The 66,926-nt window shown below is 34.2% G+C and overlaps 1 protein-coding gene across 1 annotated transcript; it reads right to left on the bottom strand.

The window, feature by feature from the left end:
* Positions 1-6,548: 6,548 nt before the first annotated feature.
* Positions 6,549-48,983, bottom strand: LOC126967882 (transmembrane protein 151B-like). Its single transcript, XM_050812577.1, has 8 exons — positions 48,759-48,983; positions 30,767-30,915; positions 28,199-28,402; positions 20,314-20,398; positions 18,311-18,476; positions 13,301-13,424; positions 13,110-13,230; positions 6,549-13,032 (listed from the first exon to the last, which is right to left on the bottom strand). The coding sequence occupies exons 1-8, from the start codon at positions 48,807-48,809 to the stop codon at positions 12,145-12,147; spliced, it is 1,788 nt and encodes a 595-aa protein (XP_050668534.1). The 5' UTR covers positions 48,810-48,983; the 3' UTR covers positions 6,549-12,144.
* Between the last annotated feature and the right edge of the window lie 17,943 nt (positions 48,984-66,926).

Raw genomic sequence — 66,926 nt, 5'->3', positions numbered from 1 at the left:
CCCACGTAGTATTTACATTCTCTTTGTACAGCCCGGAAAAAATCTTTATTCACAAGAGGAAAGATCACAAAAAGGTTTACAATTTACTCTGCTTTAGGTCAACCTGTATCAAGGGCTTCGTAAGATGTTGTGGCATGTGGCAATTTGAATTGGCCGCGTATATTATTACAAATGTATAAAAGAAATAAAACTTAAGGACAGTGCCAGACCTCGGGTCACCTGGACAACAAAACCATCGCGAACGCGGCACCCACACAAACACCGACACAGACACGCCGCCTTCGCAGCCGTAGGCGCGGTCAACCGCCGCAAACCACTGGCACTCGTCACTCTGACGATGGCCTGTAAGCGTTTCACTCCACTCACACTCACTCACGGACTGACTGACGGACTGACGGACTGACATACACCACTTACACAATCACAAACACACTCCACAAACAGACCCAAACACAAACATACATGCACACAAACATAAACTCTACTTACATACATACAAACATACATACATACATACAGTCATAAACACATACATACACACTTACATACATTACACAAAACATCATCACACTCGCCGGCGAGTGTGTTCTTCTCATCTTTTCATCCTTCATCTTCATTTTCATTCTCTCTCCTTCCCACAAGCACACAGCCGGTCCGAGGTTCGAGTCTCCTTAGAGGCGCCCCGCGACTGTTGTTGCGTAGTATTTGCGGCCTCCACGGCCCACGTCCTACTTCGCTGTAGAAGCCAGGGCTAACAGCATAGAGGAGGTTTTAGTCGGTATGGGGTGTCCGCTTCCGCGGACACTCGAGTCCGACATATTACGCCCCGTTCCGGGGCGTAAATACGTAACAGTATTTCCTCCTCTTTCAAAAAAAAAAACACGACCCCAAAGTCTCCACCTAAAACGGAAGAAATATGTATAACCAAGTGACGCATATTTCCTCCTCTTTTAAGTTTTTCAGCCGCTTCGCTGTTTCTCCTGCCGCCTTTGAGGTCATTTTAAGTTGAAAGGGCTCAAGTGTATCTACACAATTTGTTGCGTCCCACATCCAACGAATATTTATGTATTTAGTTATTGATTACTAACAAGTGTAATGTATTTGTGTGTGTATTGTGTCTGTGGGATTTTGGCCAGTGATGGCCGGACGGACACTGGAGAGATACTAATAGAGTTGTCGTTAGACATTTACTTGAGCACCTACAGAACTCTAAAAGTAAATGTTCGCTTAGATATAAATAGAGTCTCTTGCTGTTAGACAACCGATAAAAAAAGGTGGTATTAGTTTAGTGTGCGTGACAAGCTACGTCCTACACTCGCTTTTTGTGGAAGTGTGCGTGAATTGCTTAAAAATAGAGGTTAGTTCTAGAATTAACCTCTAAAATTGAGTCTAGCTCAATTTTTTTTGACGTTTTCACAGCTTTCATAGTCTATTTATGTAAGGTGTTACGTTACTGCTAGTTACATTCTATTTTCAATAAATATTCCAACAACAATTGATTATAAAGTGATTATTCTAAATCATTGATTATGAATGCAAATTGCGTAGAAAATCTATCGAATTACAAAGTTCGCTAAGTCAACAATTTTGAACAAGTTTAATTAATGGTTCGAGAGAGATTTTCTATAGAGACTCAATTAATTTCAACAACGTTCAGTTCTATTATTTATCGAGATGGGTGAGTGAGTACTTAATTAATAATTAATGTTATATTAAGCTCATTTGCAAAAAAAAATATTTATTCGAGTACTTTTAGTATTAAGATTTGTAAAAGGGTTTGATGCAAAAAAATAAAATAAATATTAGCTTTTACCCGAATGTAAGCGACTTCGCCCGCGTGGAATACTCGTAGTTACTTTGGACAGCATTTTTTATTTTTTTAAACTTTCCCAATAATACACATACAAACTGCTGCGGTTAACTATATATTTGCTTATTTTGATACACTTTTATAAACTACTTTATTTTGTTTTTCCATCCTTTGCTAAAACATTTTGCGTGTTTGATATTCGTAAGCACGACATATATATATATAGTTTTCTATGGGAAAAACCATACCATCTAATATAATCTAAATCGAATTCCTAGCTAGTTGTGAATGCGTGACTTTGTTTGGACTTCCATACGAACTTTCATTCCCTATTTTAACCCTAGTACACCCTGTACTTAATTTCATCAAAATCTTTTCAGTGCTATAGGCGTGAAAGCGTAACAAACAAATTTACATTCACATTTATAATGTTACTAAGGAAGTAAAGATTATTTACTGATGTAAAATTCTTTTGATTGTTAATAGAGTCGATTTTAATTTGTTTTATTATAATATTTAGGAATTTACTCATTTTGACAAAAAAATTTGTTGACTTCAACTTTCTTTCTCCTTTGCTTATTAAATGTACAATTAAATTACAAACAATAAAGGCGGCTGAAGGACACCAATTCCAAAAATAACAATAATTGTAAATAGAATTGGATTAAATAATTACATTGTATAAAAATTATTATTTTTGTACTTTTAGTGCATATTATATCTATTGTTTTGAAATAGTGTTAATATAGTGTGTAATAGTATGAATAATATTTGCACTGAATGCATTCGCCTGGGTCTCAACATGATGGTAGGTGATCATTCGACCCTTTGCATCTACAACGATACGTTATATCGATTTTCATGGCTCACAGATTAGTGAAAGATTGACGGCCTATACGATCTTATTCATTAAACATTTCTACAACCCGGAAAGCAGCAACAGTATGAAAAATTGCGTCGGATCTATTTATTCTCCATACACACTAAACGTTTCACCAAATAATTTCTCAAGTCAATCATTAAGTCGAAATGGTGGAAATTAGGGATGTAAAATTACGTTTAGGCGTAACATATTTTGAGCGTGTACTCTGAAGCAAATTTATAAGATGTTTGTGTTACACAAATACATTTCCCTTACAAGACTTTCCAATAATGCCTTTCGAGTTTTCAAGTCCCAAAGAGACTTATTTAACCTCCTTTGAATGAAATTTGATGAAAGAAAATTAGATTCAGATGGTATGCGGTATTGTTTTTATAAATGACTATACTAGCTTTTCAACTGTGTTAATTATTACAAATAATTTATTGTATTACAAAATTGTATCTAAATCTATCCATCCAGCCGCATGATTATATTATATTATATATTTATTACGAGAATATCATCTCTCAACTCTATATACGTGGATTTCACTTGTATTACGCTGTGGAATGGAATTATTCCCAGCCTAGCTAAACTCTCTAAGAAAAAAGGGATTCACTCGATTATTTGAAACGTGCAGTCATTGATAGATTGACGGATGACGGCTATAATCTTGTAAAAAACGGAGATAAACAGGTGACTTGATGGTACGTGATCAATTTTGCGCCCCTATAAAGCGTCGATTAAAGGAACATATAATATAGTAAAATAAAAACACATTGATGTGTGGCGGGCGAGTATGGAACCTGGGGAGAGCATTACTAACCGCCAGCTCTTGGTATACCTAGAAAGTCACCAGTTATTCAACGACCTACAGTACGGCTTTTGCCATGGTCGATCGGCAGGCGATCTTCTGTTATACCTAACACATAGATAGGCGGCGGCTATTGAAAGCAAGGGGGAAGGCTTGTAAGTTAGCCTGGATATAGCGAAGGCCTTTGATCGTGTATGGCACAAGGCGCTTCTCCCAAAACTTCCATCATTTGGGCTTCCCGAGAGCTTATGCAAGTGGACCTCCAGCTTCCTCACTGGGCGCAGCATACAAGATGTTGTTGATGGTTATTGCTCGAACTCGAAGCCCATGAACGCTGGAGTGCCAAGGCTGTGTGCTATCTCCCACACTGTTTCTTCTGCATAACAATTATATGTTGGACACGTTCAGTTTAACCCCCAGAAGACTCAAGTTCGAGCGTATACTACTAAAAAAACCCCATTTTTCGTATCACCGCTCTTCGACAACACTTCTCTTAAAGCCTCGCCTAGTATCGGAATACTGGGTCTATAAATCTCGAGCGATTACCGAGTCCGTGGTAATCTGGAGGGCAAAGCCAAATTAGCCTCGAAGAACCTGGGCGCCATAAATAGAGCAAGGCAGTACTTCAAGCCGTGGAAAGCTGTGGAATGGGCTACCTAGTGCAGTGTTTCCGGGGCGATATGACTTGGGTACCTTCAAAAAAAAGCGAGTACACCTTCGTGTACTCGCTTTTTTTTGAAACGCCTTTAAAGAAGTTTAAAGGCCTGAAACGATCCTGTGATTCTTTTGGTTTTGCAAGAGAATGTGGGGGGCGGTGATTACTTAACACCAGGTGACCCGTGCACTCGTTTGTCCTCCTTTTTCAAAAAAAAAATGAACCGAAGGCTCCGTGGTGTGAGTCAATGCTTCTAGCCTACGAAGTTGCATATTATAACCTAGGTCCTAAAGAATCATAAAGAGAAAAATTTTAAGAAATAAACATTTTGACTGTTGCTTCTCAATACATTTTTGATAATTATCTGTATGACACATTGAGGAATTTTCTAGAAACTGTGACATTCATAATGTTAACACGAGGAACAAACATAAACTTGTTATGCCTACTACTCGGTTGGGTCGAGTTAGTAAGTCTTTTGTTGGGCGATGTATATGCTTCTACAATATGATCCCAGAAAATGTACAAAACAAATGTGTTACGAAATTTAAAAGAATTGTTAAAAAACGTTTGTGTGGGAAAGGTTATTATAGCATAAACGATTTTCTTAATGACACCACGGACTGGGAATAAAGCGAACACCCTCAGGCTCTTTAATTATAAATGTTTATTGTACGATATTACATTGTAATCCATATTTTATATTAAAAAAAAGCCCGCTGAGTTTCTTGCGTCCATTCTTCTCAGGTCTGAGGCAGACTCTTTTGAATGGGTGGTAGTTTTTGACGTTCAATAAGTGTTTTTAAATTCTATTTTGAATTAAAATATTTGAATTTGAATTAAAATATTTTTTAAGTGATTACAGCCGCCCACACTCTCTTGCAACACCAGAGGAATCACAGGAGCGTTGCCGGCCTTTAAATGCCACTTTCGACCTTGTACCCATGTCGTATTATAATTTCGTATAAGATTAATGTCTGAGTCTGTACGCTACGTTTTACACGATCATATAACAAGATTAAATTTAATGATGTTACGAAGCTCTCGCTCATAACACAATTACATTCTTTATCTGGAGTACAAGTATTCACGTTGAGATAATCACGCCCTACTTTGAATTAATTAATCCAATCAAAATCTTCTAAGTAAAATCTATATATAGAACTGCTCCGCCAAAAATAGACACCGTGAGTGGGAAGGAGCAGAGCAGTGAAAGCGGAGGACGCTAAAATTATTATGAATGTATTAAACTAGCTGATACCCCGCGACTTCGTCCGCGTACACACAGTAGCCCTATTACGAAAACCGGAATATGAAGTTTCGGTTGACGAATCGTACATTTTCTTATTACGAAAGTGTTTCAATCCGAAATTCGATACGAAGTTTTAGATTAGACATTTTGTCTATCGATAACCTTATTCCCTCCCAAATTCACTTGACATTTACATTTTCGTTGTTTGACATTAATAAGTTCGTAACTACAAGTTCACTCTTTATGGTTCCGAAACGAAATCCGTCCTCACTATTCGGATCCGAAGTACTTTGGTAATAGGATTTAGTTTAAAGTTCGTCGTTCTTTCGTTTCATACCAAAACTTCGGCTTTCGATTTTGGTAATAGACCTCCTGGACTACGTGGAGCACGTGGTAGCGACATTTCAATTAAATTTTAAAATAAATGATCACTTTTTGTAAATAATGACGTGTTCTGCAAAGTCGTAGTACATTCTTATTATTATCAATACTTTTCACAGCAGACGCGATTTCAGGTAATTTATTTACAAGTTGGGTTACCTACATTATTGGAGTTTTAGAAAGGATACCAATTTTTTTGAAAATATAATATAGCCTATGCCACCCGGGGGATAGTGTAGCTTCCTAACAGTGAAAGATTTTTTCAAATCGGTTCAGTAGTTTCGGAGCCTATTCAATGCAATCAAACAATCAAATCTTTCCTCTTTATAATAATAGTACATATAGATATAAAATTATTTTCATATAGGTTAAGTCAAATGTCAAATTTATATTTAAATGCCATTGTTTTCTATTGTGTAGGTAGTAAGTAGCTGTAGATGTTAAAATTTCAATGTCACAGAATTTACTTGTGTCGTTTAGAATAGATAATATCAAAGCTAATAAGAAAAATCAATGAAAGATTTGTTCTTAGCTTACTTACTTCTTACTATTCAAGCGCCTTACTAACTTATTTACGTTAATGGCATCGACATGGATCTTGAGCGGTGATAGAAATTGTGTATATTCGCCTTAGTCCAGGACAGTGACTCTACTATTTTAGTCAGGTCCCGTGTTCAAATCCCGGTAGGTGTACGCGTTTGAAGTCCATATTTTTTTAATATAACATTCTTATTACCCTGATCAGGAAGTAGATTAAAAAAAAGACTTTTTTATAACATGATTTATTGAAAATAAATAACATCCAGCCTATACTTAAATTCGAAAATATCAATTTTCATACCAATGTCAATCGCTCGCTGCCTGCTCGAGACAGCGTGGTGAGTCACTGAACGACCATTAAACAATTTTTTTAATCATAGGGCTCTTTTCTTTCATAACAATGGTTGTCTGTAACACTAAATAGTTATTTATGCTCGGGCAGGCAGCATATTAAGGTCCTGTTACACAATGTACAAGTAAAGTTGCGTACAGGTTAGTTGCGACTCACCAATCGAATCAAGATATTTGAGGTATTTTGTGAAAAGCACACAAATAGTGTTATCTGGCACATAAAGTGCCTATTAAATTATAGGATGGATCTGGTAGTTATGAAAGACTCATGGCATTCATTTCACTGATATTTTCAAAGTGAATTACAATTATGTGATAATTGATTTTGTTACGAAAATTGTTGTAGAAGAGCTATTTATAAGACCAATATCCAATAGAAAATTGTAAATATCAAATAAAAATTAAATTAAAAGCTATTATTAAGCTAACGTTGTTTTATTTCATGCGAACAGTTTTTTAATATTTTTATTTTGTCAATCGAGAAAATGCGAGGTTGCCAAACCGACATACCTACCTTTAAGTCAGCTAGTAAATGAACACAGTAGTACCTATTGAAGTACTTGAGAAACGTAATCTGTGTTATTCGGTACTTTTCAGTGGCCATTAATTTTTAGCTAATCTATGACAATTCGCTACTTTATTTGTACATTGTGAAACAGGCTCTAAGTATCTGTCTTAAAACGAAATGTTATTATAAATAGGACATTAAAAGCGTTAACATTATAATATTATTTTATTCACAATATTAAGTCGTATCTTTTATACTTTTCATCACAATAGGGTAATTGATTTATGACTATTCCGTTGGGAAAACTGGGCGGTCCATAGCTGATCCTATACAATTCAATATTTCCTAGCTCTTTTCGACAAAAGCCTTACAAATCCACTGGAAGATAAATTATTATTATTAAGATTTCGAAGGTAAAATATACTAGTCTAATATCATGTTCGTACTGAAATAAATTAATGAAAAAAGAAACTGCTTAGTTGACAGACAATCTGTTTTCACTGATTAACCATAGGTTAATATTATTATTTACTCATGTTTGTTATATATTAGCTGTGTCACAGTGCAGCCTAGCGAAACTCTTGAAGAAAAAAGCGATTCATTCAATTTGATTGTATGAAACGTGCTGTCATTGATAGATTGACACATGACGGCTATAATCATGTAAAAATAGAAATAGCCTACATCCACTACGTTTTAAGCAACTGTTATTTCGTAGTATTTACATCCTCTTTGTCTCAGTGTTGCTTTTTAATGAATTAGTTACTCTTAGCTATTTGACTATCTGAGTATAATATTTGTTAAGAAATTAAAATTAATGTATGACTATGCTCACATAAACATCGAACTTGTATGAAACATAATGTTATATTGCATTTATATGTGACGATGCTATGTTTATATTTAATTGGCACTTTACATAACTTTTATATAACTAATACTACCAGCTTTCTAATTATATTAAGCTACTTAATATAGTACCAATTTAATTCAAAGTTATATCTATAGTGTACTACCTGACCCGACAGACGTTGTTCTGTACACAATAAATAAAATACTGATTTATTATGCATTTGTCAAAAATATTTCAAATCGAAATAAAATCTATCCTATCTCTCAAGTTGGACTAAACTGTACACGATGAAGTAATCCCCAATAAAATCCGCCCATTAATTTAGGAGTCCATCGCGGACAAACAACGTGTCACGTAATTTATATATATTAAGATTATACAGCACTAGCCAAATATCGCTAATTTTCACTTGTCATTATTATTCTCAGATACTACAATGAGATAGATACATTCGACTAACAAAACTTTTATGTTGTAACCTTAGATCCTTTTTACGTCTGGATAAACGTGACAGCAGTGAAAATATCGAAAAAGATGAGGTTGAGAGTTAACCTCTATTTTGAGCGATGCACGCACACTTACAAAAAGTGTCATACACATCGCGAGTATAAGACGTAGCTTGTCACGCACACTTAAGTAGTAGATAAACTTGGACTGTTTTCATAGGTTGTCTAGCAGCAAGACAGTCAATCTAGACGTATAAATTATCTAAAGTTGTAACCGTATAAGAGGACAAAATTGAGATTTATTTTGTAAAATTAATATTGATACGGATCGGACAATATGAGTTATCAAAGGATTAAAATTCTACATTTTAACTACAAAGTACTGTCAGGTTTCTAATGTAAATTTAGTACACTCTTCTTTGTAATAATCTTTTATTTGTAACTCTATCGTCAATAAATTTTTCGATACAGCAGTGTACGCCGTAAATGTTACATGTAGGTAACAGAATAAAACATAATATCTGTAACTGTATCAATGTCAAAGTATGTTTAATGTGGTACTTCCTAATAAATGAATATTACATTAAATACAACTCTACTTTTGGTGAATGTTACCCAAGTAAATCAAGCCTTGAGTGTTCTCGAAGAGATATCCTTGAGAATTCGAGGTCCGGTGGAGACGAAGAGAATCCTATTGAGCACGTTTAAGTGGATATGAATCCTCTTAAAACCAACCTTACTCAAATCTCTCAACTAGGTTATATAATATATTATATTATACTAATAATATTTACGGACCTATCGTTAACATGTTGCAATTTGAGCTGTCAAGAATTAAAAGGGAGCAAATTATAATACATTCAAACCATTGGTATATTCTAGTATAATAAATTTGTTACAGGCCAATGATGAGTTTCATTAAATGTAATATTTAATTAAAAGGAATTACCAAATTAAACAAACTCTTGCGTTAATATAGTTACAGCTTTTATGTTTTATTCTGTAACATGTAACAATTACGGCGTACACTGCTGAAACTAGCTGGGATTTGATTGATTTGTTGACCTGTGTAGATGCCGAAAATTAAAAAAAAAACGATCTGAAGTTAAATATGCTTTGTTACAGGCCAGTGATGAGTTGCATTTAATGTTGGTAATATTAATTTAAAGGAAAAACCAAATTAAACATACTCTTGAATTGATATAGTTACAGCTGTTATATTTTATTCTGTAACATGTAACAATTACGGCGTAGACTGCTGTAACTAGCTGAGAGTTGATTGATTTCTTAACCTGTGTAGATACCGAAATTTAAAAAAATCGATGTGAAGTACATAGGCTTGTTTTGTCAAATTTTTGAAGCTATGAAATTTGACAGACTAGGTACCTATCTATATACACTGTCATCTGACCCCAAGAAAAACTTCATTAGAATCATTAAAAATAATTTAACAGTTTAACATCTGTAGCTTTCGTACAAATAACCTTTATATACTCGTAGCACTGATTTGCAAATCAAATTATACTAACCACTATATTTAATCCCCATATACAATTTAAGGGTTTATTCTTAGTTGTAGTTAACTTATAGTAATGATTATAATATAATGTATACTTGAAAATAATAAACTTATCTAATCTGTACATACACTTATGTTTAGTTGGTTCAATTTCACGATTTCTTTATGACTTAATATTAGTATCACCTTTGCGTATCTAAAATTCTATTTTAACATAAAATATATTTTAATTGTTAAGCAGACAGCTTTTTATAATATCTTCTACTAAATAAATCTATAAAGATAGCACTTATATTAACGTCTTTCCTACGAACTTAGTGTTAGTAGCAATATAATACAGTCTGTGAATATAAAAAAGTCAATAGGCATATACGTCAACATTTCATAATCTATTTGAAAGACAAACAAAATATTACTACAGTAAAAGCTCCTTATTCGCGCTTCTCTCACTAGAGTTTTCACTATTCGCGGATTTAAAAAAAATGCGAAAATTATTCGCGGATCTAATCGATACGTACATATCAATAAAAATTAAAAGGATTTCAATATGTATCCAACCCCACAACCTTTGTGAATCGTCAAATGGACTGATACAAAAATAGAACTTATTACAACCAATTGAAGGAGTTTTTAAAAACTGATAATAGACAAAGCATTACAAAATTCTTTAAGACATATATATAACATATAATAAATAAAACGTTTATTTTGAGATAACTACCATCCACTGTTAGTAAACTTATAATCTAATTGTGTTAGTAATAATATCTACGAAGGGACAAATTTACTTTTATTATATGGCCAACATATGGACAGTCCCTGCTGTCAGCTTCAGATAACTGGCACTGCTGCCTCGTATTCGGCGAAGAAGAGACCCGTTTTTTGCGTAGAATGGCGCTAAAGCTATCGACCTCTGCGTGTGCGAACATAGCGTACGCGCTACAGAAACGTGGGAACTCCAACAGTGCTCTGAAGGCGTTGTTATACTCGACTCGCAGGGTGCTGTATGATTTATTAGTGTAGCACGCCCACAGGCTAGTCAAGTAGAGCGATATAAAAAGAGTTATTTTTACTACTGTCGAGCAACGCGCGATTCTGCGTGCTATCGATATTCGCGCGAAACGTCAGCGCCCTGCATTCCCTCTCCATATCTGCTAAGTCTATATATACACTATATATTAACTATATGACGAGAAACGTCAAGTAAATTGATATTTTTATGTTTGCTTTTTAATAAAGTCACCTAGGAAGATATCCCTTATAATAAATTACCATTCCATATTCACGGTTTCTGTATTCGTGGCACATTTTCCGAACATACACCCCGCGAAGAAAAAGCTTTTACTGTATATAAGCTCTCTTGGTTATGACTACAATGAACAATATATATTTATATTTAAATATAAGCGAAACTCGAAATATATTTATTTGCAGTTTCGCCTATATTCCAAATTTCTTGTTCACCGTTCCAACGGGTGACTATTTGAATGAAGATACCAAAATTATACTGTAGATAAATCATAGGTGTATTATATCATGATACACGTGAAATGATAAAAGCTTTCTGTTAAGGAAAACAAGGTTACTACATGAGAACAGAGTTGCGAGGAATACAAATGCTCAATGTAAAACAAAGGCTTATTATACAAGGCACCGCCTGTTGCTTAAATAATGTACTTAACTGTATCTAGCCTTATTTATATACATACATGTTTCCAGTCAGTATTTTGTTTAAAATATACCTACGTAGTATATAAAGCTTGGGTAAATAAATAACTAGTTGCTCTGTATATAATTGACATTGAAATGTAAATATAAGCGATCTTTCCTTTAAAACGTTTTATTTTTATTTGAATAAGGTTAATAGTAAGGTTTCGGTCTGCAATTAAAAGGGATTCTTATCAATATGTTTTTGTGAAAATCTCGAACTATAATAATCACTTTTACAATAATTACCAAAATAACTGTTATTTACAATCTTAGTAATTCACCTATACAATAGCTTTCGCGTCAAGCTTTTTACTAATTATAATAATTTACAACCGTTATGACCTTATTAACTTATTAAGTACGGACCTAGAAATGTTATCTATAAGATAATATAGGCATTTTAGTTTTACATTATTGCAGATTAAATTACTTTTTTCCCCAGCTTAAAGTGGCGTTTCTTCTCCATCCTCGCTTTGCGGTAATCGAACGACTTTGGCACCTGATAACACCCCAACACCCTCTAAACAGGACCTTCTATTGGAGAGGACGTCTTTTAAAAACGCTCGTCTTGGACCAGCCAGATCTGTCCCTGTAATTGATCTAGTCAGTTTCTTTAAAGCGGGAAGTTTTAAGGCCTCTTCATATGAGGGTGGCTCGTCTGTAGGAGTAGTTTGCGCTCGACCTCCGAAAGGATCACTAGACGGAATAGGGGTTAATTCTCTTGAAAAATAAAGTGTAGACTCTCGATTTGGCCTATCTACTTCAGATAGTTGTTCATAAGTTGGAGTATTTGAAAATTCTAATATTTGTCGAGCACTTCTTGCGCTAGTTAGCACTCCGGCCCATGATCTTCTATTTTGCTGCTTGGCATCCAGCAACCTTGCATTACTGGCTATACTATGACTAGAGTGTGTACCAGCTAATTTAATCTTAGGTCTTCTGGCTGGTTCGTCAAAAGATGCAGCCTTAATAGTTGGCCTTACATTAGTTTCAGGTTGTATATCTATTGTTACTTCAGTATTAGACATATTCTCAGCTGGTTCTTCTCTCAAAGCGGCGTCTATACGCATTGCTTCTGAGTAAGATGGAACGATGGCACAATTACCCCGAATTGCAGCGAATAGTTCTAAGCTGTCTACAGTTGATGCATGGGATAGTGGCAAAGTACGAGCAGGTCTTGGTGCCGAGCATAGTACAGCACTCTGCTCATCAGCTAAGGCCCAGGCGTAATTAGAAGCTGGCACTGGAGGTAATATATCCGATAGATGTGTATCTAAATCTAATTGACGACTCGGGTCTAATTCATAATTTGTGCCAAAAATTTTCGTTATCTGTGGACAACAACCAATAAAAATGTAGTCCTGTTATATTGTTTTGAATAAATCATTAAATTTAAAATTATGCTTACCGTGTAGTGAACATATGCAGTATTGCATTCTATCAAAATTCGAAGAGGCCACGACAGGAGAAGGCAGGATAAAGTCCAGAATAGGACTTGTGACGAGTACCATTGAAAACGATCACTATCCCTGTAAAATTATTCATTATTACTTATATTTTACTAGTACAGAATGTTATGTCTAGTCAAAACCTATTCACCTGTACGCAACCATGTATTCTTTAAATGAACTGACGCCGACGAGATCGAGGCCCTCTCGCATTTCCATAAAATCATCAAATCTTTCATGCTCTGCAAAAAATCTTGATCTTTGATCTTCAAATTCTGTGGAACATAATAATTTAATTAGTTTTGTTCATTTCATTATCTATCAATATTATAAGGAGGGGAGAGAATTAAGGTTACGTTAATTAAATTGTGAATTTTTTTCAACTTTATAGCTACTATGATTCACTAATGAAAATTCTTGTATTTTCATTGTGATTATTGATTGATTTGTCATAGATTGTTTTTATGTATATTTTTCCTCTAATTAATTGCAATGAATTTATCTTCAAAATTTGATAAATAATGTAACTTATACAATTTCTTATTTTTTTATTTATTAACAATAGGTTCCTTAATCACTTCTTCTTCTTCTTCAATATTTTAAAATTACTTTCTTCAAAATTTCTCAGAGCTAAGAAGAACAGGACGCAAGAAACTCAGCAGACTTCTTCTTTTTTTTTATAAAATTTCGTTACATTAAAAATTATAATTTAAATACTCTTTCTCGCATACCTGGTATGGTGTGAAATAGACAATAATTATTATTGGTTAATTTTAAGCTACCACTAAGTGGTATAGCCACGCTTATATAGCTTAAAATTCTATCTATAATATAATATATTCTATCGATAAGTCAAGCTATTCATTTAATACAATTCATTATTTATAAATTATTGTTATACCGTAAAGTCATTCACAATTTATAAGCTTACAGTATATTGATTTTAATTTATTTCGTGCGGCACGCTTTTAGCCTTGCACGGAAAATTAACTGTAACATCAGATACACGTACAGTGCAATTAATCACAAGGTTGAACACGCTTTTCTGACAAAAATATTTTATAAGGTGTGGTGTAAGAAATTAATTTAAGTAGCTTCTATTATAAATATGATTTTTTTATATTGTAAGATTAATTAGCCTAATGGGTCATATAAGTGGAAGATACTAATAAAGCAATAAGTGTATTCTAATAGGATTGAATCCTATTTTATATGTATCGTTAATTGTACAAAGTACCAAAATTCATGGACGATGCGGTACTCGAACCCGCGCCTTTCGGGATACTCCCCAACGCTATTGCAAATTGTGCCAACGAGTTTCAATACGAGTTTTGGTGCTATCTATAGGATCTACATTACAGTAGATAACCTGCTAAACACCAATAATTGCATATTAGGAAATTGACTTGAGATGTCGCTTTTTCAAATCTAATCAATTTGATATTTTTAAGTGCTCTCTCATACTTCTAGGATGAAATATACAAATTTTATCTGTTCCACTCTTCGAGCCACAAATTTCCCAGAAGTGAGTGTAATCACTTAAACAAAATAATATAACAAATCTAATAGTGTTTGCATATAGTGTGGCGTTCAATGACTTTCAGAATGTCACATATAAGCTTGTAAAATATTTATACTTATTGTAATTTAATGGCAATCCATAATATGTAGAAAGATCGATTTAAATAAATAACAGCACATAATTAAGCAGTCATGGCGTTCATACAAAACTTTATATTTCGTGGAAACGGATACAGACCTAGCTGAACAAATAATAAATCTGACCAATGAGCATTCTGGCGAACTTAATACATCAGCTATAGCAAACATGTTTAGTTAGCTATTAATCTGAAATATACTGGCAATATTGCCACTTATAGCCAAATATATATCTAATTAGACAGATTAAATTTATAACCAAAATTATGAACGATGCGAAACTCGAACCCGTTACCCCTCGGGCTCCGCCCGAGCACTCTTACGAATTGAGCCGTTCAGTGACGAGTCAATTGCCTAATATGCAGGTAATAGGATTGTGCAGGTTATCAACTGTAAAGAAGATCCTGTAAATAGAGCCAAAACCTATGAGTTGAACAAGACATACGAAAATTTACGAACCATGCGTCACTCGAACGGTTGGCTCAGTTGGTAAGAGCGCTCGGACGGAACCCGAGAGATCACGGTTTCGAGTCCCACATCATTCATAAATTTTAATAACAAATTTAATTTGCATAATAAAATTATCCCAGAAGTAAGGGATATAACTTTAAAAATAACAAATTGTTTAGTAAGACAGATTTATTTGACATTAATTTGATCAGTTGCACTTAGCAAGGCAACATTAATAATCGGTAATATTGATTTAATTATCAATCCACATATTTTATTTTATTTTATTTTATTCATTCATATATACGACACCATATTTCCAGCGAAGATCAAAACAAGCTTAACTTGTGCGATGCTTCCAGACTCTAATAATTAAATTACATTCTCGATCTAGGGCACACTTCCCGTATTAATTTATTTAGATACTCATGTATATTTCCATTATTAATTAATCATTTAATTATAATACGACATATAATATTATTGACGACCTGTATAGCCGAGTGGTTAGCGATCCTACCTACTAAGCTAGAGGTCCCGGGTACGAATCCCGGTAGGTGCAAGCATTTATATGATAAATATGGATGTTTGTTTCCGAGTCATGAATGTTTAAATGTATTTATGTATGTGTGTATGTTTATATGAATTTATGTATGTATAAGTATATTGTATTAAATATATCATTGTCTTGTAACCCATAACACAGGCTATATATGCTTAACTTGGGGCAAGATAATTTGTGTAAAATGTGTGTCAATATTATATTATTATTATAATAATTTTACTAACTCTTATAAACAAAGAACATTATCTAGGTTAGGTTGGGAATAGTGGTTTGTGGGCAAATCATATTTGCACACTTTTCATTATCATTTATTTATGATATTATATTATCATTTATATATCATTATTTTTGACTTACTCTTGTAAACAATGTACAAATAAATATTTAGGTTACGTTAGGAATAGTGGTTGGTGGTACTTTCCCTAACCTAATAATATTGCAAAATTTCATTATCATTTAATTATGAGTAAATATTTAGGTTAGTGGTGGTGCTTGCCAACCAACCACTATTCCTAACCAAACCTAAATTTAGTTGTAGATTGTTTATTAGATTATTTTCCACTTGCACACTTTTCAGTGGATGCAGTTATGCCTAATTATAATTGGTATTTCCTGAAACAAACAATTTCACAAACTGCCTTACCCCATAATATGCATTACAAAGGCAGTTTGACTTCAAATAGTGAAGGAATCTGTAACTTCTTAATGAACATTCTCATTCGGTTTTCGAAAACTTGGCCATAAACTCATTAGTCTTAAATGAAATTTCCTCAAATAATAATACACTTTTCGACATAAGTACTTTTTTATACATATCTAAAGAAAATAAAAAAATATTAAAGTAAAGGTGTTAGCCGGGATCTTATCTATCGTGTTTTGATAAAAAAGATTGTGTTACGCATTTACCTTACCTTTAACTCTTTTATTTGAAAAATCATTATTCATCATGGCCACGTCCCTACTGTTTGGGCAAATATCACTGGTTACTCCTATACTAGAGGGCGATATTAGTCAGTTAATAGATAAGTATCGGCCTTTATCAAAATATGCCAATTTCGAAAAATACTAGAAAAAATTGTTACGGATAACTTATCATGCACTAGAGGACGTCGGAAACTCCACATAAACATGTTTTTTAAAAACGAAGACTGCTGACACGAATTTAATAAGTTTATAACCGACGAAAAAATCGGACGAGATTCTTTTTTACTGGAAATTTGTATACCCCGATGTTGATCCAGGAAAAATGAAAAAAATCCTATTCTAAGGGTGGGAAAATAGGGGTGATTTATTGTTCACTCACAGATTTTAATGCTCAGTTGTATATAACAAAAAAACCTCTCGACGAATGAGTTTTATCCCTCTCAGACTTTGCATTTGTGCTAAAGCTCGTTCATCGTAAGGCTTGTGCATTACCTTATTTGGCTCTAGATCAGATAAAGGAATACCCTCAAGTGTCACTTAGGTAGGTAACTATTTTTAAAAGTAAACAAAAATTAAGTTTGTAGTCATTAGTAGATTATAGACAGAAAAAATTATAAAATAAAAACTTTTTAACAGAAAAAGTTGATAAAACTCAAAAGCAAGTTGATCTTGCTATTTATTAACATTCCACCATAAAACCATACCACTTCTATGCACCCGGTTTCCGTCACGGTACCGATGACGTCATTAAATCTATCTTATTCTTCAATATAGGAAAAAAGATCAAAAGGGGTTTTTTTATAACCATTGACAAATTTTAATACCACCATCTAAGAATTCACAAACCAGCTAACATGTAAATAATTAACTATTAAATAAAGAAGATAAATTTTTTAAGCTTCTACCAATAAATTTCAAATAACACAATGACTAATATTCGCACAGAAATTAAGCAGAGTATCGCCCAACTCGTCGACGACTAATTTACGGTTGTCGTGTCTTCCGTGACTGACCTAACTGTACGATATGACACGCCTTAACACACGTCAGTTTTTAGATTAGGCACTATAGCGAATATCCATTCAAGAATCGATATGACATAGGCACAACAGATGCCTTCATTCCATGAGAGGTGTTAAGAATATTTTAAATTTTTGGACAAATAATGTCGATTGCCCATATCACAGAAACGCTGAAATGTGCAACTAGTGGGAGGCTTCTTTGCACAGGATGCCGGCTAGATTATGGGTACCACAATGGCGCCTATTTCTGCTGTAAAGCATTAATGTGTAAGCATTATTGTGTTTCGTTCTAAAAGGCGCCGTAGCTAGTGAAATTACTGGGCAAATGAGACTTAACATCTTATATATCAAGGTGACAAGCAGAGTTGTAGTGCCGCTCTGAATTTTGGGTTTTTCAAGAATTCTTAGCTGCACTGCATTGTAATGGGCTGAGCGTATCAATTACCATCAGGTGAACGTTCACGTGATTCACCTCGTCCCTTATTGTCATAAAAAAAACTTTTTTTTTTAAATTTGTCATTGGTGGCTTTCATGGACTTACCGCTAGCTGCTTCAATATTGGCGAAGGCGAATCCTTTGCTAAAGCGTACTTTAGTTATCGGAGTGCTTGTGTCCAGCAACAAATTCCGCGAGGCATCACGCTGTCCGCAGCACGCATGCGCAAACGAAGTACTCGCGCTGTGAGTGTTGACACGCTCATAGTACACCTGCGTTTACATAAATATTCTAAAATCCAAAGCTTAAAAATAATAATGGATTATCTAATGAGCAGGCAACGCTACTGTGATTCCTCTGGTGTTGCCTGTTGACTGTTGAAATAAAACACTTTTTAAAGAATTAAAACGCGTGTAATTTGTATGTTAAATTTTGCGTCTCTCTGAAAACGTGATCTAGAAAGGTCTCGAGACGTCGGGTTAGTAATAACAATGTTAGTTTTAAGCAAAATCGAATTTAAAACAGTTTTACACACGTTTTAATCCATTATAAATTATTTTATATAAATGTGTAACATTAAGGCGAGTGTTAAAGAAAATAAAATTTTTAAAGAAAGAAATTATATATTTAGAAATTGCAGCGGATGAACTCGCAAGGCGGGGGTGAGAGACCCAAATGGCTGGCCCAGGGCCACTCGTGCCACTGCCCTTCATCCAAATGCGCTCATGGATACGCTCTCTCACCTATAACCTACACAACACCCGATGAACAAATGTCTTAGGCTGTAGACAGTCAAAAGAAGCGATGCCTGTACTATCGCCCAAACCGACACGTCGACTTATCAGCCTAAACAGACATGATATCTGAAAGATGGTCGGTACCCTAACGGGTCACACATCACTAAACAAGCATCTATTTACAATCGGCGTAGCGGACAGTCCTAAGTGCAGGGGCTGTCTAGCCGAGGATGAAACGACCAACCAACTGGCTAAAACCTTAGTAAATACAAGGTCGCTCCAGGATATCTGCAAACACCCCAGGAGTGGTCTGAACTTCTGGAAGGAGCTGGGCTGGTTGGAATGACTGGCCAATACTGCACGGAAGCAGGAGCCCCTTACCAAAACCAATACATTTAGAAAACAAAATTTAAATTACCCTTACGTGGGCGCTATTCACCTACGTACATATTATGTCAACTGTGCCTACGATTTCTAACGGCTACGGCGCGGCGTGGCAGACATGTCTTTTACTTATTCTGTGTGGAAGACGCAAGTGTACGCTACGCTAGATCGTGGCTACTACATTTCTTACAGGATGATCCAAATTGATGTTCTGGAAAGTTGGATTATTAAGATGAATTATGTATTTTAATTTCTGAATTAATTTTTTATGTTTAAGGTTTACCCGTGTGTTCATTTAATGTCGCCATTGTAGCTGCTCACTGTATATGTGAAAGCTCTAAAAAAGCTTCTCAATTATCCGACAGAGTGCAACGTCGGCACTATCCGACTTCAGTGATGATTTGGTGGAGTATTTATTACCTATGAAGGAGTGACTGAGTTATACTTTTGTGAAAAAGGTATCAAAACAACGGCACAAGTGTATCACGATACCATTCTTGAAAAGGTACTATAAGGTCTCAAGGAAGCCTTGAAGACTTGGCGCCGAGTCATAAGGCTCGGTCTACGCTGTCATGGTTGGAAACGAACTAACGAAAGTATAGTCCCGATCTAAATCCACTGGATTATGATTTATGATCAGTTTTAGAAAGTACGGCATGCTCTAAACGCCATGATAATTTGGGAGTCCCTAAAACAAAGCGTACGATTGGCAGTAAAGAATTTTCCCATGGAAAGAGTGCGTGCTTCTATTGATAACTGGCCTTAGCGTTTAAAGGACTGTATTGCAGCCAATGGAGAGCACTTCGAATAAGGTTTTTATATTTTACATTGTTTTATATTTATGTATTAAACTAACACACTCTAAACGTAATAAATGTGTTTTTTCTTTGTTTCAGTATTTATGGCAAGACGATGTATTTATACCTGATTGTTATCTTGTATACATCAATGGACTATGTATAAGAAAATAAATAATTCATGAACCTACCTGAGTAGTTGTGTAAGCGTCTCCATTGCGATATCTAGTTACTTGACGTTTTCTTCTAACGTAGTGATAGCAGATCGCCTTCCACCTGGTATGATATAAATAGAATTTAATGTCTTTAATAACAACATGAATTTGTTTTTTTTTATATAGGTGGGGTAACCGGCCATGGACATCTACAATACTGGAAGTTTAGAAATGCATTGGAGACCAAGTTTGATAATTGCTTCTGATTATAAATATTAGCCACAGCTGTATTGCTAATCAACAGGAGCTACTAGCTAAAAAACATAATAAACCACATCTTTTCTATAATTTGAATAAATGTACCTAAAATATTATTTAATTAAACAATGGTATCAACAAAATATCAAATCTACTAATAAATTAGATGCTCTATTTTAAGGTATTATTAATTTTATAATGCGACTAAAGTTTACAGCAGATGAAATAATTGTTTAAAACGATACTTTCATAAATCATACAATTTCTTTTTGGTATCGATCGGACATGAAAACATAATAAGCCTAGATGTACACTATTCTACCCACATTTTAACTTAAAAGTTATCCACAGCAACATATTGCCGTTCTTTCATTACGAATTAAATTATTAAATCTATATATAATAAATCTATATATAATATATATGTCAGAGAATTAGAATATAAAAGTAATATGGCCTGTATGATTATATTCTACTCTGTGTATTGGGCTGAACTGATGGCGAACGTCATCTTTCAAAGTGTGTTTGAAGTTGTCACTGTGTACGTCACTGTCGGTGACGTGATTGAAGTTTGTTATTATTGTCCATCAGTAGAGCGCTCATTGAGAAGTCGCATTCGTCTTCAAGCTAGCGCCCGCGCCGGTTGTGCGCACTGATCGATTTAAATAACATGGTGGATACCAACACCGTGACGCCTGATTTTAAATCCAAATAAATCTCCGAGATATATATTAGAAATTTCCAATTGACTCATCACGATATCTTGGGAACCATTAGGCGTAGAGACTTGAAATTTGGTAGGAATATTCCTTTCGCCGAGTAGAGATCAGCTAAGAACGGATTTTACGACATTACATACGCAAGAGTTTTTTTTATTATGAACAGAACAACGTCTGTCGGGTCAGCTAGTATAGACATAAAATAATAATATTTATGTACCGAATAAAATGATGAAGGGTTATTTCTACCGTGCCAAAAGGACCGCCACGTGGTTTGTGGTTTCACCATACTTATTAACACAATAGCAACACGTTCATTTGTGGTCATATTTCTTTTGCCTAAACCCTTGATATGTCATTGCCGTTCATACTCTCTTAAAACAATCATGGGTACGGGTTTGTTAATTTAATATAAGATATAAAGGCTACTAGAAAACCAAGCGCTTGCAGCTATTTAGGTCAACGGATCAGCCTAGCTGACCAACGCAGAAATGCTGCCACTATTCTTGGTAAACTCTCTTCGTAATGATAGTTTTAATTTAATGTAATCATAGTATTACAAATATAAGAAAATATTTAGATTTGAGTTTCAATATAAATGTCAAATTCTAATAAGCACGAATACTATCTATCAAATGAATAAATATTAAAGATCTATAGCACTGTTAAACAATAGTCCGTAAACACGGACACAATTTAATCTTCTTAACACAAAAGCTGAGAGCTTTTCCATGCTAACTAAATGTTGAAAACGCGGCTATAACTTAAGCTATATTATCCATTTAAGTTTCTACACTTTTTTTAACTGACTTCAAAAAAGGAAGAGATTCTCAATCCCAGATCTGACAATGACATCCATGAGAAAACCACAAATGTCTTAAATTTGCAATAAGTAATATCGTGCCAACCGATTTCGATGATTCTTTTTTTGTATATATGGAAAGGATATACTTCAAAAGTAGTTTGGTGAGAGTTTGGTTATGTTCTGATTATGGGATCCATGACAAAGTAACGGAACTCTTCAATTCTTAGGAACAAATTAACGATACTCGGCCGAATCTTTTTATGCTATCGGTTGTTTTTTTGTTAAAATTTTTAAGTAATACAGAAACTTATATTTATTTATTTCATGTGTTGATACCGACTAGTTTCGGAGCATTTAGAGGTCCTTCATCAGGGTAAGTTTAGTTTCGAGAAACGGGATGTTATCGCGAATTCAAAAGTCTCGGAAGTTTTAATAATTTAATTCCTCATTTATTCTTGTAAAATGTTTCTATGTCTGACATTAATAAAGTCGTTTTAGCCATATAAATTTACAGCCAATACAAATTAAATTGAAGTTATGTGTTGTGTAAGCGTGTGACAATCTCCTTTACCCCAAATCAGGGTATATATATATTGCAACTGAGCAATAACATCAAGTTTTAATCTACGTAAGAGCCATTAAACATTTTCTTCACGTCCTCTTTCCTTACTAAAGTTATGCTTCTTTAGGCGGTCTATGAAAATATGATGAGAGTGAAATTTTAAGATGCGCGCGCATCACTGTGATACAAAAGTAACAGGGTGAAGTTGGTTCCTAAAATTTTCTGACCTTTGCGCATTCGTTATTTTTTTTGGTTTCTTCGTCCATTATTAGGATAGGCAAAGGGTTCAAGTACAGCCGTATTCGTTATTTAATTATTAATTTTCATAGCCATCTTTGCAAGACTTTTATAAAATTGTTTTTTCTAAAAACGTAGAATAGCACGAGGAATAAATCATATTTATGATTTTTGCTTCGTTATGCCAAAGAAGTATAACCTGTTGCGTGCGCACATATGTACACACACACTTTTTTTATAAAGGTTTGGTTACAATACAACCCAAAACTACCAAGTAAATATAAACTGTGTTTAAAAAAGTATGTCGAAGAGCTCTTGAGATTCTTCTGATGTTGCAAGAGAATTTGAGTGGCGGTGACCACTTAACATCAGCTTTAGTTAGCGACAAGCGTACCGGTCACCTGATGATGACCACCGCCTACATTCTGCAGCAACAGCAGAGGAACCACAGGAGCCATGTCACAAGACATTTCGTTAGCTTAAAATGATAACTTTCTCGCCTTGCGGCAATATAACTAGTAAGCAACATCTGATAAAAAGCTTATAAAAATGAAATATAAATAAAAAATATTTTATATAATATATTACTTGAAATAGATACAGTAGATAAACCCCTACAGAACATTTGTCATAAGTATGAAACCTTTGCGCCATAATTTTAATTGTATTCTCAGTCCAGCGAAGCATAAAATTAGTTTCAGACTATCTGTAACAGAATTGCTATTCCAACAAGGTAATTTTTCCTGGGTAATAGTCTCATTTCCTCAGTATTTATTAGTAGAACAGCTAGTAATTTACTACTGTTACAGTTGGGCCCATGATGAGGCTATTAAAATGTATTGAATATTTCTTTATTTCAGTTCCTTTTATCTTGTTTACTTAATAAACATTAAAATTAGGTCTCATGTCACAAAATGAAATAGAATAGCTTTAATATAAATTAATGTAATCTTTTATAAATTTTTTTCAGCACCGCATATCAAATAGTATTTATTTTAATTGCATTTTATGGTGGCTTTATAATTAAATAATTATTTCCCAAATATGTATATTTAAGAAACATCTACAGGGTGCCATACAATGACATATTGAATACAAGAAACATATTATTATATAGCTATCATTATAATCATTCATAATTTACATTCAACATACAAAAATTTCCACCTTACGCAATTTAAACCCGGGATCCCTTTCTAAGTTTTCAGGGTCATAACCAGTGCCGGACTAGCCACATAGCAAGTGTAGCAATTGCTACGGGCCCCTCGCAAAAGGGGGCCCCGCATGTCCCACTCATTTCTGTCTGAGCATATATTTTTGAGAGAAACTTATTAAGATATTGAATTTCTTCATGTGGCAATAACGTGAAACGTTACAACTTTTCCTACTGAGACAACCCCCGTCAGAAACTTGGTAACTGACTAATTCGAGTATATACCAAGGGCTCATTGAAAGAATTTGCTACGGGCCCCGCGTAATCCGTTACTGGTCATAAAAACAAAGTTTTCGAAATAAACCGCCAATAAAATACAATATTTATAGATATATAAGTTTTATCAACGTGGAACTTTAACATTGTAATTATTATGACGGGTACTCACAATATATATTTTATTAATTTGATGCCGATTTTTCGATACAATTGCACGAATCGTGGTCGCGGCGGAACTGCGGAGGCGGCGAGAAACTCTTGACACATTGATATTTGACACTAATAGTACATCAATCTGTCCACGTGGCGCCTAATTCGTTTTGGTCTTTAATTCCCATATATTTAATCTACCATACGTGGAAGGGGTCACTGATAAAATAGGTAAGGATATTGAGGAGGAAGTTTGATATAAAAAAAATTTTTCAACCCCTCAACAAAGTGGTCGCCTACCTACGTTCGCCAAAAGACAGTATTCCGTACCAGTGCCCCGGGTCTATAAAGTTGATTGCAGCTGCGGAAGCTTAGGAGCTTAGGTATCGGATAGGATATAGGTATCGGATAAATGAAAAGAGCTATTTCTCAACGCGTTAAGGAACATATGAGGAGTCAAAGATAACGATTCTAAAAATCCGCGATAGCCGAATACTTGCTTAAAGCCGGTACCAACCACTGGATCGAGCTGCATACCCCACGGGTGATTTCTGCTGAACGCCAATACATCCCACGGCTTGTTAGAGAATATGGGCTATCAAAATAAAAAAGCATCCTAAAAATTTTAATAGCGAGGATGGTTTTAGGCTAGCGGCAACATAGAATACCGTGGTCTCACTCTGCAGTACAAATGCAACAAAAAGACCCACAAATATGGACGCCATCAGTAGTGTGTGTCGTGAATGAGAGAATCAAAGACCAAAACGAATTAGGCACCACGTGGATAGATTGATGTACTATTAGTGTCAATGTGTCAAGAGTTTCTCGCCGCCTCCGCAGTTCCGCCGCGACCACGATTCATGAAATTGGATCGAAATGTCGGCATCAAATTAATAAAATATATACCGTGAGTACACGTCATAATAATAACAATATTTCTAGATAGTAATAAATGGAATTCATTGTTATATTTATATTGTTCGTTTTAATATATGATATAACACAAAATAAAACCATACTTAAGTCACAAAATATTTGTCCTAAGAAAGGTTAAATGTTTTGTATTTACTTTACATAAAAGGTCGCTCATTCTGAGTGAAACATTTAAGGTATGTCTTGGAAAGTTGCCAGAGTTCATTACTAAACAAGGGTATTGAGCTACATCAGTTTCAGCATGAGTATCAAAATAGATTGATTAAATTAAACCTTAACGTAAACATTATGAAAGTTAGGATTTCAGAGAGATTAATATACAACAGAATATAATATTATACTGATTAAAACAAGAAAACTTTAAAGTAGGACAAAACATTTTGCTTAAGATGTTTAAGTATTACTGTCAACTTAATAATGTAGAAAAAAAAATTCACGTAACCAATAATAACCAAAGGCGAAATAGTAGATTGTTAACCGAGGGTCGAAAGAATCAATTCCCGAGGTATTTAAACGCCCAAGCGCAGCGAGGTCGGCTTTAGTCCGAGTAGGAATTGATACTTTTACCCGAGGTAAACACTCTACTTTTGTTTTCGAATATGAGGAAAATAAAACTAGTTGTTTATGTAAGCACAGATTAGTATCCCGCCAATTTATGTCGACTTTTTAAATTTCAAATATGGAGCTTACCACGTAATTGTTGCGGTTTATTCCGCTCAAAGGCGTTTGCGCTAAGTTCACACTGGCTGTTCAGAAAGTCACATGGCTGCATCATTTTTTTTAATTAGTTCTTTTTTACATAAAACTGCTATGAACAGTTCTATTTTTGTTTACTAGCTGACTCGACAGACGTTGTTCTGTGCATAATAAATAAAATACTGTTTTTTATGAATTTGTCAGTAATATTTCATAACACCACTAATTATTTTGTAAAATATGCTCCCTGTCAATGACATTCTATATTATGTATAGAACCTACAATGAAATTGTTTCGCAGCAGAACTGTCAAACCGTGCGTCAATAAATTCTCTCATAGAAAATATGTCCATACAAAAGAAATATTGAAAATAAAAATAATTATGGGTCCCAAATTGAAATAAAAACTATCCTATCTCTCAAGTTGGATCAAACTGCACTCCATAAAGAAATCCACATTAAAATCCGATCATTAGTTTAGGAGTCCATTGAGGACAAACATTGTGACACGAGATTTATATATATTAAGAAGAAGATTTCGGCCCTTAGGTGGGAAGTAATTTGTATGAGTTTTTCCCTCTCTATGGAGGGAAGCAGCCTTTTCCACCCAATAATCAGATCAAATCAACATTACTTTCCGAGTATGAGTAATGAAAAAGTATTTACTGTGAATCTATTTTTAATATCTAGAATTAAAGGTAATTTAAAAGTTTTTAAAGTAAGGTTAGAGATCCTGGGGCTTCTAAATATTAAAAAAGCGGCCAAGTGCGAGTCAGACTCGCCAATGAAGGGTTCCGTAGCAGCAAGTAACAGAATATAAAAGATATTGTAGTTCGTTGTATGTTTTAATAATAGTGTTTTTTTTTTCAATTACGTTATTGATAATACGATTTATGACGTATTAAAAAAACTATTTACTCGATCTCGTTCAAAACAATTTTCCGTGGAAGTTTGCATGGTTATGTACTTCATATATTTTTTAAATTCTATCATTGTCTTATTTTAGAAGTTACGGGAGGGGGGGGGGGGGGGGGCTCTTACCACTTTGGAAGTGTCTCTCGCGCAAACTATTCAGTTTATGGGTATGGGTATGGGTTTGATGAAAAACAAAATTTTTAGAACGATTCCGGCGTTCCGTGTCGGTGCCCAACTGAGCTAACCGTTCGAGTGACGTATCGTTCAGTTGAACAAGGCATACAAGATTTTATAACGAACGCCGGAGGTCGTGGGTTCGATTCCCGCATCGTTCATAAAATTTTGTTATTCAAATTTTATTTGTGTATTAATCCTAGAAGTGAGGATTATCACTTTAAAAACACAACAAATTATTTATTGTTCTTTTTTTTATTTTTGTATAAAAAAGCTAATGCGATTCATAAAATACATCTACTTACCAAGTTGCAAACAGTATAGTTCTTATCGTTTATAAGTAGCTGTGACATATGGACGGACAGAACAGACAGGCATGACGAATCTATAAGTGTTCCGTTTTTTGCCATTTGGCTAAGGAACCCTAAAATTGAGATCAGACAAGAGAGATGGCACGTACATACCACTGTTAGTTAGTTTTCAAGACGTTACATTGCTATATAAACAATTTACCTGCAGGCTGCAATCTCAATTCGGCTTCTTATAAAAAGGCATAATTTGTCTTCTCAATACTGATTCCTTTAGAATTCTTTTTGATATTTATAAAAAGACAATTATTTATTGTTTCATTTTAGTCAAGTATTAAATATTTGATTTATAAATATCACAATATAATAACAATATCGTACAAACTCAATGAAAAATAAAAAGTGTGTGTGTACTTATGTATGCACGCAAGATGTTATACTTCTTTGGCGTAACAAAGCAAAAATCCTTAAAATTATTTATACCTCCTGCTATCCTACATTTATAAAGAGAACAATATTGTATAAACCAGCAAAGATGGCTTTGACAATTATTTATTAAATAACGAATACGGCTGTATGGTCTTGAACCCTTTGCCTGTCCTAATAATGGACGAAGATACCAAAAAACAAATAACGAATGTCGCGCACATCTTAAAAATTCACTCTCATATTTTTTTTAAGAAAGAAGTATAACTTCAATAAAACATAAAATTTTAAAATTGATATACTTACCAGACCCTTGGGCTTGCAGTTCTCATCGTATGAACCCTGGAGTTGACAGTGGCGACCTCCACTCTCCTCGCCAGCTGGATCCTGGCCGTGCTGTGGTAGCACTCCACTAGATACACCAGGTACAGCAGCAACACGAAAGCAATCGGGATATAGGCGTAGCCCACGTCACACGGAGATCCCCTAACTGTCTGCTTAATTGGGTACCTATACGAATGATTTTTGACTGTTATTATGAGATTTTTTACCAGTAGGAGATTTTTTTTATGACAATTAGGGACGAGACGAGCAGGACGTTCAGCTGATAGTAATTGATACGCCTTTCCCATTACAATGCAGAGCCGCTCAGGATTCTTGAATAACCAAAAAATTCTGAGCGGCACTACAATTGGGTTTTTGAAAAAAAAATTTTTTTGTGATAAATGGAAAGATTATATATTAGTTTTATAACAAAACTATTTTTTTTTTCGCAATAATTCAAAAGTTATTTCAAAATAAAAAAAAATTTTTGAATCCAGTACCGAAGACACGCCGACAACTCCCGAACAAACCCGAGCGCGTGTGACGTCATAATGTTAGTTTTCACTCATTGCAGTTGATAGAAAAATAATAAATACAGTGTTTTGATCTATTTAATTTTGTTGTCATTATTAAATATTTAAATTTATATTAAAAATGTCGAACCTCAAAAGTTATCGTTCTTGTTTTGTACCATTATGTAAGAATACTACAAAGGCAACTCCTGATAAAATGTTTTTAAATGTTCCCCAGGATGACAAACGTCGAAATAAATGGTTTCAAGCAGTGCACCGTGATAATCCCCAAACAAAATCGAATTTTTTTTGTTGTGAAGATCATTTCGATGTAAGTATTTCTTAATACCATTTTTATTAATTATTATTTATCTAAGTATATAAATCAAATAATTATTATATATTTAAGTAAAGTTCAGTAAATAATTTTTTTTAACTGGACTCCAAATCATAACCTTTAAAATCATAGCATTAAAAAAAATTTTTATTGATAAATTAAAGTGCTTAAATAATAAATTTATGTATCTTTATCTAATGATTGGGATTCAATTTTAAACCGAACGTCATTTTTTAAAAAATCGGTGATCATAAATATATCAACATCAGGAATATTATCAGACTTTGCCTTAATAAATCCTTTATCACACATAGCTAATCGAAACCAACTAACAACTCGTATTTTAGCAATAAATTTTTAATATTATTGTCTAGACACGTGTAATAGCCGTAAACGCTGTACTGTTATTAAATAGCTATAACATTATGACGTCACAACTATGGTGACCAATCATGGCGCGTTTATAGTCACGTGATTTTTATTTAAATTTCATCAATTTTTAATTGTTTATAATTAATTGAAAAAAATTTTTTTTGAAGTTTTTTGCATTAAATATCAATATTATTAATAATAAAGTTTTAAAATACATAAAAAAAATCAATAATTTTTTTTTTTCAAAAACCCAATTGCGGTCGTCTCCTTGAGACATAAAATGTTAAGATTCATTTGCCCAGTAATTTCTCTAGCTAGCCCTTCAGACCGAAACACAATAATGCTTACACATTACTACTTCACGGCGGAAATAGGCGCCGTTGTGGTACCCATAATCTAGCCGGCATCCTGTGCAAAAGAGCCACTGGTAACTACGTACTTATAACTAGTTGTTCAAATAACTAGGTATTTGTATTTAAATAAAACACTTCTTAAAGGATTAAAACGCGTGAAATTGTAACATTTTTAAAGAACACTTCAAGGGTCACATTCCAATGTCAAAATTTTGATAAAGATGACGGATTGCGGCTCGTAAAATTTTTGAAGGTAGAACTCTACTCAAAGTTTCTAGTAGAATACTGTACTAATAGAATACAACTCTAGATATGGTACAACCAATTATGCATGGTTTTCACGATTCGTAATCAATTTGTAAATCACATAACTTCTGATGTTCATGTATCGAATTTTAGTTTTCGTAAACCTATTGTCACAGTATTTAACAATGATGTTACTAAATAAATAATGTAATGTTAGAAATATATTTAATGTACCATAATTAAAGTTATGTGAATGTGAAAATATATGAACTCATTTACTTTTACCAGTGGGAGGCTCCTTTGCACAGGATGCCGGCTAGATTATGGGTACCACAACGGTGCCTATTTCTGCCGTGAAGCAGTAATGTGTAAACATTACTGTGTTTCGGTCTGAAGGCCACCGTAGCTAGTGAAATTACTGGGCAAATGAGACTTAACATCTTATGTCTCGAGGTGACGAGCGCAATTCTAGTGCCGCTCAGAATTTTTGGGCTTTTCAAGAATCCTGAGCGGTACTGCATTGTAATGGGCAGGGCGTATTAATTACTATCATCTGAACGTCCTGCTCGTCTCGTCCCGTATTTTAATAAAAAAAATACTTCCTTCTCCTATTTTATATATTTTAAGATAATCGTTTGTAAGGAGTAAACAGTCCAGTCCGGCGTCGTCGTCGGAGCTGACACGAATTTTTTTTTAAGTAAAATAAGTAATAAGAAAAAGGTATCATTACTTCGTAAGGTCTATGAGCTGTCGATCGATTTCCGCAGTACTGCACCAGGCCACCGACCCAAGGCATCCTGCTATCATGAGGGTGAGGAGAAGACACTTCCAGTTTCCTTCGCGCCGCAACACTCCACAGAGACTCTGTTGTCTGGGACGCTGAAACAAATACAGAGTTAGCAACAATTTATAAACAACTAGCTGACCCGGCAAACGTTGTTTTGCCATATATTTATTTTTATTTATTTATTTATTGAAAAGACCAACAGCATAAATATTACAAATTAGTCTTAAAAATTAGTGTACATATAATAGCCAATTACAGGTCTCTCTATATAAACAAAAATCAACTAATGAGTTTTCAACTTAAATTACTTTAACTTATAAACAAAAAAATCGACTTAAATGAATTTCAACTTAATTTACTTTAACATAATAATATGTATAGTTTAAACATTAAAAGAATAATATTATGCGTATGAATGCGAACTTAATATATATATATATCTATTATTATATTATGTTATAATCGGTTATAGTGTTTATTTTATGTTTGGATGTGTATGTGTGCGTGTAGTTTGTGTTTGTGTATATGTGCGTGTGTTAATGTACCTATTTGTTCGTTTTATATTGCTACAGTAACATTTTTTGTATCTAGTGTATTCATTAATATTTTAATAATTTCTGTTTTCAAGCTATTTTTACTGCGATTATGAATGTCGACATTCGAAAAAACTTCGTTGTAATGCTTACAAATTCTGTTAATGGGAGAATTTTTACCATAGTTCGTAGTGTTAAATGATAATGAAAAAAGAGGCGTATTTCTCGTTCGTTTTAGTGGTACATTGAAGTTAATACTAGCAAGTAATGTTGGGGAGTCCAGAAGATTAGTTATTATATTAAATAAGAACATTGTATCTAATAACGTTCGTCTGTCTACTAGTGAAATTAAATTATGATACATGCAGCCATCTTTGTAGTTGGAAAAAAATTTATGACGAAAGTTAAGGTGCCTTATAAATTTAGCTTGAATCTTTTCAATTTTTTTAATATATGTTATATAATGGGGCGACCAGATACAACTTGCGTACTCTAAGACACTACGCACGTATGCATAGTAAACAGATTTAATACATGCAAGGTCATTAAAAGGTTTGCAGGTACGTATCACAAAACCTAAGCTCTTGAACGCTTTATTCGCAACGTAATCAATATGCTCAGTCATAGTTAGCTTGCTGTCAAAAATAACACCTAAATCCCTAACAATACCTACTTTATTAATAGGAATTCCATTTAGCGAGTATGTAAATTGTATCTTATTTACCTTAGGACTAAACGATAAAAGTATAATTCACGCGATAGTTTTATAAAAAGTTTCATCAAAATCCATTCAGTAGTTTTTGCGTTAAAGAAGTTCAAACATACATCCAGACATACAAACTTTCACATTTATAATATTAAAAGGATTAATAGTAGGATTAATAGGAGTAATATTTAAATTGAATCAAAATCAATTTATTAATTTAGGTCAGAGAAATGACATTGAATATGAATGTCAAATGCAGAGAGAGAGAGAGAGAGAACTTTTAAAATCGTGAAAAATCATCGCTCTAAAATCTTTTCGACTTAATTCCATTTTCTTTGCGTACGTAGAACTTTGATGTGTGATAAAAAACAATTGACAAATGATTTCCTGCCAATTGTTATTTTTTTATGACTAAGAAAGTTGCAACGTTTCAAAAAATATAACATTCGAAATTCAAATAGTTTCCATTACCTAGAAGTGCAAAACTTTCACGGCCTTACAAATAAACTTGATATAAAGTTATACCTGAGAACAAACCAAGAATATGCAAAATTTTGACTATATCGCTGAAAATACTGTCATTATAATGATAATTCTAAAGTTTTCCAAATGTCAATCAGCCATGTAAATAAACGCGGGAAACATGATACGTCCTAATAAATCAACCATAGGCAAATGTCTATGTGAAAACAATTTACATATTCTTGGTTTAAGCTCAGGTATAATTTTATGCCAAGTTTATTTGTTATGCTGTTAGTGTGCCCCATGTATGAATAATTTTCAGTAGTTAAGTTAAACGTCCAATATTATTTTTCATGTCAGTGTTTAGTGTTGTGTAGGTAAGTACGCGTTAGTATGAAATTTTAGTTAGTTTTAAAAGTCACAGAAGTTTACGTGTGTCTTGTATATTTGAATACGAACACAAAATATCGTAAAAAAGATGTCGACATCCCCACACGTATCTTGAGCTAAATATGCATGAATCAACGCTAATAAGGACGGTATTATACTCACTTGGGACAATACGCTCCAAATACTTCGCTCATATTATTATGATTATGTCGTCTGACTTTCTTACTTACTATTGAATATCATTACAACAATTAGTTACAAGTGAAATCAAATTTGCGACGTTATGTTTTAATTAAATGACCAAATAAAGTTTCGGGCCCCTTTTAACTTTTTGGGTAGAGCTTACAAAAGTTGTAAGCTCTACCCAATATACTGCAGTGCCTCTCAGCATTCTTGAAAAACTCACAAATATTGAGTGGCACCACAATTTCGCTCGTCACCTTGAGACATAAGATGTAAAGTCTCATTTGCCCAGTAATTTCACTAGCTACGGCGCGCTTCAGTTTGAAACGCAGTAATGTTTACACATTACTGCTTCACGGCAGAAATAGGCGCCGTTGTGGTACCCTTAATCTAGCCGGCTTCCTGTGCAAAGGCTCCTCCCACTCATATGCGAGACCTATGCAACTATAGTTACTAATGCAACTTTATCTGAGCTAACTTTAATGTCATTTTTTATGGTTAAAATTGGAAGATCAATATACCAGCAAGACACGCTATTCAATGCAAGGAAACGCAATAATTACATTAAAAGAAAAAGTATTATATCTAGAATCAAAGGTACAAGCCGTTTTTTTCGCTGAGATTTCTAGGAGATACTAAAATACCATAATTTGCATATTTCAGATTTTCAGGAGGTTCCAACGCTGCACCTTCCCCGTTTGACGTGCTTTCAAACTAAGACGTATCTAGAGTTTCTGTTATGAACCATACCAGCGGCTTCCAAGGAATCGAAGCCATGCATCTTAACTCTCAAGCCTCTAGCCATCTTTACTAGAAACACTGTTCGGCTCTAGGATAGCTGGCACGTTGGAAGAAAAAAATCCAACGCATGACGTTATTCAATGCGGCATGACAGGTGACGGACCGCACTGCAGCCGCAAGATAGACCTCGATAATGTAGGCTATGTTGACGACACAGAGTAACATATGGGGAACAGTTTTAAAGATACTCACGTACAAACCGTACAATCAAAATTATTGAGATATTATAAAGTGCCGTATTGCCATATGCCATCGAACTAATTGCAAAATATATTTTTCATCGAGGCTTATTCCAAAACCTCTGGCAGATTTAAATGAAAAAATCTGCATGAGGCTGTATCGTAGACAAGACCGTGTGTTTACGTGAATACATATCCATATTTGCATCGATTTCATATACAATATTAAGCCACTGCCTGTTGGGCTCGTATTATATTATATTGGTACGTTTTCCATTTAATATCTTCAGAGTGCAAAATAGATAATAATATCTCCTCCCGCTACAGATGTATAGACGCCGTTTTTCTTACGCTTGGATGGCTTCATTATTTATTGTATTTCTTTTTTATGAAATTAAGGGACGAGACGAGCAAGACATTCAGCTCATGATATTGATATTGGTACGCTCTGCCCATTACAATGCAGCCCAGGATGCCCAGGAATTTAACTAGCTCCAAACTGTATCCCTAGATTTGTTATAGTAACGTATTGAATTGCCTCTCACTAATGATACAAATAAAACATTATTCATGTACAAAAGGAATCATAATATGAGGTATGTAAGAAAATATAACTCCATGTAACTCCATACGCGTAAAATAAACGAAACTTGAACCGGAAAATGTTTATCCAATTCACTGAATATACTGACGAACGAGGGATCACTTTCAAAAGGTCTATTTTTGTAAGAATAGCTTTGTTTACATTTTTATAATTCGTTTTCGCTGTTGATTCAAAATTTAATGGGTTTTATTTTACAATATAATTGAACACTGTTATATATAACGTCCTCAATTATTTTAGTACTTTAGGTATTATCTAAAATAATTGTTTCATTGCTAAAAAGCTTTTTTAAACATTTCATATAGTTCATATCAAATAGTATTTCATTCATATTTTTTTATTTTATAACCTGAAAGATACTTACGAGTATTTGTTAATGTATTATATAAAAAATATATGTGCTACATTTATTTAACATTCTAGTGTTAATAATTCTAATTTATTTATTTTATTTAATCTTACCATTTTTCAATTTTCCTTTTCAGCAAGCAAGAATCATGCATCTAATTTTGTTTTATATTAAGCTAGTACGCTTCATATTTGTGATAAAAACAAAATATATATTTTAATATTCATCTTTTCTTCGCTAATTAATAACAGTTTTCATTTAATAATTCACTTTGAATAGGATATTGCTCACGATTCCCAAAATAATTCAATTTTGAATCCAGGCTGCTCTAAATTCCTATCTTCTCAATTGGATTTTCTTAAATAAATGTTGTGAAAATATCCTAATCTATTTATATCAGGTCGACAATTGCTACGAATATTAACGTTTTCCCATCAATATTTGACAACCCTCCGTAAGTTCGGTACGGTACTCCTTATCTTAACTAATGACGGTGAGAAATCACGTTCTATATTTAGAAATAATTGTGTGGTGTCACCTTAGGGTAAAAGGGAATGATTAGGGAATATTTCAGCTTGAACTAAACTATTAATCGTTTGGTACTAATGATATAACTTGAATGTTCCTGGCGAAACGATAAAATATAGTATAATGATATCATGTAGAGAAACTACAAAAAGTATTTTAGTTAAGACTAAATCAATCAGAGAAACGGAATTGAGATTACAAAGGGACCAGGCGCGAAAATAAGTAAAATAAGTATGTATTTTAGCGTGGAAATAAGTATGTATTTTGTTACACAATTACAAAGTTTCTTTATTATATATACGGTGAAACTTTTTAGGTATACTTAACTTTGAACCAGACTTTCTTTAGGTCATCACTAACGACTATGTGAAGTCAGAAATGAATTTGCATTATATTTTAATACAATTTTTGAAGTGATAAGTTTTCGCAAAAACTATACGTCCCGCAACCCTTATCAGCTGTTTTTCTGATCTCTCTTTAAGGTCAAATCTAAAACAAATGAATAACGTAGATGTGACATAATATCCGATAGTAGAAAAATGCCTAAACATCACAATATTACTCGTATTGCGTATGACTTATATTATAACGTAGCATTGAAGGGATGTTATACCCTTTCTGATTCACGTAGTAGTAGAAACTTAATGAGATGCTTGTGATGAAAGTTGGTCTGGAAATAGCTGGAGATCTTGCATCGCTTCTTCTCTCTCAGAGCGCAATTTGTTTCCGAAGCGGTAGTAGTATCTAGTATATTAGAATTGACATCAAAAAGAATTCTTAAAGAATCAATTTTGAGAAAACAAATGCCTTTTATGCCTTTTTAATAGATTTCTGTGTCGCACCAGATATTTTAAGGGGAATTCTTTAAGCCCTAAACACTTCGTCGGCATCTCTTTGTAGGCCTATCTCCTCTCACAAATAAAAAACGGTCTTCAAAGACAGAGGGCCCACGAATTGATCATATAAGGTTTACTTTTTCTTAACGGAATGCGTAACTACATATTAAATCCTCTACTTTATAGCCCATTAGACTGAGGAGTTCCAACTCAGTAGATATAAGAATATCTTTATGTTTCAAATGCAAAAAATTCAGTGAACCAATTGAGATGTGCGAGATACCAAAACATAACGTAAGGTCCGGTATCCACTATAGCGGAAAGGAGAGGAGACGAGAAGAGATAAGCCGTGAAGCTGTCAGGTTATTTCCACCAATGCGGAGAGGAGATGTGAGCTGTGAGAGCTAAAAATCAGGCAAGTGATGTCTTTGATAGGCTCGCCTACTCGCATCTCCGCTTTGTCGCGCTTGATCGCTCGAAGCGGTACAAAATTCTATGATGAAAAATGAGCCATCTCCTCTCTTCTCCGCTTAATCCATTTCCACCGAAGCTAAGCGGAGAGGAGATAACGAGTCGAAATTAGCGTAATCTGATTGGTTATCAAAATACATCTCCTCTCCTCTCCGCTTTAGTGGATACGGGGCCTAACAGCTGCTACTGTCTCCCATGGATTTACATAAGAGTTATTTTCCCGATGTGGTATGTGAAACGCTCTTAATAATGTATTGACAGCTTAAATAGACTGGTATAGTTTCAATATACATTTACGGCCTTACAAATAAACTTGGTATAAAGTTATACCTGAGAATAAACCAAGAATATGCAAAACTTTACTATATCGCTGACAACTTTCAATATAATGATAATTCTGAGGTTTTCCGAATGTCAGGCAGCCTTGCAAATAAACGCGGGAAACGTTATACGTCCGTACAAACAAATCATAAGTAATATGTCTATTTGTAAACAGTTTGCATGTTCTTGGTTTATTCAAGTTTATTTATAAGGCCGTTAAAGTCTAGTTATCGATTTGTTAATTGGCATAGCTCACGGCATATATACTCTAAAATAGGTATGACGAGTTTGTAAAAATCCAATAAAATTACTTGCAGCAAGAATATTTCAAATCTAAGAAACAGATTCGTGTGAATATATTCATTTACCTACTGCGCCTTATCTCAATATCAGCTGAGCCCCATAGCGTGGGTCAACCCTTTATTTGTGTCATGGTCGCCAATTATAGTTTGCTTATGGAGCTGGCAGGTGAGTTGTGAATAGAATAATAATTGGATTTCTGTATTGTTTAGTTAGTTAGGTAAGTTCTTACTTATCATAACTTTGACAGCAAAAAAAGGTCTAGCTAAGGTAATACTAACTAATTTTAGCGGCGAATAAATGTATATATGAAATTGAAAACCGAAAACACGTTGGGCAGGCGAAAATCGAACCAGGGGCATCTGGCCTCGGTGAGAAACAAATCTATTTTATTACATTGTTGTTTCCGGGACGATACGACATGGGTACCTTCAAACCGCGTACACCTTTCTTAAAAGCCGGCAACGCTCCTGTGATTCCTCTGGTGTTGCAAGAGAATGTGGACGGGGGAGACCCGTACGCTAGTTTGTCCTACTCTTCCAAGAAAAAAAATATATATAAATAGTAATAATTTACAGGTTATGTAAGCAAATAATACACATCTTAGCCACAATAATACAAAAATAAAAAACTCTTAAATTATTTTACATCTACATCTTTTTTTGCTAATATTCTCAAAAAAAAAAGATGTCAAAAGTTATTTAATATCAATAACAGGTATGTATCGAAATCAAGCAAATATTAGGTATGTATAAATATCCAGAATAAATCTCTGAAGGTCAAAGTTACAAAAAAACGGATGTAAACTAAATTCACGGTGTTGATGTCATGATGCCGTGAGCACACATCGAAAAAAAAAACATATTTACTACCCCTAAAAAAGTACAATATGCGTAGATGATCGCCTTCCTTATTCTCCTAAGGCACCAGAGGAAGCACAGGAGCTTTTGCAGCCTTTTAGTGAAGTATGCGTTTTATTTGAAGGTATTCATGCCGTATCCTCCTGAAAATAGCACGTAAGGAAATTCATTCCATAGTTCAAACAAACTACGTTGTAGAAAGTTGATTATTATAATTATTATTACTTTAAAAAAAAATGCTTATGGCGTCTTTTGCGAAGGTGGAATTTCAGGAGGTATGTCTTTAAGAATCGCACTCGTAAAAAGTCACATAGGATTAACCCTACAGATAATAAATCTACCTACTTACCCAACGTCGTCGGCGTGGACGCTTTAAAGCAGCAAAAATATATATATGTCTGCATCTAGTTACAATATGGAGACCATATCTTGTCCCGACCCCTATTAAAATTGCAAAATTTGGATTAAATCTATTTACTAGTATAGTATCGTCATCGTCATAACTATTCAAATATTTGACCAAATGATGTATGTCGTACTAGTCGCACTCGTTAAAAATCACATAAGGATTAACCCTACAGATAAATTATATCAAAAAGGTGATATCAACAAGCTTTCGTTACGTTAAAAAGTCACTTTTAATGAGGAGCTTTTCGGCGCTCTAAAGAACTTGAATTTGTAAAGCCTCTCGAATGAATGAACTTTTGCGGTCAATGAGTCCTCAGATAGTAAGCATCGTGGAGTACCTTTTTACATCGGTATGAAAAGAAGTTATCTTTTTAATTTAACACTATTTTTATTTACAATTTTAATGTCAACTACTGTAAAAGAAGATTTTATCACTAGAGTTAAAAGTTTTAATTACCCGCCGCGTTTCTTGCGCCCTTTCTTACATCTGGGTTAGTAGTTTTTGACGTTCAATCATTAACATACAATTAATAATTAGACTTACACTCACGCTCGAAAATTGTCTGAAGCAAAACTCTGCGTATGCATCTATTATGCAGAGTTTTCGTTCAGTGGTGTGTCGACCGCGCTTTGAATACAACGCCACGCATTGACAAAGTTTTCAGTGAAATACTGTGCCAATAACAGCTTCCAACTTTATAAGGATGCAGTGTTGTATTCCATCCAGGTAAGTGCCCCTTTAAATTAAATACATCTTTGTCAATGCGTTCAATAAGTGGATTTAAAATCGTTTTTTGAATAAATATGTTTGAAGTTGAATTAAATACCTTAATTTTTTTTCATTTACATCTTCATAAAAGCGATATTGTGGCATATGTAATGATAAAAACTATGGGTAAAACAAATTAATTATTTAAGCTAGGTTTATTTTGATTATTCAAAATGCCTGTTTAAAAAACTTTACTAATCATTTGCTTTTACAGAATATTGTTTTTATTCACTGGATTACGTAATTTCAAAAAGAAATACATAGAAATAATCTTTTCATCAGTAAGTATACCAAATATCTGTTCGAGATACAAACGATTTACTCGCAGAATTTAGGAAAAAAACTTCATTTTGAGAAGCCCGTTTGTTGATCAATTTTAGTCGAAAAAAAAGTAAAAGTCTTTTAAAAAACCTATTGCCGAATGAGACATTCCAAAAATGGCAATATACACATTTCAAAACACCAAATATTAATAATTGAGACAGTGGCGGTACTTTGCGGGTCCCCGTATAATAAATTGCTTGGAAGTCCTTGTGACGGACAAAGATTTCTCACAAAAGAAAAAAAAATGTTTGCATAAAATTAAAAAAAAAAATTATTCATCATTATTATCTATCTGTCACTTTTTTCAACATTTTTACAAAAAATTCTCTTTTGCCTTTTTTTTCGGCAAGCAAAAATTTTTTTTATTAATTTTTGCTTACAAAGGCCCCTTGGCTCGGGTTTTTTAGAGAGTATATCCAACAAAAAATGTTTGCTGACGAAAAAAATATTAGGAAAGTAATTTGAAAAGAAATATTTCATTACAACATAATATCATCCACCCACTTACACTTACTAATAAAATGAAAGCATGTGGAAACGATGATTCAAATAAAATTATTCCAGAGGTACAAATTTATTACTTGTAAACGGTGGTTGCCCCAATAGAATTTAATATTAAATGTTGAAAGATACGCCTCCGAACCCAATGAATTCTTACCAAATTAAATATGTAACAATGAAATACGATATATTTATGTATTGAAAAATATCTCTGTGTTTTCTATTTATATATTGAGAAGAGTTGCAATGCGCTTCTTGCCACATGTCATTAAAGCCCTTTCTCAAGTAATGTTCAATTAAGTTAAGTTACATTTTGCCTTGCAGTGCCAGAAGCATCAGGCTTCAGGCACCTCGAAGCTAAGAGTATGCTCTCGCCTCAAAGGCTGTTCATGCATCTTGGCATCTGTTGTTGTGGATGTACATGGGCGGCTAGTTTTAACTTTCCATTAGGTAAGCTATTTGTGTCTATTAAGCACTGTTTTTCAGCCATTCCCTCCTCCTTAAGCTATTGAGTGGGGGTGGATGTATTTTGGTTCCCCTATTACCTACTTTAAGCTGGGGACCAAGCCAACGGCATTGAGGACTCGAGTGGTGCTAGATTACCTCTCTCGCATAAGATTTTGACATTTTTGATTTATTACAAACATAATACAATTTTCTTTACAAAACTATCAAAACTATGTCATTTTATATAGTACTGGTGTACAATTAATAAATAGTAATATCTAGATTTAATGATTAGCATGGCTCACACTGTAAAAGTTTATAAAAGTTTAATTTGGTGATTTTTTTCCCTTTGGGGGTTGAGGGTAATTTTAAGCAAAATTGTATTTTTTTGCAACAAATAAAGATTTATTATTATTTATTTTTATATTTATTGTATTTATGGTTACAAAAAGAATCATGAATTAGGCGTTACTTTGCGGAAATCCATAATAATCCAAATGATTTGAGTTCTTCTTTAGTGTTAATTCCACCAATACTTGTCTTTGAGCAATTCGACACGTGCTTCGCCTCTACACGAGGCATCCTCAGGATGTGTTGTCTTGCCAAAATCTGGCACGAGACTCTCGTCTCAACGAGACATGTCTGACGAGACTGTCATATTGGCGGAATTAACACTAAAGAAAAACTCAAATCATTTGGTATTTATGGTTCACTATATTGGTGATAGTGGCTTACAGAAAAGAGATAGACGTATGAAGAGTTGCAGGCTTTTTTGTAGAAATATTTAAGATAAACATTTCCACTGTATATTACATCCGGAATAGCTCGCAGATGGCAGTTTTTTTCGTACTTTCTTGACACTTATCGTTATATTTTGGATAATCCAAACAATCTTTATATATTATAGCCTATGTGTTATTCTTATGTATAAGGTTTATTATTGTAAAGTCCATTCAGAAGTTTTTGAGTGAAGTAGTAACAAACATACACACACTCAAAAACTTTCGCCTTTATAATATTTAAGTGTGATAATAGTAGGCTGTTGTTTTTACCCTTGCAAGTGTATCTGTGTGTGTTTGTGTGTGTGAGTGTGGGAGTGTGTTTTTACTTATATTCAAATTCGCTTAAAATTTTATGAGAACCTTAAGTATATCTATTTGCCTTCTATCCTTGTCGTAACTTTATATAACTACCGACCAACTCGTATTAACTTTTCAATCTGGAAACCACGACAACATCACGTATTTCCTCAGGGTATACTTTAGAATAACGGATCTTTGAGTTACGAACAAGTTACACAATACTTGTGAAATGTTTGGCTATATTCAGAATCCTTAATAAATATATATTATTGTATTCATAACTAGAACATCTCTATCCGTCTCATCTTTTTTCTTAACTTTGTGGGAAATTTATCCAGAGATTAGTATTAGATTGGCATTTTAGGGTAATTTTGATAATTTCCTGATATTTTGAGGGTATTCGTGTTGTGATGGTCCAAATATTTATTTATACAAAAAAAAATCAGGCGAAACCTTTGTAAACGACTTCAATAAACGGAGGAGGTTATCAATTCGCCGGAATGTTTTTTTGTATGTTTGTTACCTCAGAACTTTCAACTGGGTGAACCGATTTTGATAATTCTATTTTTATTTGAAAGCTGGTGCTTCCCGTGTAGTCCCATTGCAATTTGGTAAAGATCTGACAGTGGCATCAGAAGCTATTATTAGCAGCACTAATATGACAGTGGGCTACTTTTTTTCACAGAATGCCGGGTAGGTGAGAAGGGTAGGGTAGGTGGTACCCAAACGGCGTCTCTTTCTGCCACAGTGCAAGTACTATTTGTTTTTCGGATTGGAAGGTGCCGTAGATAGTGCAATTACACGTCTAATGATACTTCACAACTTTTGTCTCAGTGACGAGTGCAATCGCGATGCTTCTTACAATTTTGTGTTATACAGGAATTCTCTGCTCTGCATTTTAAACGGCAGGGCGTATCACATCAATGAACGTCTTGCTGGTCCCGTCAATTTTTATGATAAAATAAAAGTGGAATTTGGTGATGAAAAATAAATAAATCGTAAACTTACATCGTCACATAGTTGTATTGATATAATTTTTAAGACATTTGGCAATTTTATTTTTATATATGGTACCATTGTTATCGATATATATAACCTCAGTTACTTCCTGTAATTCAATTTAATTGCCACTCCTTACTTGAAACTCCTGTGAAATTAGGTATTGCCGTAACATCAACCAACAAACACTAGAACAAACAAAAATACTTGCATAATTTTACCGGTACGGGGTGGTCGATAAAATGTTTTAAGTTTTATTATTACAGTAATTTTTACTTACTAATTATAAGGTTTGATCTCAAAACAGACAACTCAGAACAGTGTTAATATATTTATAATTTTCGTTAATATTAAAAATACTTCAGTGATTTTATGAATGAAAGATTGAAAAGTTGGGAATGTAATTTAACGTATAATGGGGACTTTCCTTTTGTTCGTGAGCGCAAACATTCACAAGAGGGTGATTTTAAATTATATATGTTAGGGCACGCTCGAACTCGTTAATTTCTTTGTGATGGATTGGCTGTAAGTAGATTGTACAATTTGCGAGTTTGTATGTTGTAGATGTGTTTAAGTATATTCACTTATAACCACTTACTCGAAAGACAGTCTAAAAGTATCTTATTATGTCTTACTATTAATGTTTATCTTGTTTTGTGTTATTGCAATTTACGTAGGCTCCTAGGGTTATTAAATTAATAGTACATGTTGCTAACTTAAATCATTTATACATTGAGCGAAAGTTCACCATTTTAAGTACCTAGGACATTACGTCACAGAAGACCTTGAAGACCAAATGGATAATGAGAGGGAACGCAGGGCTGGTGGTGAGGAGTAATGCTCACTCGCAGGTTTGCTCGATGTAGCAGTGAGGTTAAGGTAATTATAATCAATGCATATTGTTAAACCTTCTATCCGAGCAGCCTGTGGATCAGATATACTCAAAGAACGCTTAGTGCCTTTCGCCTTCAGTAATAATGGTTTCAGGTTGATGTTGGGGCTGCCCCGCTTTTGCAGTGCTTCGGCAATGTTCGCGGATGCAAGGATGGACGGCTTTCATAGCATCCAACGCAAGAGAACCGCGTCATTGCTTTTTAAGTCATGTCTAATTTTCATGGGTAGTTGAAATGTTTAGTTATTAAACAAACGTACTATGACAATATGACGATTTGTTTAAACAATTTTTAATTTTTTTTACTATTTGTTCTGTCACTACCATTCTTGATCCACCCGAGCGAGGCTCACTTTTTGTAGATTTTCTTCCACGTTCAATGTCACCGCACCAACGTAAAACTGTAGTTTATTTATTTATTTAAGACTAGCTGACCCGACAGACGTTGTTCTGTATATAATAAATAAAGTAATGTTTTTATATGAATTTGTCAATAATATATCATAACATCAAAAATTACTTCGTAAAATATGCACCATGCTGTCGTCACAGCAGAATAAATTCTCTCATGGAAATTATGTATGGACACATCAAAGGAAAAACAAATTTGTTGTTTTTATTTAATTTAGCAGCATTTTCCTATTTATTCACCTTTTAAACCTTCCCTGGACTGCCACAAATAATTCAAGACCAAAATTGGCCAAATCGGTCCAACGGTTCTCGTGTTTTAGCGAGACTAACGAACAGCAATTCACTTTTATATATATAGACCTACAGAAACTACAACATACATTTCTATTCATAGCTTTACTATGGTGTAGTATTTTCACCTTAAGTATTCTATAAATCTTGACTAACTTGTTTCCTAGTGAAATGTTTCAAACAGAATTACTTAATAACCGAACTCAGTTCAATTTTATCCATTTTCGGTAACATGCTTCAACCAGTTTAAAACAAGACTTCTATTTTTTATTTGATGTATTTAGAACAGTGGTAACAAGACCATCAGTTCCAACCAAAATGCTAGAAAAGAAGAATATTTAAATCATTTTTAAATATACAAAATAACAATTACAACCCCCGTTTTCCATCAAGATTTATTATTATTATTTCTGAAAAAACAACCGATATTTTTTAACTTAAACTCTTCAATGTTAGCAATATTTAATTTTTTTGTGGTTCTAAGGAGTTTGCATCTCATTTTCACTATAATATTTTGAATCCATCTAAAAATATCATATATCAGTTACAATCTTATGGTGAGTTTTGTAACAAAGTATTTTTTGAGGTTTTTTAAAATTCATTCAAAGTCCTATTCCTAAAAGAATAAATGAAAATAATTTTCGCTTTATCCAATAAGTAGGTACTTTGAATAGGTATTCAAAGCACGTCTTTACAAAGATCCTTGAAACAAAATTCGTATTCTTTAAAAATAAGCTTATTGACATTACGTTCGTAACTCTATTATGAAATAAATTAATCTAAGTTGTGTTACAATTTACTAAAGCTTCTAAAAGCCTTATTTCCACTGAGCCCAACTCAAAACGTGTCAACTTCAGTTTCAACTCGAGGACATGGCTTGAATGTGTCGCAACTTATTACTCACATGACGTCATGCAGTACAAAGGCAGCTTTAAATAATTATTTGGTATATATTGTGGATTTTTATGTAGATGTGTTACGTATTTTGAGGTATTAATATGCAAAGATATACTGTTCAATAGGAAGTAGGTGGAGTTCTGCTTCGTTTGAAAACTCGGAAAAACAGGTGATGAGAACTAGCTAGATCGCTTTTTTAACTCTAGAAACTCCCGTACATCCAATTTATATATTTAATTATATACTGAAATTATACCTACAAAAATTATTAGTTACATTGTAATTTATTTTAGTTCTGAGTGTCTGTGTGACTGTGATTTCAATTATTTATTTAAGGTCCAACATTCTGAGCGAATCCGAATCTTCTCAACTGTCTCCTATTTTTGGATCCGATGAACAAGGGCTGACTCCCATGAGTCCGGGCCTACGCCTTTTAAATAAGAGTGCCGGAATAAATGCATTTGTACCGGCGTCATCTTAGGGGCATATGTTCTAAGTACGATCGGAGAAATGAAATCAGGCCCGATCGACTTCTTTACATCCAAGGAAAACAGAGCTCGTCAAACAGAGCATAGAGCTCTGCGTGTTTTTCAGTCGTCGTCAAGAGTAGAGTTGGATCAAAAAGATTGCACAAAAGATCGGCTTTCTCTTTTGCTGTATGGGCCAGAATGTTATTACTTAAGTGCAATATCGGTTGGGATGCCTGGTTGAATTTACCTAGAGCAGCTTTCGACAACGCCCAAAACTTGCATGTTCCAGTCGGTAATCTTAAAAGCTGTTCGCTGATTTTAAAGGCGTGCTTAGATTTCGCACGTGCGATTTGCCGCTAAGATAATCTGGAGCTATTTCCTCTTTTGAACATTGCAGTTTGGATTCTTTGTAATCAGCGTCACGTAGCGCAACTGTCCTGTGATTCCTCGAGTATTGCAAGAGAATGTGGGAGGTGGTGATCACTTAACACCAGCTGACCCGTATTTTTCCTCATTTTCTATTTTAGAAAGTATAATTTAAGTAAGATATACAGAAATACACGATGTTTACGCGTTGTTTCACGGTCGCCGTTCCGGTTAATACTAATCACTACTTACTCGCTTGCGGTGATTGAGTCATACGTGAGACGACATGTTGTCGTGGCTGTATCTCTTCTAGTACCTTTTTATTTCGATCAATCTCTCTTCCGAACACTACCGATGAATGGGATAAGAGACAGAAAACAGATCCGTCCACAGAGTAGGTAATGATTCAGAGAATATCAGCGGAAGCGATCTGTGCAAACACGTCGTTAACTACACATTAAGCTTGTTACACGTTCATGATACGGTTATTTTGTATAATAAAGTATTATTATCATTCTGTTATATTCACGATTATACTCATGTGAATATACATTATTGTATATAATAAAAAAAAATTGTGACTGAATTTGCTAGAAACTGTCATAACCATAATGTTAACACCAGGAACAGACATAAACTGTAATGCTTACTACTCGGTTTAGTTGAGTTACTAAGTCTTTTGTGCGATGTATACAACAAGATCTTAGAAAGTGTTCAAGACAAATGTATTACGAAATTTAGAAGCATTTTTTAAAAACGTTTGTGTGGTAAAGGTTACTATAACATAAATTACTTTCTTAACAGATTGGCAATGGAGCGACCGCCGTCAGTCTATTAAATAATAAGTTTTATTGTTTTTTTTATGAAAAACAAACAAGCCCACTGACTTTCTTGCGCCCGTACATTTCAGGTCAGTAGTTTCAGCCGGTAGTTTTTGACTTTCAATAAGTGATATCATATATTAACTAATATATAAAATTCTCGTGTCATGGTGTTAAACACTGAACTCCTCGGCTTGAAACGGCTTGACCAATTCTCATCAAATTTTGAGTGCATATTGGGTAGGTCTGAAAAACGGATAACATCTATTTTTCATCCCCCTAAATGTTAAGGTGAATTTTTTTTTTAATTTATTTCGACATGTTTTTTAAATTTGTTTGGTTATGAGTTAGCATTAAAAAATGCATACAAGTTCAAATTTTCACCCATCTACGATCAACAGTTACTTTTGTATCGCGATTTTAATATCGGCAATACAACGTTTGCTTGGTCAACTAGTTCTAGATATAAATATTTGAATTTGAATGTTGGTAGTCGTGACTGACCCGAACTTGTCAAACATACAAATCTTACGGGGATCATTATTTAATGTAACTGTAGTATCGATTTAATTTTAAGAGGGTAGGTAGTCCTTGACTTTAGTATAGCTTCATGTTATAAATCTTATTAAAACGCATAATATCTTTACGCACAATACACCGTTTATGTATATATGACGACCTAGCCTAGTGGTTAGAGAGACTGCGTACTGAGGTAGAGGTCCCGTGTTCGAGTCCCGGTAGGTGCAGACATTTATATGATTAATATGAATGTTTGAGTCATGGATGTTTATTTGCATTTATGGATGTTTAAGTAAGTATATTTTATTGAATATATCGTTGTCTTACACCCATAAAACAGGCTATGCCTAGTTTGGGGCAAGATAATTTGTGTAAGTGTAAATATTATATTTACCATTAACAGAAGTGTAACATTTTATTATTTCTAAGACAAATATATTGTATTTTTTTAATAGCGCAAAACAGAACACTGGCGGAGTTTAATGGTTGCGCCTCTTCTCTCTGTGAGTGCCCTTTGTTTCCCAAGCAATAGTAGTGCAATCGAGATTGAAACGAACTACAAAATAAATAAATTATGAGAAAATAAATTCATTGTATGCATTTATGTCTTTCTAGCTTATTACAAAGCCTATTAAAACAAAGTATGTGCTGTTAAAACAAATTACTATTGAATTCAGATTAAAACTTGAGATTTGTATACTTAAACCAAAATTTTACAGACTTCTGAAGAATATATAATAGCTTAAAGAACCATATTTATCACATCAGTATTCAAACGAAAGAAAACTGCATCAAAATCGGTTCAGTGCTTTAGTTTTTTAGCAGTTACGATGCCCACCGACCGATACCGCAAACTTATAACGCAATTCTTTTGCGTCGTAGCTTAAATACAAAATTTGATGCTATATTTAAAACAATACTGTCTTAAAGAATACAAATTATTATATTTTTAGAATACTATTGTTTTTCTAAATATGTATTTATTTGTTAGACTTCTTGTATTCATCAAACTTAATTATATAAAGGATATAGCTACATAGCACACTGTTAAAACTTTTAAAACAATGTTTAAAATTTTTCTATTAACAGAAGTGTAAAATTTTATTACTGGATACAACAAGATGCAACTCGACTTTTATGTAACAACTCATTGTAGAATTGGCTCGGGCCCAAATTCCCTGTACCCCAGCTTACATAACGTTGGGATATCCTTACCAACTCCTCATCGTCGTCAGAAAAAACATTCGCTGACTGCTGCGTAGTCATGTCGCCCTAGTACTCCAAAGCCCTACTCTCCTCATGACTTAAACACACATTTTCACATTAACAACATCCACAATACATCGAAGAGATACACTCATAAGTCATTATATAAAAGTTTCAAGTACTTGTTTTTCACGAAACGTATATCGATTCAGTCATGACTAGCGATGTACACTATTCGAAGTTCCGAACCGTACTGACGACTGGCGAGGGAGGGTGGAAAAAGCACTGCGGCGTCTGGTTGCCATGACAACGGAAGCTCTACGCGATTGCCAGCGTAGTGCATTTACGTTTTTTGCAAGGTCAGATACAATGAAAACCGTGATGGATCAATCGGGATATTAGTGGCAGAGTCGGAGGTTTTATTTGAACAATGCATTGCGCTTTTGCTATGATTGGTGTTGCAGTCATCTGAATAAATTTGGAAGAGCAACAATAAGGTTTTAGATAGAGACTAATAATTTGAGTGTTTGCCATTTTATTTCTTAATTTGTTGCTCAATGTTAATAGTTTTTAATCATTATTATTGCATCAAAAGTACATGAACTATAATACAATTACAGGTTTGGGTTTGACATATCGATGATATCTGTGTGTGTGTGTGTGTGTGTGTGTGTGTGTGTGTGTGTGTGTGTGTGTGTGTGTGTGTGTGTGTGTGGGTATGTGTTATGGATGTGTCTTAATTGTTAAACAGACTTATTATTAAATATGTTAAATTACTTTTTGAAGGAGAGTGGACGAATATAGTAAAATCTGCTCCTTATATTTCATTACAAAAGCTGCTAAGTTTACGAAGTATTATGAATTGTTATGAATAAAATAAAATAACCCTATAATACTGAGTATAATTTACAATCTCACAGCTTAATTTAGCACTAACAAGTGGTATTACGTCAGTGTGTCCTTTGACAAAAGCCTCCCCTAAAGCATTCCACAATACTCGAATATTGCTCCGCATTCCTTGACGTCCAACAGGCCTTTGATCGGGTATGGTACAAGGTACGATAAAGTTACTAATACCACTAAGTCTCTACCCCACACTGGAATCTTACCTAAGCAATAGAATATTCCAAATAAAAGAGGATGACCGCACATCAAACTTCCATGAAATCCGGCTGAAACTCTTTAAAATGTTGTCACTGTACAATCGCCGCATAATACTGGATCTAACATTCCTCAAAAAGCTGTTATCAGGACAGACAGCGTGCAGTGAATTGCTGGATAAAATAAATTTCAAAATCCCGCACAGATATCCACGAAATCCGATTACTAACATACTTGTGGAACCAGTAAGTAGAACAAATGCCCTTAAACATTCTCCAGTATCAAGGATGTGTTCTGAGTACAATAAATTTTCCGCGTCCATAAAAGATTTTGATATTTTTCATGACACAGTGACAAGTCTGAAAAAAAACTAACCGAACATTTCTGTTTGTAAATAATAATAATATGTTAGTTGATATTCATACAAACTATTTCTTCGTTATATTGTATCTATTATTGTTAGTAATTTGCTTAAAATCCTTGTTAAATTTGTAGCTCGAACTGTATTTTGTATTTAATTTAATTATTTAAAATAATTAATTAATGTCTTGCAATGAGAGTGGTGTATGCACCAGTAAATGGCATTCATACCAGATTATAAACCTATAAGACCATAATTATTTTTAATGCTTTGTATGTAATGCTGTTGGTGTGTCAATAAATAAATAAATAAAATAAATAAATGAAATATCCGCTGGAGTACCACAAGGCTCTGTTCTTGGTCCAATGCTGTACACAATATTGACCTCAGATCTGCCGCTGATAATCTATGTGACTTATGCTGATGATACAGCTATATTAGCCTCTAGCATCTTTGCTGTAGAAGCTCTGTAGAAGCTACTACAATAAAGCCTTGCTAAAATAAGCGAGTGGTTTCACAAATGACGAATCAAAGAATAAATCAGTGCAGGTAACATTCAGACTGCGAAGAGAAACTCGTCCTCAGAACGATACATTTTGGCATTTCTTATTTCTGAGGGTAGGTTGTTATGTATATTTTTTCCATAATTACTTATAACTATTGGCAGCTCAATATGTCTAGCTCTTCGTGTAACAATTCTGGTAAAAACCTTTTTTCAAAGAAGGGTATGTTAGTGGGAATTTTGTTATTTAAAACCTTGTAAATGAGTAAGCATATAGTGTGTGTTTGTGTATAATTGTGTGATTGTCATAAATATTGTTTCTGTGTAGATTTTTTCAGTTGAACTAGTAGTGATAATGAAACAGTGGCTTTACTAGTTTATTTTCTGTTGTCCGTAGTTAAACTAATTTCGACTTTGCAGTACAACCTCATATATAGATAAAATAGGTGTGGTTTTGGCGTGGAATGGATCTGACTATGATTCGCAGCATACCAATTATGAGAAGTGCTAATTTTGTTCTTACTTTATCGATATGTGGAATCTATGCCACATCACTATCCAAAATTAAGCCTAGATATTTCTTTCCTTTTTTTTCGATTTGTAAATTATTGATTCAAAAGATATTGGATGCAGCACCTTACAAACTAATTTGATATGTATGTTACAGCCATTGTAAAATACTCTATTTGATTGAAAAGAGTGGCCGTTAAGTTTCTTGTATGTTCTTCTCGCGAGCTCTACTTTTTCCGAACATATAGTAAGTAGATTCAGTAATCAAATAACTTTAATATTTTTAATGACGATTTAAAAGAGCTTAGTTTAAGCCTTATTGAATATAGTTTATTTGACTTGACACTTATGCTCGCTTGTTCCTCTTTTCTATAAAAGACGTGCTAAAACAGATAATGATTATTTTCATTCAAAACAAATATCACTATGAGTATGTACAACGTAGAAAACCAAAATCCATATATGGATTGAAAAAAATATATTAATAGCTTCTTTCGTGTGTTATATCATCATCATCAGCCTGAAGACTTCCACTGCTGGACAAAGGCGTCCTCCAAAAGTAAAAATGTAAATTATTTGATTAGTAAAAATATATATTTATTTTATTTTTTAACCTTTATGTTTTCCACAGTGTAGTTTTTTTGCTTAAATAGTATAAGTCTACTAAGTAGGTATGTGAATAGGCCGTCTTTCGTCTGGTCGGTCCAGTAAGTGCTTGTATATACATTATAATTTTTTTTTCGTAGTCAGTTATGTCAACTTATCATTGTACTTAAACGAGCAATCAACTGCGGGCCTACCATGAACTCTCATTGCGATTCAATTGACGACCTTAAATGAACTGTTTTGCTATTTCATATCACGACGTCGTTAGAGCTATCCAATTTAGGTTGACGTCAAATCAAGTCGAAAATGAATTGCAAACTGTTTTAGTTCGTTCGTTCAATCGTACCATGAGATAATATTTTTACCTAAACTGGATAGCTTATGTGTCAAACTGAGCGAATTAAAAAAAGTTCCTACTTTCTTAGCGGAAAGTGAATCGTTTTGTTAATAACTGATAAAAAATTGTGAAAACATACGGAAAAGGAAAATGAAATTGATGAAAAATGAGATGAGAATACTTTATTGAACTTTTTTGTAAAACAAAATACTGAAAATAAATACCGAAAATGAAAATAAAATATAGACGAGGCTATAAGGCCCCTGGCTATAGCCTGTTCACAAGAACAAATAAAAAAAAATGTACTCTGTCCTCATGTTAAATCAAACATGAATGGAGGTGCGTTCATAAGTCGTTTTAATCAGTTTATTTTTTATGAAAACACCAAAGCAAACCTTTAATTTGTAATTCAAAGATCTATATATACATTTTGTTATATTTTTAAAGTGATAACCCTCACTTCTAGGATTAATACACAATTTGAAAACAAAATTTTATGAACGATGCAGGACAACCTGAGAGCTGAACAAAGCATACAAGATTTTATGACGATACGTCACTAGAACGGTTAGCTCAGTTTGCAGAGCACTGGCACGTTCGAGTCCCGCATCGTTCGATCGTTAAAATTTTGTTTTCAAATTTTATTTGTCTTCATATACCTACATGTTACTAATAATTTATATAAATAAGTACTAAAAGGGGCTTAATGGTTTAAAATTTGACGCTATAAAGCCTATTTTTAAAATATATTTGTAGTAATTTCTACGCAAAAAAACCGCTGAAATCATAATATAATCTTAGGTTATGAAACGCAACGCATATGGTTCGAGTAAGAGAGACAGACTTATACAACGACTGCACAGCGTCATCTCTTTTTCACAACGCGGACCACAGACAAATTTCTTTCGTTCATTCTTCCTTATGCGATTCAAACGCCATTCAGTTAAAGGCACTTAATGAACTGCATCGGAATTTTATGGCATTCTGGACTTCATACGACTTGCTTTGATTTTGAGATTATGTTATATTTTATCAAATAACATCAAAACCCGGGTTTTGCTTTCATATCACCTAAAAGAACTTTGAAATTGATGCAATTCTGGGCGGCGCTGTGGTCCATACATTTCTGGACAATCTCCTTTCTACTAAAAAAGTCCCATTTCCTGAAATTTTAATCAAACCTCGAAAATGGTTCACCGAACGGCCGTTGATGTAGCAAAAGCATATAAAAAAAACTTTTATAAATATATTATTCTAGACGACCATTATCAAGAATTAACAATATTTCGAACTTATATTATATATTTTATAAAGTTGAATAGCCTATTAAGTAAACTTTAATTTTAGAATATAAATTTGTATTTTTCACAAAAAACCTAAGCATCAATCTGAAATACTGTCCAATTGGCTATGTTAACGTACTTAAATCAACTAACCAAGCAACTTTAATTAACTAACGATATAGATGGTTGTGTAAAGTAACATCGAAATATGACTGAAGTACGCCTACACATTTTGTTTCATTGAGAGTAATTAGGATAGTTACAGCAATGTGTAGCTACCCACACAATATTCACAATAATGGAAATCTGAATTTCATTATGTAATCGTGTAGGCAACATGCTATAAATAACATCCTGTGAGCTCACTTGTTTGCCATGGTTTAACCCATAAACTTTGTAAATAAACCATGTACTAGCGTAATAGATGACTTAAACTATCCTTACACGAAAACCTAAGTGTAAGAAAGAGACGGAATAGATGGGCCCTGAAAGCATTTACAAAAATTTAGTGTAAATTAGCCTCCAGTCAAATTGGACCGTTTTTTAATTTTAGTGTTTTTATCAAAAATATAGTGGTGTCGTGTTCTGTGTTAAATTGTGTTGTTATAAAACAGCAATAATCCAATTAAAGAAACATATCACAAATACTGATTCTTCAATACAACGCACAATACAACTTGTTCAAACGCAGTAAACATTATATTTTCACCTCTCCAGCACGAAAAGGGGGCTATTGCTACGTGAAAACTCGCAGCAAAAAACGTTTTTGAGCGTGAGGCAAAGTGATTTAAATTTCGAACCCCACAGGACCATACATCCGGGAATTACACCGCCGGTGCGTTCCGAAACTAATTTTAGCCTAACGTATTATCTCGTTGTCACAAAAATTTATATGTTACTAATTGAAATTTAGATTTATAAATTTTACTATTGCCTTTTTAAATAGGTAAGGTTCCGCTAAGGAGTGTTTTTTCTCATTCTGACTTAGGTCAATAGAAGAAGACAGAGTGCGAATTAGCAATGCTTTAAGTTAGCAGACTATTATGAATAAAGGGGTTAATATTTAAAATAAATAATAGTATTATTATCTTAATTGTTTCTCTTACTATAACCTATAACAGAGAATGTTTGTCTATTACGTTAGTATACTATGTTTAAGGTTCAACCATTTCAGTTTCGTCTGTTTTGAGTTTTCTGTCAGACAATCTGCTTTTGAGCAAGCTTATAATCTTAATATTGGCGTTGATATTCTAAGCTTATAGTAGACGTGCTATGACAGGCGATGTCATCTCCAAACACTGGGTTCTCCTCTTGTTCAGTTATATAACTGCAATAATCATTTTATATAACTATGGTAGTACATTCTTTTGAAATATAACACTAACGTAACAAATAGCGATTATCTTATACTTATTATTAGTAACTGATTTATTAAAGTTACATGGGGCACACTAAAAGTTTTGCACTTCTGGCTAATCGGAACTATTTGAATTTCGAATGTTATAATCTTTGAAACGTTACCTTCTTAGTAATTAATAAACAATTGGCGGAAAATCATTTTAATCAAAGATTTTAGAGCAATGATTTTAAAAGTTCTCCACCACCGCAAGACTATGCCGCTCGTCTTCAATATGCTTTTGGGAGAGAAGCACCTTTCTTTTATGTAATAGGAGGACAAACGAGCACCTTGAGGCGTTGGCTTGCTGAATTCGAGAGAGGTCGGTTTTATTTATATGACGAATTTGGTGAAGGGCGGTCTTAAACTGCCGTCAACGAAAATAATATGGCTACTGTTAAGGTTAAGATTAAGATTAACTGAAAAAACCCGCGGATTACCTATGAGACAATTCGAGAACTATTGGGGATTGGTATGAGCCAAATTCACAAAATTTTACAAGAAGAATTGAAAGTTCGGAAACTTTGTTGTCGTTGGATCCCTCATAAACTGACAGCGGAGCAGAAGCGGGCTCACGTGGAATGCTGCTCACAGATGCTAATGAAGTACGACCACGGACATTCTAATGCTGTTTATGACATTGTCACAAGAGACGAAATGTGGATTTATTGTTTTGAACCCGAAAAAAAAAGCAATCTTGTGGATTGTGGGTGTTTGAAAATGATAACAGGCTAACAAAAGTGAGGCATGCGAGAAACATTGTTAAAAAAATGATCGCATTTATTCTCTCAGCTATGGGTCCCATCTGCACAATTCCACTTGAAGATCAAAAGAGTGTTAATGTCGAGTGGTATTCTACCAAGAAAAGCCACGTTCTCCTATATCATCATAACGCTTCTTCACACACGACCAACAAAACTAAATCATTCTTAGCTTCTGAAAAAGCACAACTCGTCACCCATCCGGCACACAGCATGGCACTGTGATTTCTGTATTTTCCCCAAAATCAAAGATTTTATGAGATTCACTTCTACCAATTCCGAAGAGGCAGTGATAGCGTTGAATCAACACGTAGAAAACGTGCCTTCAGATCTGTGGTCCTCATGTTTTAAAAAATGGTTCGATCGCATGAAAAAATGTTTAAAATGTAAAGGAGAGTATTTGGAAATGCAATAAACAAAATAATTTGGTTATAACATGTTGTTTTTTTAAGTTACGCAAAACTTTTAGTATTACCTACGTACTAACTACTGCCTGCGACGTCGTTTGCATGGACGCTTTAAAGCAGCAAATATACTATGCCTGTATCTAGCGTGATAATATGGAGTCTATTATATGTTGTCTCGACCTCTTGTCAATATTCATGCAAAATTAGAATTAAATATATTCAGTAGTTTTTGCGTTTTTCTGCGACGTATATACAGACAAACTTAAAACATTATTTAAAGAAAATATTAAAAGTACAGGTTTTTGCTTTGTTACAATTTATGTACTTAGTTATTAAAAAAAAACTCGGGACGCCCTAAAGAAGTGATAACTTAAACTAATGTAAGTTAAACAATTTAATATTGAAATTGTTTAACTGCAGAAAAGCTTTGGTTATTACTTAAATTTATTCTTAATAACAATTCTTGAATGTAGTGTGTAGACGATAATTTATTGATTGTACACCAATACATGATATAGTTTTGTAAAGAAAATTGTATTATATTTGTAATAAATTAAAAATGCTTCTAATTCTGAATTAAAATCTTTGGCAATCTTGTACGGATTCTCAAAGCCGTTGGCTCGGGCCCCAGCCTTAAGGTCGTAAAATAAAAGCGAATTACATACCCGGCTGACTTGATATTTCCGATTATGGTTCTATATAGTAGCAATCATCAAGTCACGCAAGCTTGTCTGGTGATGGTGAAAAATAACCTTAACTTATAGGAGCTTAAAAAAATAATCTACCTCATGTTAATAAAAACGTAATCATTAAATAATAGATTATCGCCCGCCATGTTCTGATATGTTTTCGGTTTTCGAATTCATATGAACCACCTTCGCACGACACGCCACAAATTAGGAAATCATCCTCACCATCTGGATGTGTGGCGGTCCTCCAGAGTGCGGTTTTCAAGGAGCTTTTTTCCACGTACTACAAAGCTGTGTCATGAGCTTCCTTGTGCGGTGTTTCCGGGACGATACGACATGGTTACCTTCAAGAAAAGCGCGTACACCTTCCTTAAAGGCCGGCATCGCTCCTGTTAATATTCTGATGTTGCAAGAGATTGTGGGCGGCGGTGATCACTTAACGACAGGTGACCTCGTTTGTCCTCCTATTCCGTAAAAAAAATTAAATTAAATTAAATAAATTCATATGAACGATTATTCAACGCTTTAAAAAGAAGGCAACGCTCCTGTGATTCCTCTCATGTTACTAGAGAGTATGGGCTGCGGTGATCACTTACCATCAGGTAACCCATAAGCTGGTTTGTCTTCCTCTTCCATAAAAAACCTAATAAATAATTACATCTTTTTTATTCTTAAATGTCTTTGAAAACGTCATTGAAAGTAGAGTAATAATGCTACCGTCTATGTTGGCTGTTATTTGTCTTGTTAATGAAAAGAGAAAACTCATAACGCGATATTATAAGTGATAAATGCGACCCGAGATGGCGCCGCGTCGTCGCGTCTCTGTGGCGTCCATAGTAGTCAATAATATATGGGATTTTCTCAAATTATCTTCAGTGTCAAGGGAATTAGTCTACAAAAACTTGCTTCTGATTACATATTAGATGTAAACTTTCAAGGTAAGTCCTTTCTAAGTAATCTTACAACTGATTTAAAACTGCGTCGATAATTTCTCACTAATTTGGCAGAAAATTGTATGGAAAAACTTTAGCACAAATTATCTTGCCCTAAGCTAGGTTTAGCGTATAACTATGGGTATGGACAGCGATATACATACTTAAACTTAAATAAATACATATTAACATCTATGATTAGAATACAAACATTCATATCCATCATAAATGTTTGCAGGGTTCAAACCCGGAACCAGCTCAGTTTGGTGAGTCATCTATGATATGGGTTGTCATTGGAATGTCAAAAAATACTCGGGAGAAGATCCGATTCCTCTGATCGGATATATTGAGGACCATGGCTGTGCATTGTGCCTGCAAAATAAAGCCTCGTAGAAATCACTAATATTCTCCCCTAGGTTTTTACCAGTGGTAGGCACCTTTTCACAGGATGCCGGCTAGATTATGGGTACCACAGCGGTGCCTATTTTTGCCGTGAAGCAGTAATGTATAAGCAAATGAGTTTCGGTCCTAACGGCGCCGGGCAGATTACTGGGCAGGTGAGACTTAACATCCTATGTCTCAAGGTGACGAGCGCAATTGTAGTGCCGCTCAGAATTTTTGGGTTTTTCAAGAATCCTGAGTGGCACTGCATTGTAATGGGCAGTACGTATCAATTACCATCAGCTGAACGTCCTACTCGTCTCGCCCCTTATTTACATAAAAAAGGTAATCAAAGTACTATTTAATGAACCTATTACAAAACATGTGACATTCTTATTATCTTTGCGAAGAGAACTTTTTGTTTTTATGGGAAAGGAGGACAAACGAGCGTACGTGTCACTTTTTGAAGGAAAAGGAGAAATGTTGGTATTTTTATGACTTGTTTGTTTGTGAGAAACATTTTAAATAATTATTTTGTAAAAATAAACTAATTGTAATATAAATTTTAATTACATATATATGGAGAGATTTATTCATATTGCTTTGTTTAAACACATAACTATTTTTGATCCTGTTTTCAATACTAACAATAAATAAATTAAAATTATATGACCGCACTGTAAAAAATGTACATTGTTATAAGGAGAGATTTAGTCATAAACTTATAATCAGTACAATGCACAAGCGTTAAGACCGACAAAGCAAAAGAAAATGACATCTCTAACGGAGATACTGCAAGATAGAATAGGAAAGTTAATCCTTTGTGAGTGTAACCGATTTTGATTGAGAAGTCGTAAACAGTTATCCACGCTTAGCATAAGCTCCTTAGTATTTTGAATACTAAACCACTCACTATCTAAATAGTTATCGGGTCGTCTATTCGCTACTATATTCTACGCTATGGTTCTACTATAGTGAAAAACGTCTATTGGTTTATTCCCAGTGAACTTTCTATTGCTATAGTGTGATCTCTCCAATAATTTTTTTTCTAACTGAATAGCGTGATTTTATCCTTTCATGGATGCAATTACTAATTGTGACAATAATCACGACCATCATGTTAACGAAGCATACTTACACAAACAATGAATTCAAGCTCTAAAGGTTGATGAATCCAATATACGATAATATATATTTATACAGTTAATTATTGATTACTATTTGATTGAAAAGAGTGGCCGTTGAGTGTCTTGTATGTTCTTCTCACGAGCTCAACTTTTTCCGAACATATGGTTAATTCAGTAATTTAAAAAAAAAATTGTAGTGACGATTCAAAAGCGCTTAGTTTAAGCTTAATTGAATTAAGTTTATTTGACTTTGACTTTGGTTTTAAGAATTGGTCAGACTAGCATGTGGTTGGCTTGAAGGTGAAGTGATCACCATCGCCTATACTGCCTAGAAGCGTCACTGGAGTTGCCAGCACCGTGCACCTTGTATGCCTATTTTTTTATATCACACGGGGGCAACCGAACAAGTTGCTCACCAGTATATGGAATTTGAAACCAAGCCATGATATCGACGAAGCACGACAAAAAAGGAAATTTATTAGACACCTTTTAGGTTGCACGTGGAATAGTTGAATTTACCTTGAACATAAGTTCTATCCTATTATCCTTCCTACTAATTAATATAATAAATGTGAAAGTTTGTATGTCTGGATGTATGTTTGTACTTCTTTAAAGCGAAGACTACTGAATGGATTTTGATAAAACTTTACAATAATATAGCTTACACACCAGAATAACACATAGGCTATTATTTGTAAAACTATCGCGGGAATTATACTTTATATGGCAAAACAACGTTGGCGGGTCAGCTAGTATATAATTTAGTGGCAGAAATCAAAGATCAAGTAACTCTGTGGAATAATTCGATCAGGTAATTTATAATTTAAAATGTAAGACTTGTCGCTGGGGGCACTAGTCTGGACCAGTGTGGATTGATGCATCTATTGTAGGTAGTCAATAACTACTGTTGTTACGTATTAATTTGCATTAATTTTTAATTAACTAACCTTTGACTTACATTAATTTTTTTTTATGGAAAAGGAGGACAAACTAGCGTACGGGTCACCTAGTGTTAAGTGATTCACAGCCGCCCACATTCTCTTGCAACATTAGAGGAATCACAGGAGCATTTCCGGCCTTTAAGAAAGGGGCGTATGAATGAAAAAAGAACGTACATAAAGTACCTATGTCGTATCATCCCGGAAACACCGCACAAGGAAGTTCATTCCTCAGCTATGTAGTACGTGGAAGATAGCTCCTTGAAAACCGCACTGTGGAGGACCGCCACACATCCAGATGGTGGGGATGATATCCTAGCTTCTGGCGTGTCGTGCGAAGGTGGAATTCGGCGGCAGGAATCAGGTGAAACAGCTCTTCGGAACACTCCCCATGATAAATGCGGTAGAGGACACACAATGCAGCGATGTCTCTACGCAACGCCAAGTGATCCAGCCGTTCACGGAGCACTGGGTCCCCGATTTTTTGTTTTTCTTGCATCACTCTACATATATATTGTAACTGAAATGATTTGTAAATAAATGAAGCTGTAAATGTTGATTTAAAAGAGTGGCAATAAGTTTCTTACCACTTCATCTCATTAACGCTCAACCCTTTTCGAAGTGACTTTTGATATTTATAAGTGTCATTTCCTTGACCTTTCATATAATACCTTATTCATATAATAAAGAGATTTCGTTTTGATTAGATGAAGCAAAAATCATCTTGCCTCAAACTACGCATAGCCTGTGCTATGGGCACGATATATTTAATACGATATACTTACTTAAGCATATATAAATACAAGTAATCATTCATGACTTGGAAATCAACAATTATGTTAATAATAAGTTACTCCAGTGTGTGGAAGGTCTTATAGAAAGGATATAAAATTGTCATAACCGATACTTAAAAAAAAAAATTTTTTTATAAAATAAGGAATGAGACGAGATGGACGTTCAGCTGATGGTAATTAATACGCCTTACCCATTACAATGCAGTGCCGCTCAGGATTCCTTAAAAACCCAAATTACCCTTATAAACCCCTGAACGGCACTACAATTGCGCTTGTCACCTTGAGACCTTTTTTGTGGTGTACACCATCTCCGTTTACCTTGTCAGAGATACCACCATCTTGTAACAATTTTGTTCCATTTGTCTTGTCCTCTTATCATGTGCCCTGCCCATCATCATTTGAGTTTTCTGATTTTCGAGGTAACATCCAGAACTTTAGTTTTGTCAACATACTTCTTTCCATTGCATCCAGTTGTTGCTTATTTATAGGCCTTACCCATTACAATGCAGTGCCGCTCGGGATTCTTGAAAAACCCTAATTTCTGAGCGGCACTACAATTGCGCTCGTCACCTTGAAACATAAGATGTTAAGTATCATTTGTTCAGTAATTTCACTAGCTACGGCGCCCTTCAGACCGAAACACAGTAATGTTTACACATTACTGCTTCACGGCAGAAATAGGCGCCGTTGTGGTAACCATAATCTAGCAGGCTTCCTATGCAAAGGAGCCTCCCGAGGTGAAAACCGACTTTTTGTACACAAACATATCAAACATATTGTACACAAAATATGACTTTAATGAATAACAAAGTAATAGATGTACCATTTAACATAGCTATTATAAGTAATAATTACAACTTCAGATTTTAAAAAATATTTATACATTCTATTCAAAGTGATACAACAAAATTACTCAAACTTTTTGACTTACATCCGTTAGAAAAGAAGAAAATATACAAAAAGTTAACAATGACAAGGTCGTCCACAACATGCGGCGTCCGTTCACGAGCTCGCTTCTTCTGTTGATGATAATATTATATATATTATGTAGCTTCGATGAAGCTAATTTAGGAAGGCACAAAATTACTGTTTTCTTACACCACTTGGCACCTTCATTTAGTTACATACTCCAAGTAAATTGGATACTATAATTTAACCATAGTGAGAGTATTCGAAATAGAACGATGAGTCATGTTGGCGAGGTTGCCAAATTCAAGCCCCAAGGTCGGGATATACGCTATGCAGTACTTTCCAACTTTGACTTAGTTGAGATAAATTATGTGTTCCTTGTAACATTTCCGGTTGTATTCACATAAATCTGTCACTACTACAAATTAAATTGAACTTTCACCCTGATAATTCTTGGACAAAAAATTAAGAATGAAAGTCAGGTAATTATTATGTTTATCTCTAAAGGATAACATAAGATATCCATTAAAAATTGGCAATTATAAAGCGATAATGTAAAAGCTGTTCAATTTGATTACTACCTACATTACGTTTTTGTGTCATTTTTAACCCACAAACTTTGATTTCACATTTCCGATGGCTTTAGACAGAACAGCGTCTGTCATGTTCTTTTGTGATACGATAAATAATAAATATACAGATATTTAACTTATATTAAGTTTTTCATCCAGTTGTCTTGAATTCTAATTAAAAAAGTCTTGGGTTTCTAATTAAAAATAATTTTTATCAATCGGGATTTTGTTCAAAAGGTATTTTTAAAGGTTTTTGTAAAATGTTTAAAATAAATATTCTTATTAATCAGTATCTCGTGTTTTCTTCGCGGGCTCAAATGGCAGCTTTCATGTGGTTCCACATGAAACGGATGAGATACAATATTGTATTGTGGGATATTATCCCACTCTTCGTATACAGCTGTTTTTAGCTGGCCAAGCGTCTCCGGAGCAGAATCTCTCACACTGACTCGTGTCTTTAACTCATCCCATGTTCTTTGGGGTATTTTCCGGATCTAGGCTTCTTGCTGGCCCGCCTACTTACAATGCCCTACGGTATGAACCCTGGCATTGTGCTGCACAAAAATGAGCTCTTTGCCGATAAAAAAAATTAAAATCTTATGAATTTTTGTATCTGTCTCTTTTTACTGTCTCGCGTTCTCGTTTTATCGACCTTCAAATCATAACGATGCTAAAGAATTTTTCACTTCAAAAAGTTATATAACACTCCATGACTTTTAAAGCAGTATTAAGATTCGTAATAATCACCATTCACCAGTGTACTTCGCGCTATACACTCCAAATTAACCTGAATATCGCTGAATTCAGTGGAGCGTGTCGAGGAAGGACTAATGGCTCGTAAAATAAAACCGTTCACGTAGAAATATTTGTCTGGTAATTTAATGTTCTGTGTCAATGTAAACATCAATATTAATTTAATACTATCTAACGAACAGTTCTCGTAAACTTATTTGAGTATCTGGGAAACCAAGCTTACAATTTGATTTTGTTTTGTTTATAAATTTTTTGTTTTTTTTTTATTCTTACAAGTATTTAAACTAATTCAAATTTGACGTTGTGTTTCATTATGCCGTTTAGAATATTCAAGAATCCTGAGCTATATTGTAGTAAATATTCTTATCTTAAATAAATCAGGTCAGCAATTTATTTAACTTGTCACGTAAAATATTACCTCACTATAAATGTTTTTTTAGATTTATTTCTAGCTATGGTAATCTCTCAGCGTGTACTTGAGACTTAAGTCTATAACACACCGCACTAGATGTACAAATAAGGAGGCTTTCATTTCTGAGGAGCCCTCTCACAACGAGAGGCCTTTGTCCCTCTTAACTTCCTACATTCTTTGAACTCAAACTGACTTTGCGTTTCAAAGAGATTTTACTGTTTGAAATATTGTTGTTATGTATTTTATGAAAATTTTTCAGCTTAACACTATATTTAAAATCATTGTTTAATAATACATGGGGCACACTTATAGCTAATCGGAACTATTTGAATTTCGAATGTTATATTTTTTGGAACGTTGCTTCTGGCTTCCTGGCTAAAAAAAATGGCGGGAAATGATTTGTTGATTGTTTTTTATCACACATTAAAGTTCTACGTACGCAACGAAAATGGAATTAAGTCAAAGAGATTTTAGAGCGATGATATTTTATGATTTTTAAAATTCTCTCTATCCGCAAGACTGTGCCGCTGCTATTGGTAGAGAAGCACCTTACTTGAGCACCGTGAGGCGATGGTTTGCTGAATTTGAGAGAGGGGCGAGTTTCTTTACATGACGAATTTCGTGATAGCCAGCAAAATGATGTGGCTACTGTTAAGCGGCTAATTTAAGTAAGCCCGCGGATTACTTATGAGACAATACGAGGACTATTGGGGATTGGTATGAGCCAAATTCAGAAAATTTTAAACGAAGAATTGAAAGTTCGGAAACTTTGTTGTCGTTGGATCCCTCATTGTCATAGGAGACGAAACGTGGATTTATTGATTTGAAGTGGTATTCTACCATTTGTTTACTCAGGGCGTTAAAAAAAGATCGCGAAAGACGATAAAAAAGCTGCGTTCTCCTACATCATGACAACGCTTCTTCACACACGGCCATTCTGTATTTTCCACAAAATTAAAGATTTGATGAGAGGTTTCACTTTTACCAATTCCAAAGAGGCAGTGACAGCATTCAATCAGCACTGTGGTCCTCCTGTTTTAAAAAATGGTTCAATCGCATGAAAAAATGTTTAAAATGTAAAGGAGAGTATTTTGAAAAGCAATAAACATAATATTTTGGTTATAACATGTTGTTTTTTTTTAAGTTACGAAAAACTTTTAGTGTGACCTACGTATCTTTCTTTAGTAATATTTAAAAAATCATAATAGGTATATCTTATTTTAAGACCGCCGCTTGCTTTTAGGTTGAAGTTGATATTATAAGAAGGATAAAATATAACGCCTCGCTTACCTCCCTAGCAAAGTATTACTAACTTATATTTGTGTCAATGTTTATATATTATGTAATTCTTCAGTACGTGAGTTGACAGTGAACTCCTTCTAAACGGCTGAACCGATTTGAATGAATTTTTTTGTGTGTTCAAATGGATTCGATGAGTGTTCAGATTCACAATTGAACTACCTCCAAAGCGACTGGACCAATTTTGATGATTTTTTATGTGTTTCAGTGAATTTGAGATTGGTTTATATTCTCAATTTAGTCCATATATAATTCTCCTGCCCATGTGTATGTTAGTGAACACATACTAACGGCTGGACCGATTTTTTAAATTTAAGACGCGAATACAGTACAACATCTGTCGGGTCCGCTAGTTTAATAAATAATTTGATTTTTTTTTATTTACTACATAAAATAATGATGAAATTAACAAAACAGTTAAGAATTTTTAGGGGATCTTCATTACAAACAAAAATACAACAATAACCAATATGTCCTAGTGGTAACAGACTTAATAATCTAAAGGACCCGGATTTGAACCCCGCTAGGTGCTCACATTGGTATGATGAATATAATGTTTGAACGAGCGCGGGGTACTTAATTTATATACCGGATCAGCTAGTTTAGAATATTAAAGCACATAAGTTGAGTTAAGTTTGATTGTGTGCTAACCTAACGTCCTTTATTATACTCCACGCAGTATTTTAGTTTAGTTTTAAAATCAATAAGGGACGAGACGAGCAGGACGTTCAGCTGACGGTGCCATTACAATGCAGTGCCGCTCAGGATTCTTGAAAAACCCTATAACTCTGAGCGGCACAACAATTGTGCTCGTCACCTAGAGACATAAATGTTAAGTCCATTTGCCCAGTATTTTCACTAGCTACGGCACAATTGTGGGTTATCGTGTTTAAAACAATTCCTCATACGTACTGAATGTCAGACTTGTTACACTTAGGAACCGAGTTATCGGTATGTATACCGTTGTCTAGGACCCATAATACAGGCTATACCCAGTTTAGGTCAAGATACTTTGTTTAAAAGTGCTGTAATATTTTTATATACATCCTTCTGTAAAATTAGTGTGATATTATCGACACAGTCATGAATCAGTTTTATGGTAATTTTTTTATGTTAATAAGAGGCGAGGCGAGCAGGATGTACTGGTGGTCATTGATACGTCCTGCCCATTACAATGCAGTGCCACTCAGGATACTTGAAAAAACCAAAAATTCTGAGCGGCACTACCACTGTGCTCGTCACCTTGAGACATAAGATTTTAAATCTCATTTGCCCAGTAATTTCACTAGCTACGGCACCCTTCAGACCGAAGCACATTAGCACATTACTACTTCACGGCAGAAATAGGCGCCGTTGTGGTACCCATTAGTTAGTAGTAATTATTAATTCAAAAGAAAAAGCAGACATTATGTGCCTGTTTTCCATCCTCTTCATTTGGGTCAATGCATGTGTTTCCCTATTGTCAGTTTTGTAACAAGAAACAATAGATACTCTGTATTCATTAAAATAGTTTCCAAGTGTTGTTTCGATAGCAATATGCATGTATAGGGTCTTACGACGCTAAGGTCATATGATGAATACCTAGGTAACACTAAATGTTTAGAAAATGAAAAACGGCTTAATATAGAAAGTTGCCAATACTTTTATTGTTTTTCGAAGTAATTTACGTTCCTCTCTACACATCGTCGCATTCGATGGATCCACTGAGAAAAGCAGTGGGCCCATTCTTCTTAAGGGGTCTCATCTATGGCATTTCCGTACGCTTTCACCGCATCTTCAGGGCTTGTAAAGCGAATACCTAGAATTTTATCTTTAGTTCTTAGGAATAAATAAAATTCGCAGGGCGCCAGGTCAGGACTGTATGGTGGATGACTCATTATCTCGACACATGCCATAGTCAAATATTCAACAGTCCGTTTTGCGGAGTGCGCTGAATCATTGTCGTGGTGAAGTAGGGTGCCCTGCTGCTTCGAGGGCGCTGCTGTAGAATTTTTTCAAGACAAGTGGCAAACAGTGATTGAAATACCCGTCTCCAGTAACTGTCCTTCCATCTTCTAGCGCAACTGTGACGAAATGCCCTTCCCGACCAAAGAATGAGGCAATCATC

Source organism: Leptidea sinapis, chromosome 14 (genome assembly GCF_905404315.1).
Source record: "Leptidea sinapis chromosome 14, ilLepSina1.1, whole genome shotgun sequence".
Lineage (NCBI taxonomy): Eukaryota > Metazoa > Arthropoda > Insecta > Lepidoptera > Pieridae > Leptidea > Leptidea sinapis.
Note: the sequence above shows the minus strand (reverse complement) of the source record. Positions and strands in the feature narration are given on the sequence as shown.

Coding starts and splice junctions, on each gene's coding strand:
- LOC126967882 (XM_050812577.1), bottom strand. CDS start 48,809: ATGACTACGCAGCAGTCAGCGAATGTTTTTTCTGACGACGATGAGGAG. Junction 20,399..28,198: donor ACTGCAAGCCCAAGGGTCTG/GTAAGTATATCA, acceptor ATATCATACCAG/GTGGAAGGCGATCTGCTATC. Junction 13,033..13,109: donor CTGCATATGTTCACTACACG/GTAAGCATAATT, acceptor TGTTGTCCACAG/ATAACGAAAATTTTTGGCAC.